This window comes from Salmo salar, chromosome ssa27 (genome assembly GCF_905237065.1).
Source record: "Salmo salar chromosome ssa27, Ssal_v3.1, whole genome shotgun sequence".
Lineage (NCBI taxonomy): Eukaryota > Metazoa > Chordata > Actinopteri > Salmoniformes > Salmonidae > Salmo > Salmo salar.
The window spans coordinates 3,962,565-4,016,707 of record NC_059468.1 but is presented as its reverse complement, the minus strand read 5'-3'; the positions used below and the strand labels follow the sequence as shown (position 1 = coordinate 4,016,707).

At 42.8% G+C, this 54,143-nt stretch overlaps 1 protein-coding gene across 2 annotated transcripts; it reads left to right on the top strand.

Moving 5' to 3' along the window:
- Nucleotides 1–1,739: 1,739 nt before the first annotated feature.
- Nucleotides 1,740–37,163, top strand: vps72a (vacuolar protein sorting 72 homolog a). 2 transcript variants are annotated; one of them, NM_001140990.1, is given in 6 exon segments: nucleotides 1,740–1,916; nucleotides 20,735–20,887; nucleotides 22,370–22,484; nucleotides 27,590–27,766; nucleotides 28,343–28,487; nucleotides 36,474–37,163. In NM_001140990.1, coding segments are annotated over 6 exon segments (1,101 nt in total). In that variant the 5' UTR covers nucleotides 1,740–1,799; the 3' UTR covers nucleotides 36,868–37,163.
- Nucleotides 37,164–54,143: the final 16,980 nt, after the last annotated feature.

The following is a 54,143-nucleotide window of genomic DNA, read 5'->3' as shown; positions in this document are numbered from 1 at the left end:
CTCATGCCCTTCCGCACATTTCTCACACCTTGGACACTCCCTCCAACACACTGCTGCCACATGCCCATACGCTCGACACCTGTAACATTGTCATGTATTCGGCACATACCCTCGTACAGGATAACTTATATATCCTGTACTTTGTCGGACAAAGACTCATCTTCAAAAATCAAAAGAACGGACAATGTGTCTTATGTTTCCCCACACTCGCCACCCTGTCTGCGTCGCATCAAACGACAAGCATCACATACACTAAGAATCTTTCCACTTAGCTGGTCAACTATTATATTTACTGTTTCCCCAGTTATCACTCCTTTCATTGGTGCCCTTTTCTTGAGAAAAATTCACTTTTTTTGCTCCCATTCGTTTTACGCAGAGTGCATTCTCTCTCTGACCAATAGAAACACAAACAATTATCACTAGACGACTTCTGGTTACCCTCACCGATTCCACATTACCCAATGTTACGTTCCCCAGTTTCTGTGTTGTGGTTTTGTTGGTATGTGTGTGTTTCAGGATGGCTTCCTGAAATTCCCCCAAGCAGCTGATTGGTTGGCCATTGCTAATTGGAGCTGACCCCGCCCTCTCGTCAGGGGATACAGCTGTATATAAGTCAGTGTTCCTTTGTTAGGAAAGAGCTGAGGGTGATAGCCTGTGTTGGTTGTTTCTGAGAAAGCGTTGAGGGTTATAATCATATGTTGGTTGTTTCTCAGAGGTTTGGTATGCACCCTTAGTTGTTGCTGAGAGAGCTGATTGTTATGTTCTGTGTTAATTTGTTGCTCAGCCAGAGTTTATTTGATGTCCTGTGTTTCTGAAGAGGAGTGTGTGTGAAATTGTTGGTAATATTCTGTTTCATTTGTTCCCGGGGGGGGAAACCACAAATGGATCAGCCAAAAGGCAAGTGTTGTGTATTGATATTCTAGTTTTGTCCCTTTAGGGCACCTGTAACACCCCCCCCCCCCCTACACACACACACACACACACACCTACGTTGGAATGATCTTCCTGTGAAACGCATTAAACAATGCCCAAGTTAATTTCTACTCATGTCCTAGTCTTATATTAGTTGTATAAGTAATAGTGTGCTATACAACAGCAAGAGTCCACTTTTCTCCAATAACCTCACCACACCTACCACCTAACTTCAGCCTCATTCACTTCCCTTTCTCCTCCTGTCTTCAGCTCCCTCTGCTTACATTTTCTTTCAGTCTTCTTCAACAAACCATCTCCCTTTTTTCCACCATTTTTATCCGACTCAAGTTCAACTTCTTCCCTCTCTCTTAGACCACTCACTCTCTTTTCTCCTCCGTTTTCCAAGTATTCATCTCCTTATGATAATACTGCACTACTCCTTCCAACCATCTTGTTCTTGCTTTCTCTAGGGACTCCATTTCCGCCGAGGCGTCCCGTATCGTCCTTTCTCTGTGAACTCAGTCATTTGCCTAGGAACAAGCACAGACGAGCTACGAGAGGTTATTCTCTGTTTTTCAAATCACCGTCTGCATCTCATTTTGAACTTAGTTTGAATATGACGATGTATTTTATAGACGTCGCTAATCCATCTGACTGACATCTGACTGACCAATAAACGCGACTTTGAAAACCCCATATCGACACTTGATCCCACCTACTCGGCTCACTTGCCTCCCATTGGAAACGACCGGATGTGCTATATTTTAGTAGAACATCTTTGATATCGACGTCATTAGCTGCTATATAGTCTTTTGTGGTAGCTAACAACAAACCTATTTTTCAGCTAGCTAGCACGTTCCCTATTATTCTAGCTGAACTAGATCAACATGAGTTTAGCATTTAGCAAAGAGCCCCGTAAAACGGCGGGGAACCGTATGTCTAAGTTGTTAGATGCTGAAGAAGAAGATGAATTCTACAAGACCACATACGGCGGATTCAACGACGTAAGTAGCTAATTTAGCTAGCTGTCTTGGCAGATAGCTAGCTATTGCGTCGCAGTAGTGACCGGGAAACGAAGTTTAAAGTAATAATGTAGCTAGCGAACAATACACAGTACCCAGATCACAGGATTTGGAAGAGATGGCCCGCTCTCTAAATTCAGGGGGTTTCTACTTCAGCTGCAGTGTTTTAATTTCAAGGGACAGAGAATAGAGTAAGGACGTCAAACGTTTCGCCTGCGTCTGGATAAGACCCCCTGGTTTAATTGTGCTTAAGAATATTTTTTACATCTCTAAGTGGTTAAGGACACCTTCCTAAGATTGAGTTGCACCCCCATTTTGCTATCAGAACAGCCTCAATTCATTGGAGTATAGACTGCAATGTGTGGAAAGCGTTCCACAGGGATTCAGGCCCATATTGACTCCAGACTCCAGTGCTTTTTTTCCACAGTAGTGTCAAGTTGGTTGGTGGACCATTTCTTGATACACATGGGAAACTATTGAGCAGTTGCAGTTCTTGACACAGACCAGTGCACCTGGAACTTACTACATACCCGTTCAAACAAAGGCACTTACATTTTTTAAATTTTATTTTACCCTTATTTTACCAGGTAAATTGACTGACAGCACGTTCTCATTTACAGCAACGACCTGGGAAATAGTTACAGGGGAGAGGAATGAGACAATTGGAAGCTGGTGATAGTTATGTGGCCATGATGGTATGAGGGCCGGATTGAGAATTTAGCCAGGACATGGGATTTAGCCAGGCCATGGGATATTTAGTGACAGGGCTTAAAATGAACTGTTTTGTCCACCAGCCACTATGGCAGGTAGATTTAAAAGAAATCGAATACTAGTTTTGCCGTTAAAAAAAGTACAACTTTCTTATTTAACTAGGCAAGTCGCTTAAGAACAAATTCTTATTTACAATGATGTCATACACCGGCCAAACCCGGACGATGCTGGGCCAATTGTGCGCTGCCCTATGGGACTCCCAATCACAGTCAGTTGTGATACAGCCTGGATTTGAACCAGGGCGTCTGTAGGGATGCCTCTAGCACTGAGATGCAGTGCTTAAGACCTCTGCGCCACTCGGGAGCCTAAATTACATTAAAGAAACATGACCGTGCTTTGTAATGTTTTTAAACAAGAAATGTATTAGTAAGAAGTAATGTGGTATATTGCTCAATTTCATAAAAATGTGTGGCCAGAGTCTTTTAATCTAAATATTCAGCAGCTCCTTTAAGGGTGAAAGTTTACCATGGTATAGGGGCCACTGGAGTCCTGTGGTATGTATCAAATTAAATGTTATTTGTCACATGCGCTGAATACAGCAGGTGTAGCCTTTACAGTGAAGTGTGTGAGAGAGAGATTTGAGATCTGACTAGATCTGATTTGAGTGTGCTGCTTCAACTTATAAAGTTCAAACAAAACAATGTATATAGCCAAGAAACACGAGGACAGTCTCACTTAAAGACTTTTGAGTAAATTAGACCAAATTTTAGGCCTGTGCTTAGCGCCTCCAAAAATGAATCTGTCAAGCACTTGGCTCATTGCACACAGCTCCCATGCCAGGCAGTGTTTCTGCGCTTGGTGGGATATGCATTTCTTTCTGCAATTAGCAGCTATGAAACAAAACAGCAGAAATACTTAGAAAACAGCTACTGCAGCATTTTTCTAACCAAAACTCGCACGTGCTCATACTTGACTTATGACTATTTTTATTCTCAAATGTAATGCTCGCACTGTAGAGCCTTGCAAGTTGACCACACACCAATGTGGTGACCTTGAGTCGGTTAAAAATGGCGGAAAAAAGGGAGATGGTTTGTTAAGAAGAATGGTAGAAGGTATAAGCAGAGTGAGCTGAAGACAGGAGGAGAAATAGAATTGATTGAAGGCGAAGTATCGGAGGTGGTAGGTATGGTGACGTTCTCGGAGACCGAGGCTTGCACCAAGAGTCAGGATAAAGATGAGTCTGACAGGTGTGAAGTTTTGGAAAAAGTGGACCCTTGCCTTTTGGCTGATCTATTTGTGGTTTCAGATTGGGTGAAAACAGAATTGGGTACTGTGGAATCGGTGAGGGTAACCAGAAGTGGTCTTGTGATAATTGTTTGTGTTTCAGCTGGTCAGAGGGAGAAAGCGCTCTGCGTTAAACGAATGGGGGCAAGAAATCTGAATTGTTTCACTCTCAAAAAAAGGGTGCCATTGAAAGGAGTGATTACTGGGGTAGCAGTAAATGTAAAAGTTGACCAACTGAAGGAGAAAATTCCCAGTGTTTGTGACGCTCGTCGTTTGGTGCGACGCAGACAGGGTGGCGTGAGTGGTGAAACAGAAGTCATTGCCTGTTCTTTTGAGTTTTGATGTTGAGTCTTCGCCCGGCAAAGTGATGTTAGGATATGTTATCCTGTACGAGATTTTGTACCGAATACATTACGTTGTTACATGTGTCAAGCTTATGGGCATGTGGCAGCAACGTGTAGGAAGGTGAGAAGTGTGCAGAAGGGCATAAGACAAAGGAATGTGTAGCATACGGGGAAGTAGTTGTAGGGCTGCCCATGGGGTTGGGGGATCAGAAATGTCCCGCGCGAGAGAGGCAGGTTGAGGTTTCCAGGGTTAGAGTTGTGCAGAAGTAATTTTCTGAGGCAATGAAGAAAGTAGAGGAAGATGGGGGAGGGATCTGGAGAGGAGTGGTGTGAGTAGTAGATCTGTACCAGTACAGAGGGATAGGCCAAAAGGTGATGTGTTTCAGTAAGATTGGATTTTTAGCAATGGTTATCAACTGTACTGCAGGGATGGAATGTAAATCGCAGAAAGTTGAGGTTGTGGTGGTGCTGCAGAGAGGTACAGTGGGGGGGAAAAGTATTTGATCCCCTGCTGATTTTGTACGTTTGCCCACTTACAAAGAAATGATCAGTGTATAATTTTAATGGTAGGTTTATTTGAACAGTGAGAGACAGAATAACAACAAAAAAATCCAGAAAAACACATGTCAAAAATGTTCTAAAATGATTTGCATTTTAATGAGGGAAATAAGTATTTGACCCCTCTACAAAACATGACATAGTACTTGGTGGCAACACCCTTGTTGGCAATCACAGAGGTCAGATGTTTCTTGTAGTTGGTCACCAGGTTTGCACACATCCCCTTTGCAGATCTTTTCCAAGTCATTAAGGTTTCGAGGCTGACGTTTGGAAACTCGAACCTTCAGCTCCCTCCACAGATTTTCTATGGGATTAAGGTTTGGAGACTGGCTAGGCCACTCCAGGACCTTAATGTGCTTCTTCTTGAGCCACTCCTTTGTTGCCCTGGCTGAGGGTCCTTCCCTGTTCTCACCCAAGATTTGACGGTACATGGCCCCATCCATCGTCCCTTTGATGCGGTGAAGTTGTCCAGTCCCCTTAGCAGACCTCCATGTTTGACGGTGGAGATGGTGTTCTTGGGGTCATAGGCAGCATTCCTCCTCCTCCAAACACGGCGAGTTGAGTTGATTCCAAAGAGCTCCATTTTGGTCTCATCTGACCACAACACTTTCACCCAGTTGTCCTCTGAATCATTCAGATGTTCATTGGCAAACTTCAGACAGGCATGTATATGTATTCTTGAGCAGGGGGACCTTGCGGGCGCTGCTGGATTTCAGTCCTTCACGGCGTAGTGTGTTACCAATTGTTTTCTTGGTGACTATGGTCCCAGCTGCCTTGAGATCATTGACAAGATCCTCCCGTGTAGTTCTGGGCTGATTCCTCACCGTTCTCATGATCATTGCAACCCCACGAGGTGAGATCTTGCATGGAGCCCCAGGCCGAGGGAGATTGACAGTTATTTTGTGTTTCTTCCATTTGCGAATAATCGCACCAAATGTTGTCACCTTCTCACCAAGCTGCTTGGCGACAGTCTTGTAGCCCATTCCAGCCTTGTGTAGGTCTACAATCTTGTCCCTGACATCCTTGGAGAGCTCTTTGGTCGTGGCCATGGTGGAGAGTTTGGAATCTGATTGATTGATTGCTTCTGTGGACAGGTGTCTTTTTTTACAGGTAACAAGCTGCGGTTAGGAGCACTCCCTTTAAGAGTGTGCTCCTAATCTCAGCTCGTTACCTGTATAAAAGACACCTGGGAGCCAGAAATCTTTCTGATTGAGAGGGGGTCAAATACTTATTTCCTTCATTAAAATGCTAATCAATTTGTGTTTTTCTGGATATTTTTGTTGTTATTCTGTCTCTCACTATTCAAATAAACCTACCATTAAAATGATAGACTGATCATTTCTTTGTCAGTGGGCAAACGTCCAAAATCAGCAGGGGATCAAATACTCCTCCCCCCCCCACTGTATTTGGGTGTGTGAGACTTGACATCAGAAGAGTTACAGGGTGTGTGATGTCCCATCCTTTCAGGTTGTTGGCATGAGGTAGGACTAAATAGTGGAGTAGGGTGGTTATTTTATTTATTTGTATGGTAGTGTTAGATGGAATGGAATTTGTTTATTTATTTTTCAAGCAAAGTGTAATGGAGTTGTACTCTAGTCTAGTAGGTGGCGGTAATGCAACATGTTGGATGCCAACCGCCATTAAACCTCACCGAAGAAGGTTCTGTAGTGCCGTCAAACCTGAAGAAGAAAAAGCATGTCGCACCATATCGACGTCATTAGCTGCCTGCATAGTTTTTTGTGGTAGCTAACGTTAACTAGAACTTGATTGTTGTTAGCTTTCAACCAGCTAGCACGTTCCCTATTATTCTAGTTGAGCTAGATCAACATGAGTTTAGCATTTAGCAAAGAGCCCCGTAAAACGGCGGGGAGCCGCTTGTCTAAGTTGTTAGATGCTGAAGAAGAAGATGAATTCTACAAGACCACATACGGCGGATTCAACGACGTAAGTAGCTAATTTAGCGTCGCAGTAGTGATTGGGAAACTAAGTGTACCGTGATAATGTAGTTGGCGAACAGTACTCAGATCTCTTCCAAATCCTGTGGTGGTCAGCTCTCTACTTTAGCTGCAGTGTTTTAATATCAAGGGACAGATATTAGAGTAGGGACGTCAAACGTTCCGCCTGCTGCTGCTGCTCTGACACCCTGGTTAAATTGTGCATAGGATAATTTTTTTACATCTCTAAGTGATTCAATTTAGTGAGGAATATGTGATTTATTAAAATAATGAGTTTTTTTCATTTACTGTCTTCTTAAATTAAGATTATTCAATTATTTGTCAATTTCTGATTGTACAAAACTTGTGTGAGAGAGATTTGGCATCTGACTAGGATGTCTATGTTAACTCAAACTAAAGTTGAAACAACAATGTAAATAGCCAAGAAACACGTGGACAATCTCATGTTGTAGACTTTTGAGTAAATTAGACCAACTTTAAGGTCTGTGTCAAGTGCCTCAAAATGAATCTATCAGCACTTTACTCATTGCACACAACTCCCATGCCAGGCAGTGTTGCAGTGCATGTGTTTTTTTGTGCAATTAGCAGCTATGAAACAGAACAGCTACTGCCTAATGTGCCCATACTTGACTTATGAGTATCTTTATTCATAATGCTCACACTGTAGAGCCTTGCAAATTGACCACCCAGCAGTAGACATTCTTACCCAGCAGTATCTAAATTGACCTGCATTTGGTGGGTGGTGTTAATTGTATGCCCTGTTTAGTGAACACAGTCAGGACACCTGTCTAACATTCCATCTGCCCTGGGGAATTAGAATATATATTTTTTTAGACCAGAGGAAAGAGTGCCTCCTACTGGCCCTCCAGCACCAATTACAGCAGCATCTGGTCTCCCATCTAGGGACTGACCAAGACCAACCCTGCTTAGCTTCAGAGGCAAGCCAGCAGTGGGATGCAGGGTGCTATGCTGCTCTGAATGGCACATACACAATCCTTGTCTCAAGGCTTAAAAATTCGGTCTCCTCCCCTTCATCTACACCGTTTGAAGTGGATTTACCAAGTGAATATCAATAATGGATCATAGCTTTCACTTGGATTCACCTGGTCATATCTAAAGTGTCATCATCTAAAATAACCCAAATTTATAAGACAGTTCTTATTTGATTAATGGTTGTCGGACCCATCTATGTGAAGCTAGCCACAATAGTGGACTTTGCGGTTAGCCTTCAGAATTAAAGTAGACTGTTGGAATGTTATATAAAATCAGCAAAAGACAAATTTTATTTTGCCAAATCTGTTGAAATCACACTGGATGTATTAGACTTTAGAATTGCGTTGGGGGCATACCTATTTCACTGTACAGCCTTATCAATGACATGGGGTATCAGTCTACTCAGTGACACCCAGAGAACATTAGCGTCGTAGCTATTATTGCGGGACTCTGAAACAACTGTGAATTGAGCCACATTTATTGTCAACCTATGTGTATTGAACATTATTCCAGCGTAAAAACTATACTGCATGGATGTTTTAGAGTCTGATAACTCTGAGGAGGACGTTGGGGAAAAAAATATATTTGGTATTGAGCAGACTGATACCCCATTTCATTGATCCCCAATCCTTAGGTAAAGCTTGTACAGTGCAATATGAATGTCAATACACATAATAGGCTGACTGGGGAGGTGATTTCAAAAAGTCACAGTCCCGCGATAAGAGCTACAACGCTAATATTTGCGTAAACTCTAAACAATTGTGTTCTGTGGGTGACACTGAGTAAACTGATACCCCATTTCATTGCTTCACATTCAAACATTGTTTAACATTATCTAGTCTAAATATGGCATGATCCCACCAATTGTAACCTTCTGCATCACTTTCAAAGAGGTACTTTTATTTTGAAGGCAAATTCCGCTATTGTGCCTAATCCTTATTGTGGCTAGCTTCACAGTACATAACCGGGTCTGGTCGAGCGTCACTAGACAGATGAAGCTAGCTGGCTGCTTATAACGTTAGCTCTGAAGTTCAATTTCAATAAGCGAACAACAAGTGGCTGCCTAGCTAATACTTACTCACAAGGATTCCTAAATCATTGCTAAGAATAGTGAAAATGACTGCAGTTTCTGCTGGTCATTGTTTTCAGGCTGGTTGTATTGGCGCTAGCTAGGTACCAAGCTAAAACTAGCTACCCCAGAAGTTGCGGTCGAACAAATAATGCTTCATTACCAATGCGGTATCGTATACACATCTTTCGTGGCCGGTGGTTGCTTGTTTGCAGACTTTTTGTACAGCTTTGACGGTGCTACTGATAGTAGTGGTGGTGCTTGGTTTGCATGTGCAAATTCAGAACACACAACATTCTATAATGGAACTGTGTTGTTTGATGTGTCAAATTAAAAGCTAATGCGTCAAATAGTGTTATTTGACATCTTTTTTTGACATGCAAAGACCCAAACGGTGTTCCAAAGTATGTCGTGAAGCTAATAGCAGTGACGCTAGTACTGTGTAACTCCGGTAGGGCAACATCTGAAAAATAGCGTACTTGGTAACGTTAGTGTGTACCGGTGGTCAACCAGTCGCGAAAGCCAACATCACCCACGAGAGAAATGGTTGATTGTTAAGGGCAATGAATTCCATTATCTTGGTGTTAATGGATTTCGCCTTTGAGTTGTATCGCTGAAATTATCTTACTCTTTGAAATGACTGCTCGACTTGTTGACTGCTCAATCCATACAGCAGACATTGTGGGCTAGGTTAGGAATGCTGTGTAGCGCCAAATTTTACGTGGCGTCATTACGTCATGTACCTACGTTATATAGGTATGCACATCAGCAATCACATATGTTTTGCACATCGGCGTTAAACTAGACATCGGGCCGATACCAATGTTGCCATTTTTGCTAATATTGTCCGATTCCGATATGTTCACCGATATATCATGCATCCCTATTTGAAAGTATTAATTAAAATACTTATTTCCAAAGTGGTCCTCGATGGTAAAAACAACACATTTAAGGATTAAAAGGCAAGACAAAATTACAAACAACCATGAATACATTAATTTATATTGTCATCCTAAAAAGTGGGACTATTCACTGCTCTTCTCCCTAACCTTAAAAATCAACCATATTCATTTCACATTAAAACAATATATTAATTCGTTTTACTGGGGGAGGTCAGGTAATGTAATTATGTGCACGAGCACAAAACACCACATCTATAATGTTTGTTCTTTCCGAATCTACCATGTCAGTCATTTTTACATGTCAGGAGAGTAACAATTCCAGCCAGAATAACCTTCTGTTTTTTGCGAACTCCAAGGTCCTCTGATAATGCTAGTCCCGTGCAAATCGGTATCCCAGTGTTTTTGAGATAAATGTGTGAGTTTGACAAGTGTTGCCCGTGGTTTGTGCAAGAAAACAATAACTGATTCGATAAATTAATTAAATGTTATTGCGGGTATCACGAAATGCTTGTGTTTCTACCTCCGACAGTGCCGTAATATCTAACAATTTCACAACATATACCCAATACACACAAATCTAAGTAAAGAAATGGAATTAGGAATATATATATATATATATATGCACTGCTCAAAAAAATATAGGGAACACTTAAACAACACATCCTAGATCTGAATGAAAGAAATAATCTTATTAAATACTTTTTTCTTTACATAGTTGAATGTGCTGACAACAAAATCACACAAAAATAATCAATGGAAATCCAATTTATCAACCCATGGAGGTCTGGATTTGGAGTCACACTCAAAATTAAAGTGGAAAACCACACTACAGGCTGATCCAACTTTGATGTAATGTCCTTAAAACAAGTCAAAATGAGGCTCAGTAGTGTGTGTGGCCTCCACGTGCCTGTATGACCTCCCTACAACTCCTGGGCATGCTCCTGATGAGGTGGCGGATGGTCTCCTGAGAGATCTCCTTCCAGACCTGGACTAAAGCATCCGCCAACTCCTGGACAGTCTGTGGTGCAACGTGGCGTTGGTGGATGGAGCGAGACATGATGTCCCAGATGTGCTCAATTGGATTCAGGTCTGGGGAATGGGCGGGCCAGTCCATAGCATCAATGCCTTCCTCTTGCAGGAACTGCTGACACACTCCAGCCACATGAGGTCTTGCATTAGGAGGAACCCAGGGCCAACCGCACCAGCATATGGTCTCACAAGGGGTCTGAGGATCTCATCTCGGTACCTAATGGCAGTCAGGCTACCTCTGGCGAGCACATGGAGGGCTGTGCGGCCCCCCAAAGAAATGCCACCCCACACCATGACTGACCCACCGCCAAACCGGTCATGCTGGAGGATGTTGCAGGCTGCAGAACGTTCTCCACGGCATCTCCAGACTCTGTCACGTCTGTCACATGCTCAGTGTGAACCTGCTTTCATCTGTGAAGAGCACAGGCCGCCAGTGGGGAATTTGCCAATCTTGGTGTTCTCTGGCAAATGCCAAACGTCCTGCACGGTGTTGGGCTGTAAGCACAACCCCCACCTGTGGATGTCGGGCCCTCATACCACCCTCATGGAGTCTGTTTCTGACCGTTTGAGTAGACACATGCACATTTGTGCCCTGCTGGAGGTCATTTTGCACGGCTCAGGCAGTGCTCCTCCTGCTCCTCCTTGCACAAAGGCGGAGGTAACGGTCCTGCTGCTGGGTTGTTGCCCTCCTACGGCCTCCTCCACGTCTCCTGATGTACTGGCCTGTCTCCTGGTAGCGCCTCCATGCTCTGGACACTACGCTGACAGACACAGCAAACCTTCTTGCCACAGCTCGCATTGATGTGCCATCCTGGATGAGCTGCACTACCTGAGCCACTTGTGTGGGTTGTAGACTCCGTCTCATGCTACCACTAGAGTGAAAGCACCGCCAGCATTCAAAAGTGACCAAAACATCAGCCAGGAAGCATAGGAACTGAGAAGTGGTCTGTGGTCACCACCTGCTAAACCACTCCTTTATTGGGGGTGTCTTGCTTATTGCCTATAATTTCCACCTGTTGTCTATTCCATTTGCACAACAGCATGTGAAATGTATTGTCAATCAGTGTTGCTTCCTAAGTGGACAGTTTGATTTCACAGAAGTGTGATTGACTTGGAGTTACATTGTGTTGTTTAAGTGTTCCCTTTATTTTTTTGAGCAGTATGTATGTATGTGTATATGTGTATATGTGTATATGCATATATATGTATGTATGTATGTATGTGTGTGTGTGTGTGTGTGTGTATATATATATGTGTGTACATATATATGTGTGTGTATATGTATATACACAGCCCGTGCAGCTGCTAGCCCTTAAACAGTTTGAGAGGAGAATTACTACCAGAAAGGCCCACTTTTCTGATGTTGTAATGTTTCCAATTGAAACCAACTGAAGGTAATTATTTAATGGGCGGGGCAATAGTGCTAGGTGGGGGGCATCACCTAAGTAGTGGCAGGGGAAAGACAAAGCATTGATAATCAGGCGTAGGGCTGTGACTGTCATGGAATTTTGGATGATGGTAATTGGCCAGCCAAATGACCGGGGTCACTGTAATAACCGTTCGAATAACAAAAATGTTGTTGTGTTTTTAAGCACGTTTTGTCCTCTGCCTGTGCTGCCATTCAAGTCAATGATGGCATAATTGGACTGGCGGCCATTTCGAGTGTACCCATACGAGTAAAGCAGGAAATTGATGATTCAACTCAACTGAAAAATATATTCCATTGCATGAACCACATCAGATTTATGAGGCTCTGGACTGGTTCCGACTGACATTTTATTATACAGAGCACTCTGTGAATGTCGCAGGGTCCAGTGCCTTAAGCATGAAACACACAGAGAATCTGACTGCCGATAGACTGCCGATAGGTACTTATCACAGTAGGAGGCCGTTCCTTCTCTTGCTAAAACAAAATAAGTATCTGCTGTCTACTGACCTGGTACTGACGAAACTGCCGTTTCTACTTGTAGGTATCGCAACGCTCGGCAGTGGCTGACAACTTGACTTTGAGCCTATCAGAGAGCACAGGCCTCCACATGGGGGAGCCGACAGGAGTGACAAGAAAAAGAAACAAGCTGGCCTAATCCACCCTTTTCATCAGAATCAGAAATAAACAATAAAACATAACTTTTTTTTTTTTAGAGCAAGTCTTTACATCGATTACATCTAGCTGAGTTTTGTGCTTTTTGTTAGGTTTGATACGGTGCACTAGCTTATTAGCTAGCTATTCAGCTCGTGTTAGCTTGCTAACTGAGCCAGGCAGTCACACACACTTCATGTGAAACAAATGGGGTGTTAAGTGCAGCACAATGCACACAACACGTAATGCTTTACCAAGCTAGCTATCTGGCCACTGAGCTAGTAACATTATAATAAATCACAATGGATTAGTTGCTGTAGCTGGCTGATGAGAGTCAATGCAGTGTCTTTACTTTTCCTAGCTAGCACAACAGCTAGCTAGCTATCAAATAATGCTAACAATTTAACTAACGTTAGCCAGCTAGCTAAACATGTACGGTGGCTTGCGAAGGTGTTCACCTCCTTGGCATTTTTCCTATTTTGTTGCCTTACAACCTGGAATTAAAATAGATTTTTGGGGGGTTTGTGTCATTTGATATACACAACAGGCCTACCACTTTGAAGATGCAAAATATCTCTGTAAGACTGAAACAGGTTTCACTAAAGAATTTCCCTGTATTTAGCGCCATCCTTCAATTCTGACCAGTTTCCCAGTCCCTGCCGATGGAAAAACATCACCCACAGCATGGTGCTACCACCGCCATGCTTCACTGTGGGGATGGTGTTCTCTGGGTGATGCGAGGTGTTGGGTTTCCGCCAGACATAGCGTTTTCCTTGATTTCCTTGGCCAAAAAGCTCAATTTTAGTCTCATCTGACCAGAGTACCTTCTTCAATATATTTGGGGAGTCTCCCACATGCCTTTTGGCGAACACCAAACGTGTTTGCTTATATTTGTCTTTAAGCAATGTCTTTTTTTCTGGCCACTCTTCCGTAAAGCCCAGCTCTGTGGAGTGTATAACTTAAAGTGGTTTTATGGACAGATACTCCAATCTCCACTGTGGAGTTTTGCAGCTCCTTCAGGGTTATCTTTGGTCTCTTTGTTGCCTCTCTGATCAATGCCCTCCTTCCCTGGTCTGTGAGTTTTGGTGGACGGCCCCCTCTTGGCAGGTTTATTGTGGTGCCATATTCTTTCCATTTTATAATAATGGATTTAATGGTGCTCCGTGGGATGTTCAAAGTTTTGGATATATTTTTATAACCCAACCCTGATCTGTACTTCTCCACAACTTTGTCCTTGACATGTTTGGAGAGCTCCTTGGTCTTCATGGTGCTGCTTGCACCACTTTTCCGTTTTTCATTTTTTTTCTTCGATTCTTTTTTTTTTCATTTCACTTCACCAATTTGGACTATTTTTGTGTATGTCCATTATATGGTTGTAATGCAACAAAATGGGAAGAATGTCAAGGGGGATGAATGCTTTTGCAAGACACTGTATCTATGGCTGTATGCGATTATGGAGAGTGCCTAATATCAACAAGGGCTTTCTACAACAATAGCTAACATTGACTAGACCATAAAGAACACACACAGACATGCATTGCCAAACAACGCTACTGCCACCTTCTGGTTTGGAGTATTTTAAGTCTGAGTGAAAAGAGATTGCCAATCTCTATTGTGTTCACGTTTGTTAAACGTTTGCCAATCCTACCGGTGTGTCTGAGCTCTTATAGTGCCAAGAAATCCCCCTATGTCTGCTTTCTGCTACTACTCTGTCAGCAAAGCTGACTTGAAGTGTCAGGTTTCACACCCCACATTTGCATTGGGAGTGACATGTCACATTTTCTGACCTATCCAGTAGGGATACGCATTGGTACCCAGTTCAAATGTTTAAGATACAACTGCATCGGTCCGCGGACACCAAACCGATACAAATGTAGCACGCATCGGTCAGAAAATCGATTCAAACGTTACTAATCACCGATTTAAATTATTTTTAGCTGATATTACTTTCTTTCTACCTTCTGAAAATACCTAATATTTTGTGACAACTTGATGCGTCCCCTCCTTCAGTGTCGAACTAAGCATTTAAATGTGTTGACAGTCATTGACCTACATGTCATTTTTGCATGCCAAACAACCATAGGGAATATCAGTAGCCTAGTCCAGTGGTTCCCAACTCCGGTCTTTGAATACTCCCAACAGTACATCTTTTTGTGGCCCCGGACAAGCACACCTGATTCTACTTGTCAACTAATCATCAAGCCTTTGGTAGGTTGAATGAGGTGCTTTTGTCTGGGGCTACAACAACAAAGATGTGTGCCATTGGGGGTACTCAAGGACCATTTTACTTGGAATAAAAGTAAGCTATTGGAGACACAACTCTCATTCCTCTGTGTCCAAATCAGTAAAGACTTACAATGGTCCAAACACATGCGCACATCCCTGAAGAAGGCGTGACAGCGCCTCTTCCCCCTCAGGAGGTTGAAAAGGTTTGGCATGGGGCCTCAAATCCTCAAAAAGATTTACAGCTGTACCATTGAGCGCATCTTGACTGGCTGCATCACTGCCTGGTATGACCATATCACCACCTTCGGTCGCATGGCGCTACAAAACTCCTTGCCATCCAGGACATCTATATCAGGTGGCGTAGAAGGAAAGCCCAGAAAATCGTTAAAAACTCCAACCACCCAAGCCATAGACTATTCTCTCTGCTTCTGCACGGCAAGCGGTACCGGTGCATCAAGTCTGACACCAACAGGCTCTTGAACAGCTTCTATCCCAATACAATAAGCTCCATCAGCAGCAGATTTTAAATTAGAATTGAAAATATTCATGCAACAACTGTTAGTACATCGTATCGCATCAAAGCGAATCGCACTGATTCGTTCTTTAGTCAAACTGTTGTCAGTACGACCCTGCCTCACACAGGAAGCGGCGCAGGTCCTAATCCAGGCACTTGTCATCTCCCGTCTAGATTACTGCAACTCGCTGTTGGCTGGGCTCCCTGCCTGTGCCATTAAACCCCTACAACTCATCCAGAACGCCGCAGCCCGTCTGGTGTTCAACCTTCCCAAGTTCTCTCACGTCACCCCGCTCCTCCGCTCTCTCCACTGGCTTCCAGTTGAAGCTCGCATCCGCTACAAGACCATGGTGCTTGCCTACGGAGCTGTGAAGGGAACGGCACCTCCATACCTTCAGGCTCTGATCAGGCCCTACACCCAAACAAGGGCACTGCGTTCATCCACCTCTGGCCTGCTGGCCCCCCTACCTCTGAGGAAGCACAGTTCCCGCTCAGCCCAGTCAAAACTGTTCGCTGCTCTGGCACCCCAATGGTGGAACAAGCTCCCTCACGACGCCAGGACAGCGGAGTCAATCACCACCTTCCGGAGACACCTGAAACCCCACCTCTTTAAGGAATACCTAGGATAGGATAAAGTAATCCTTCTAACCCCCCCCCCCCCCTAAAAGATTTAGATGCACTATTGTAAAGTGGTTGTTCCACTAGATAAGGTGGATGCACCAATTTGTAAGTCGCTCTGGATAAGAGCGTCTGCTAAATGACTAAGAAACTGAAGATCTCGTACAACGCTGTGTACTACTCCCTTCACAGAACAGCGCAAACTGGCTCTAACCAGAATAGAAAGAGTGGGAGGCCCCGGTGCACCACTGAGCAAGTAGACAAGTACATTAGTGTCTAGTTTGAGAAACAGACGCCTCACAAGTCCTCAACTGGCAGTTTCATTAAATAGTACCCGCAAACACCAGTCTTAACCAGTCTTCCATAATTTGGAATGATGGAATTTGTTGTGGAAGAATGGTGTCTCATCCCTCCATTAGAGTTCCAGACACTTGTAGAATCTATGAAGTCAGACAGATTTTTTTAGGTACACCCATCTTGTAGTCTTTGCCTCCAGAACAGCCTGAATTCTTTGGGCATGGATTCTACAAGTCGGAAACATTCTACAGGGATGTTGGTTCATGCTGACGTGATGGTACACCGCTGCCACCAGCCTGTAACGTTGACAACAGGCAGCATGGGTCCATGGGCTCTTTCTACTTATGCCAAATCCTGACTGCCATCACTGACGCAACAGGAACCGGGATTCATCTAACCAGGCGATGTTTGTCCACTCCTCAGTTGTCCAGTGTTGGTGATCGCGTGCCCGATGGAGCCATTTCTTCTATTTTTTTGTTGTTGATAGGAGTGGAACCTGGTGTGGTCATCTGCTGCAATAGCCCATCCATGACAAGGATCGACGAGTAGTGCGTTCCGAGATGCCTTTTGTGGCCCACCTGTTGGCTTGCACGATTCTTGCCATTCTCCTACGACAATCTGTTTTCGCCCACAAGACTGCCACTGACTGGATGTTTTTTGTTTGTCGCACCATTCTTGGTAAAACCTAGACACTGTCGTGCAAGAAAAGCCCAGGAGGGCAGCCGTTTCTGAGATTCTGGTTCCGGCGTGCCTGGCACCGACAATCATATCACGCTCAAAGTCGCTTAGGTCACTCTTTTTGCCCATTCTAATGTTAAATCGAACAGTAACTGAATGCCTCGATGCCTGTCTGCCTGCTGTATATAGCAAGCCACGCCCATGTGACTCACTGTCTGTAGGAGCTATCTATTTTCATGAACAGGGTGGTGTACCTTTATAAACTGCAGTGTGTGTGATTATTTGTATTTATTTTTGTCGAACGAACAGCTGACTGAATGACCACAATGCAGCAGCACACAGGCCAGGAACCTCTAACCCTGGCAATTTGTCTGGTAAACTCATGGTTACACACTCAATGGCTGACTGGTATTGTGATGCAATAATTTCCATGGTAATACAGAATGTTCATTCAAATGATAACTGATTTAGCTCATATTTTTTGTAATGTGAATCAAGAAATCACAGCACATATTTTAGCACATTTTACTTCCTGTTTTGCTGCTATGGGTACTCTCGCAATGGCAAATTCTACACAGGGACACTCAAAGTCAATCTTAAATTAATAATTCTATATTATCAGTGCGCTGGAGAGGTTCTAACCAACTTAATGCACATGTCGATCAGGAGCTCTCCCAGTCCTGTTCTCTTATATACTGCAGACAAGTTATATTTGCATGATTTAGCTTATTCGTCATTCATAATTAATTCATCATTAGCGTTTGCTTCATTCATGTGACCGACCAATACCTCATGAAGCTTCTTCTCTCTAAGCTGAGACGTTGAAACATCTTTCATTCTCAAAACAAGGGTCTGGGTGTATTGCCAAATTGCAGATACTGATAGTGAGGATTTGTTCAATCAGTCACTTGCATGAACACAAAAATTGGTTATTAGAAAAGCACAAACATTTTCCATCACACCATCATTGACGTGAATGGGGAAGCCCATTCTATTTCTATAACAGCAGATGCTGCCAGGGGGGGAAAAATGCTGTTTGAAAGGTTATTACGGTGACCGTGGTTATTTTGCTGGCCAATTACGTCATCCAAAATTCCATGACCGTCACAGCCCTGCCTATTAAGACACTTTGTTGGTGTTTCCTTTATTTCAACAATTATTTCTGGTTTTATCAAAGTTAGCCAACTAACTCGTTGACCCGTCCCCACCGTCGAGTCCTGCATAGCTTGTGTGCGTCATTATGTTTGTGTTCCTTGGAGTTTTAGCTTTTAGGAATAGCTAATAGCTCCAAACGTTCAAAAGTTAGAGACAAATTTGTAGGAACAAAACAGAAACCGCTCTTTGTCCCCACCGCGAATAGCGGATATACAAAACTTACACACGTAAATGTGGTTCTTTAAACTAAGCAGTGACCCCATTTTCAAATCGGGAAACTTTGTTTGTGAACCCTAATTTGGGAAACGCTGAAGTAGAGAAATAAAGAGATTGGTGGATTTTACTTGTTTTATCACTAGCTTCTTTTTTGAAACCTTCATTTGTAAAGCTTACATATACGTGTGTGTGTGTGTGTGTGTGTGTGCGCGCTATTATTGATTGCAGGAATCCATACTTTTTGATGATAAATGCATTACAGGTGGCCTTTGCTAAAACACAGTTCCAAACCAGATCTTTTGTCCAATAAAATGTGTTTAATTGTTGAGATGGCGCTTCATGTTTGGTTGTGATGCACGGCAGCCGCATACAGATCTGAAGCAAATTTTGGTGGAGACCTCGTTAATCATTTATCATAACGTATGGATTACAGCAACCAATTACAGCAACATTTAGCGACAAAGGACAGATGTGAGTATACAGCAAACTTCAAAATTGACTTTCCTTAGAATACAGAATGATTTAAAGCACTTAGGCCTAATGCAGGGGTGTCAAACTAATTTTGCGCTGGGGACTGCATTCGGTCTTCAATGATGTCCGGAAGGTCGCACTGAAAATTTGTTAGATGTCCTTGCTGTCAATATGTGCAAAAAAGAGTCCTCTATCCATAATTTTTCACATTTGTGATGCTCCCTGACTGTGTAGTGATTTGTTAGCAGCCTGGACAGTCAAGAAAATATGAATATAGGTCCATTACTGTTTCGATTTGGTTTTAGTCATTTTAAAGTATATTGAGTTTGTGTCCCCCCATTACATTACATTACATTTAAGTCATTTAGCAGACGCTCTTAACCAGAGCGACTTACAAAATGGTGCATTCACCTTATGATATCCAGTGGAACAACCACTTTACAATAGTGCATCTAAATCTTTTAAGGGGGGGGGTTAGAAGGATTACTTTATCCTATCCTAGGTATTCCTTAAAGAGGTGGGGTTTCAGGTGTCTCCGGAAGGTGGTGATTGACTCTGCTGTCCTGGCGTCGTGAGGGAGCTTGTTCCACCATCGCAGTGCCCTTGTTTGGGTGTAGGGCCTGATCAGAGCCTGAAGGTATGGAGGTGCCGTTCCCTTCACAGCTCCGTAGGCAATCACCATGGTCTTGTAGCGGATGCGAGCTTCAACTGGAAGCCAGTGGAGAGAGCGGAGGAGCGGGGTGACGTGAGAGAACTTGGGAAGGTTGAACACCAGACGGGCTGCGGCGTTCTGGATGAGTTGTAGGGGTTTAATGGCACAGGCAGGGAGCCCAGCCAACAGCGAGTTGCAGTAATCCAGACGGGAGATGACAAGTGCCTGGATTAGGACCTGCGCCGCTTCCTGTGTGAGGCAGGGTCGTACTCTGCGAATGTTGTAGAGCATGAACCTACAGGATCGGGTCACCGCCTTGATGTTAGTTACCCCCCCCCCACCATTTTAAAGTATATTGAGTTTGTGTCCCCCCCACCATTTTAAACTATGAATTTGTCCCCCCCACCAAAACTGAGTTTGTGTGTCCCCCCCACCATTTTAAAGTATATTGAGTTTGTGTCCCCCCCCACCATTTTAAAGTATATTGAGTTTGTGTCCCTCCCCCCACCATTTTAAAGTATATTGAGTTAGCCCAATTATTTAAAAAAATTTAATAATAATAATGGATCTGTTTTCAAATCAAATTGGCCTGTATCTTTGACTCTTCACTGTGTAGTCTTATGAGTAGGTACATCGCTGGCTCGCATTTTCACACCACACAAAGTATTATTAGAACAGACATTCCCATTCAAGTCTGTTCTGTGGGGACGGTGTTGTAGGGGCTACTAGCATTGAGTGAGTGATATATTTCTCTCTTGAGCTTATTTCTACTAGCTGGCATGCATAAAGATGGCGGCTTCAATGCAGTTACTTGTTTGCTAACTTTGCCGTATTGTAGCTTGCCCTTTGGTTCTCTCTGTTTTTGTATCTGCATTAGCAGAGTATGCATGGTCCCAATTATAACTCCTGGACACCGGCAATTTTTATACAGTAGACTGTGTTGCTTTATGGGTTTATTTGGTCCATGGAAATAAAACATTTATTTAGCCATGCTCATTCGCTATCGCCCATTATTAATATGTATGTTTGATTTGGACTCTCCCTCAAGGAATCAGGAGATGATGAGTACAGAGGGGAGCACTCGGACACAGAGGACGAGGTCGACAGTGACTTTGACATAGATGAGGGTGACGAGCCTGATAGTGACCAGGAGGAGGATGCTCCTCGCAGGAAGAGTCGAGTTGTCACCAAAGCTTATAAGGTATCTTAATGCACTTGCATCCTCACTACTTCTACCCAAAAACCACAATGTGCACCCCTGGGGGACCGCAAACATAGGTGATCAACCACTAGACTACAACTAAAAGTTAAAACTGGGTCATTCCATATTGAATTAATCACCCTTTTTTATTTTAACAAAAATTCCAATGCACATTTACCCATGAGAGAAATGGTTATAATCAGGGCCACGCGTATGCCTAACAGACTTTGGCAAACACATTGATAGAACATTATCTTGGCACAACTCGCATATGACCATCCATTCAAGAGCAGAAGGTGCTCAAAGTTAAGCCATATTGGACCCCCTACCATGCGACATTGATATCCTCATTGATATGCATCATTTGATTTTATCGTTTTTAGAGCCGACCTCACTTAGTCGACTGGTCCATTGTTTGGTCGATAGGCTATTGGTCGACCGAGATTTATTTTAGTAGAGCAGTAGCAACAAAAAAAAAACGAAATATCATGGTGTACAAGACACCTGTCTGATGCGCGCCCGACTGTGTGGACTGATCCATTGTGGAGGCTGTGGGGATGGCACAGTCCATCAGTCTAAGACATTGACATTATATATGGTTATATTTCATACAGAGCATTTGGAAGGTATTCAGACCTCTTCACTTTTTACACATTTTGTTATGTTAGAGCCTTATTTTAAAATTGATTAAATGTTTTCCTCATCAATCTACACACAATAATGACAAGGCGAAAAAAATATATATATTTTAGCAAATGTATTAATAAAAATTTTAAAAGTATCACATTTACAGAAGTATTCAGACCCTTTACTCAGTAATTTGTTGAAGCACCTTTGGCAGCGATTACAGCCTCGAGTCTTCTTGGGTATGACGCTACAAGCTTAGCACACCTGTGTTTGGGGAGTTTCTCCCATTTCTTATTTACAGGTCTTCTCAAGCTCTGTCAGGTTGTCGCTGCACAACTATTTTCAGGTCTCTCCAGAGATGTTCGATCGGGTTCAAGTCCGGGCTCTGACTGGGCCACAGGACATTCAGAGACTTGTCCCGAAGCAACACCTTCGTTGTCTTGGCTGTTTGCTTAGGGTCGTTGTCCTGTTGGAAGGTAAACCTTTGCCCCAATCTGAGGTCCTGAGCGCTAGTTTAGAAAGAATTCTAAAAACCTGTTTTCACGTTGTCATTATAGGGTATAGTATGTAGATTGATGAGGAAAATGTTTTATTTAATCAATTTTAGAATAAGGCAATGTAACAAAATGTGGAAAAAGTGAAAGGGTCTGAATATTTTCCGAATGCACTGTATATGTATTTTTCTTTGTCGGGGACAGCCCTAATCGTTTTAGATAATGCCGTTTATGAAAAGGGAAATTTATCAAAGTATGAACTTCCGAGGTGTATGAACTTGAATAAATCATGTGGGTTTTGCATGTGTTTTTCATACTGTATGCAAATTTTTCACGCACATGTTGATTGTTTTATTCCAAGGAACCTCTGAAGGTGACCAAGCCTAAACCAAAGAGGCCCTCAGAGGAGCTGAAGAAGACAGAGAAAGCCAAAATGGAGAGGAGGGCGCCACAGGAGTTTCAGGAGTTTGGAGAGAGTAAGAGGCCTCTATCTGTACGGGCTCTATTTTCAGCAAAGCAACTTACTGCCCAAACGCAAGTGGGTTTACAGTATTGGCTGTGGTATTTTCCTACCATAACGTAAGGATTGGCAATTTAACAATATGACATTAGCAAGCTTACGCTGAGGTGGGAGGGGTGGCATTATCTGAGATGTGTCCTTTAAAATGCCCAAGGAAAATTGCACATTTCATTGAATATCTCATGTTTAAATGGAATTCTCTGTAAACAAACATGGGCGTTGCAGATATGCATGGTGGAAAGAGTCAATTAAAATAGCTACGTCTAGGCTCTCTCTCTTGTTGGAAAGCCTGTTTCTGATGACAGCATGGTAGGAATGTAATTTTGAGACCAAATTATGAATCATTTTGGGCAAACATTTTGAGACAGTAGCGATGAGTCATTTCTCAAATACCAGCAACAATCACAATTTAGTTTTTACTGTCAGAAGTTACTTAGTAAGCTAAAGTAGTCGTCAACTCCTAGTGCTGATACACACACGCTCAGCCTTCCTCATAATAACTGGAGTCAAATTCTGGTGTCACCACCTGCACCATAGCTGGATCTACACAACCGATGTCTCAGATATTTATATATGGTATCGTTTTATTTTATATATATATATATATATATATGAAAAAAATATACAGTTGGAAGTTTACATACACTTAGGTTGGAGTCATTAAAGCTCATTTTTCAGCCACAACAAACTAGATTTGGCAAGTCGGTTAGGACATCTAGTTTGTGCATGACACACGTAATTTTTCCAATAATTGTTTACAGACTTATAACTTACAGACTAAAACTTATAGTTCACTGTATCACAATTCCAGTGGGTCAGAAGTTTACATACACTAAGTTGACTGTGCCTTTAAACAGCTTGGAAAATTCCAGAAAATTATGTCATGGCTTTAGAAGCTTCTGATAGGCTAATTGATATCATTTGAGTCAATTGGAGGTGTACCTGTGGATGTATTTCAAGGCCTACCTTCAAACTCAGTGCCTCTTTGCTTGACATCATGGGAAAATCAGCCAAGACCTCAGAACAAATTGTAGACCTCCACAAGTCTGGTTCATCCTTGGGAGTAATTTCCAAATGCCTGAAGGTACCCCGTTCATCTGTACAAACAATAGTACGCAAGTATAAACACCATTTGACCACGCAGCTGTCCTACCACTCAGGAAGGAGACGCGTTCTGTCTTCTAGAGATGAATGTACTTTGGTGCGAAAAGTGCAAATCAATCCCAGAACAACAGCAAAGGACCTTGTGAAGATGCTGGAGGAAACGGGTACAAGAGTATCTATATCCACAGTAAAACGAGTCCTATATCGACATAACCTGAAAGGCTTCTCAGCAAGGAAGAAGCCACTGCTCCAAAACTGCCATAAAAAAGCCAGACTACGGTTTGCAACTGCACATGGGGGCAAAGATCGTACTTTTTGGAGAAATGTCCTCTGGTCTGATGAAACAAAAATAGAACTGTTTGGCCATAATGACCATCGTTATGTTTGGAGGATAAAGGGGGATACTTGCAAGCCAAAGAACATCATCCCAACCGTGAAGCACGGGGGTGGCAGCATCATGTTGTGGTGGTGCTTTGCTGCAGGAGGGACTGGTGCACTTCACAAAATAGATGGCATCATGACGAAGGAAAATGATGTGGATATATTGAAGCAACATCTCAAGACATCAGTCAAGAAGTTAAAGCTTGGTCGCAAATGGGTCTTCCAAATGGACAATGACCCCAAGCGTACTTGCAAAGTTGTGGCAAAATGGCTTGAGGACAACAAAGTCAAGGTTTTGGAGTGGTCATCACAAAGCCCTGCCCTCAATCCTATAGAAAATTTGTGGGCAGAACTGAAAAAGTGTGTGTGAGCAAGGAGGCCTGACCCAGTTACACCAGCTCTGTCGGGGGGAATGGGCCAAAATTCACCCAACTTATTGTGGGAAGCTTGTGGAAGGCTACTCAAAACATTTGACCCAAGTTAAACAATTTAAAGGCAATGCTACCAAATACTAATTAAGTGTATGTAAACTTCTGACCCACTGGGAATGTGGTGAAATAAACATTTCACATTCTTAAAATAAAGTGGTGATCCTAACTGACCTAAGACAGAGAAATTTTACTTGGATTAAATGTCAGGAATTGTGAAACTGAGTTTAAATGTATTTGCCTAAGGTGTATGTAAACTTCCGACTTCAAGTGTGTGTGTGTGTGTGTGTGTGTGTGTGTGTGTGTGTGTGTGTGTGTGTGTGTGTGTGTGTGTGTGTGTGTGTGTGAGTCGAGTTGTCACCAAAGCTTATAAGGTAACTTAATGAACTTGCATCCTCACTACTTCTACCCAACAACCACAATGTGCACCCCTGGGGGACCGCAAACATAGGCGATCAACCACTAGACTACAACTAAAAGTTGGGGGGCCGGCCTCCCACTCCTTTCTATTCTGGTTAGAGACAGTTTGCGCTGTTCTGTGAAATGAGTAGTACACCGTGTTATACGAGATCTTCAGTTTCTTGGCAATTTCTCACATGGAATAGCCTTCATTTCTCAGAACAAGAATAGGCTGACAAGTTTCAGAAGAAAGTACTGTGTTTCTGGCCATTTTGAGCCTGTAATCGAAACCACAAATGCTGATGCTTCTGGTACTCAACCAGTCTAAAGGCCAGTTTTATTGCTTCTTTAATCCGACCAACAGTTTTCAGCTGTGCTAACATAATTGCAAAAGGGTTTTCTATTGATCAATTATTAGCCTTTTAAAATGAGAAACTTGGATTAGCTAACACAACGTGCTAATTGGAACACAGGAGTGATGGTTGCTGATAATGGGCCTCTATACGCCTATGTAGTAATTCATAAAAAAATCTGCCGTTTCCAGCTACAATAGTCATTTACAACATTAACAATGTCTACACTGTATTTCTGATGAATTTTATGTTATTTTAATGGTAAAAAAAAATAGCTTTTCTTTCAAAAACAAGGACATTTCTAAATGACCCCAAACTTTTGAACGGTAGTGTATGTATGTATGTATGTATGTGTATATCTCTTTATCTCAGTGCATTCGGAAAGTATTCAGACCCCTTGACTTTTCCCAAATTTTATTACATTAAAGCCTTATTATAAAATTGATTAAATTAAATATTTTCTTCATCAATCTACACACAATACACCATAATCACAAAGCAAAATCTGTTTTTTTCTAATTTGTGCAAATGTATTAAAATAAATATTCAGTCCCTTTGCTATGAGACTCGAAATTGAGCTCCGGTGCATCCTGTTTCCATTGATCATCCTTGATGTTTCTACAACTTGATTGGAGTCCACCTGTGGTTAATCCAATTGATTGGACATGATTTGGAAAGGCACACACCTGTCTATATAAGGTCCCACAGTTGACAGTGCATGTCAGAGCAAAATCCAACCCATGAGGTTGAAGGAATTGTCTGTAGAGCTCTGAGACAGGATTGTGTCGCGGCAGAGATCTGTGGAATGGTACCAAAACATTTCTTCAGCGTTGAAGGTCCCCAAGAACAGTGGCCTCCATCATTCTTAAATGGAAGAAGTTTGGAGCCGCCAAGACTTCCTAGAGCTGGGCGCCCGGCCAAAGTGAGCAATCATGGGAGAACGGCCTTGGTAAGGGAGGTGACCAAGAACCTGATGGTCACTGACAGATCTCCAGAGTTCTTCTGTGGAGATGGGAGAACCTTCCAGAAGGACAACTATCTCTGCAGCACTTCACCAATCAGGCCTTTATGGTAGAGTGGCCAGACAGAAGCCACTTCTCAGTAAAATGCACATGACAGCCCGCATGGAGTTTGCCAAAAGGCACATAAAGGACTCAGACCATGAGAAACAATGTTCTCTGGTCTGATGAAGCCACAATTGAACTTGTTGACCTGAATGCCAAGCGTCACGTCTGGAGGAAACCTGGCACCATCCCTATGGTGAAGCATAGTAGTGGTAGAATCATGCTGTGGGGATGTTTTTCAGTGGCAGGGACTGGGAGACTAGTCAGGATTGTGGTGAAAGATGAACGGAGCGAAGTACTGAAAGATTCTTGATGAATACCTGCTCCAGAGCACTCAGGACCTGACTGGGGTGACGGTTCACCTTCCAACAGGACAACGACCCTAAGCACACAGTCAAGACAATGCAGGAGTGGCTTCGGGACAAGTCTCAATGTCCTTGAGTGGCCCAGCCAGAGCCCGGACTTGAACCTGATCGAATGTCTCTGGCGAGACCTGAAAATAGCTGTGCAGCGACGCTCCCCATCCAACCTGACAGAGCTTGAGAGGATCTGCAGAGAAGAATGGCACATCTGTATTTGGGGAGTTTCTGCCAAACTTGTAGCGTCATACCCAAGAAGACTCGAGGCTGTAATCGCTGCCAAAGGTGCTTAAACAAAGTACTAAGTAAAAGGGTCTGAATACTTATGTAAATGTGATATTTCCTTTTTTGCTGTTTACCAAAAAATAAAAAATAAATGTCTAAACAGTTAATTGTTGGCAGTATTACCATATGGCCCAACGCCTTACAAACAGTCCAGTCCAACTCGTATTACAAAAGTATCCCTTTCTGAAAAATGTGCCAACATTACATTTGTGAAAATAGTCAAATATGTAAGAACACATAGTATGAAAAGGTACAGGGCACACTCGGTACAAATGACTCATAGAATGGAACATAACTTGGTGGAACTTGCAACTGGGTTATGGGGATCACAGAATTACATCCAGGAGGGAACTACCAATTAATTATACGCCTGAGCAACAGTCCAGCACTGCTGTGGGCAGTAAATCATTAACGTTGGCTTAATGCCCAATGAAACCCCAAAAGAATAAGCCATTTGACTACGTTAAAAGGGAGATACCGACACACAAGGTTAAACATGCTGTCACAGAAGCGATTAATGGCAAAGATAGGAGATGCATCCTCTACCTTTTTTTGACTCTGTGATTTAGCCTATAGTGTCAAATCTAATGCAGACACGTATTGGGGAATTGACTAATTTAATAATGTTAAATTGTATTTTGAGTGGAACGTCCCTGTAAGCCTTGTCACTGACTGGCAACTTCCCCAGCTCGGAAGTCTGTGCGCCAGTCGACCAGCGAGCATACGCGGAAGACCAACCTGCGACTGCAAGAAAGACAGGATGCCCCACGACGGCGGAGGGGAGCCCACCACGACCGACCCCTGACCCAGGAAGAGTTGCTGGCTGAGGCCAAAATAACTGCTGAGGTCAACCTCCGATCCCTAGGTAAGACTAAAGGGGGAATCTAAATAGTCAAGAGTTGCCCTATTAATTCCCAATAACGACGACGTGGTTCAAGTTCAATTAAGTTTACTGATTCATAACATCACCGTCCACATAGGCACAGTGAAACAGTAACAAGAAATTGTGCAAAAATACAAGGGAGTGCACACCATAATTGCAGGTGTTTAAACTACCTGAATAGTAATTACAGACATATAGTGGCACTTGAATATACAAGTTAACAGCTCATGGTACTTGAATGGATTACAATGGGTTCCTATTAATCCCCATTTCAAGTTGGTGGGAAATAAACTGTCTAAAAATCTATTTAAAATGGAGGTTTTAAGGACAGAAGCAGGGAAGGAAAAATGGAAGTCTCACAGAATGAGACGGAGCGGAGATTTGTCCATGCAAAGCCGTTTATGGGTCTCTTGCCCATCCAGAATAATTGACAGAAAAAATACCTAGCGCTAAAAGATATGACACATGGCAGTGCATACTGAACAATGTGAGAAAATATGTCCAGAGCTTGGCCAGGGTTATGTTAATTGACCATTTCTGTATGTTCTTATTTTAAAGAGAACTACGAGCGTCTTGAGGCTGACAAGAAAAAACAGGTCCATAAGAAGCGGCGATTTGAGGGCCCCACCATCCGCTACCACTCTGTCCTCATGCCCCTGGTGCCCCACTCCATCTTAAAAGAGGAAAATGTGGATGTGGAAGGGTAAGGAGACACATATTTAGGGGTGGGAGAGTTTTGTTTTGCTGAAAAATTTGCTAAATATCTGCATTGAGTTTCAGAATTAAAAGCCTTCTAGTATCTGGATAAATGCAGGGCCGGCAGCAAAACGAATCAGTTGGACAGGCATTTGATTTCCATAGACCGGCACATTTTTTCAAGGGTGTTGTCCTAAAGACAGGCAGTCATTGTCATTGTCAATGATACTAAGGCGAGAGCACCAGCCTCTGCCATATGGACACATTGATAGCCTACACTGTGATCCATTGGCGGCTAAAGAAATGAGCACGTGGAACTCCGAGATAGCCAATGCAGCAGTCTTCAACTAAATAAAATACAATATGCCTAAAGCCGGCAAATAAAAACAACCTGATGAAAATGTTCAATACCAACATGTTTCAAGCAGACCACCATAGTCCCTGTGCCCAAGAACACTAAGGTAACCTGCCTAAATGACTACCGACCCGTAGCACTCACGTCTGTAGCCATGAAATGCTTTGAAGGGCTGGTCATGGCTCACATCAACACCATCATCCCAGAAACCCTAGACCGACTCCAATTTACATACCGCCCCAACAGATCCACAGATGCTACAATCTCTAATGCACTCCACACTGCCCTTTCCCACCTGGACAAAAGGAACACCTATGTGAGAATGCTATTCATTGACTACAGCTCAGCGTTCAACACCATAGTGCCCTCAAAGCTCATCACGAAGCTAATAACCCTGGGACTAAACACCCCCCTCTGCAAATGGATCCTGGACTTCCTGACAGGCCTCCCCGGGTGGTAAGGGTAGGTAACAACTCGCTGATCCTCAACACGGGGGCCCCCTCGAGCACGATTTCAACACCATCATGAAGTTTGCCGACGACACAACATTGTTAGGTCTGATCACCGACAACGATGAGACAGCCTATAGCGAGGTCAGAGACCTGGCCGTGTGGTGCCAGGACAACAGCCTCTCCCTAAACGTGATGAAGACAAAGGAGATGATTGTGGACTGCAGGAAAAGGAGGACTGAGCATGCCCCCATTCCCATGGATGGGGCTATAGTGGAGCAGGTTGAGACCTTCAACCACATCACCAATAAACGATCATGGTCCAAACACACCAAGACAGTCATGAAGAGGGCACGACAATGCCTATTCCCCCTCAGGAGACTGAGGATCTGAGGACCCATGGCAAATATTTTCAAAGTTCTACAGCTGCACCATTTGAGAGCATACTGACTGGTTGCATCACCGCCTGGTATGGCAGCTGCTCGGCCTCCGACCGCAAGGCACCACAGAGGGTAGTGCCTACGGCCCAGTAGTACATCAAGATTCCAATATTCCTGCCATCCAGGACCTCTGTACCAGGCGGTGTCAGAGGAAAGCCCTAAAAATTGCCAAAGACTCCAGCCACCCTAGTCATGGACTGTTCTCTCTGCTACTGCACGGCAAGCGGTACCGGAGGGCCAAGTCTAGGTCCAAAAGGCTTCTTAACAGCATCTACCCCCAAACCATAAGACTCCTGAACAGCTAATCAAATGGTTACCCAGACTATTTGCATTGTCCCCCACCCCAACCCATTTTTACACTGCTGCTACTCTGTTTATTATCCATGCATAGTCACTTTACCTCTACCTACATGTACATATTACCTCAAGTAACCTGTGCCCCCGCACGTTGACTCTGTACCGGAACCCCCTGTATATAGCCTCGCAACTGTTATTTTATTGTTGCACCTTAATTGTTATTTTTAGTGATGCACCGATGTGACATTTTTGGCCAACACCGATATCAAATCAAATTTATTTTTATATAGCCCTTCGTACATCAGCTGATATTCTCAAAGTGCTGTACAGAAACCCAGCCTAAAACCCCAAACAGCAAGCAAAGCATGTGAAAGAAGCACGGTGGCTAGGAAAAACTCCCTAGGAAAAACTCCCTAGAAAGGCCAAAAACCTAGGAAGAAACCTAGAGAGGAACCAGGCTATGAGGGGTGGCCAGTCCTCTTCTGGCTGTGCAGGGTGGATATTATAACAGAACATGGTCAAAATGTTCAAATGTTCATAAATGACCAGCATGGTCAAATAATAATAATCATAGTAGTTGTCGAGGGTGCAACAAGCACGTCCGGTGAACAGCTCAGGGTTCCATAGCCGCAGGCAGAACAGTTGAAACTGGAGCAGCAGCACGGCCAGGTGGACTGGGGACAGCAAGGAGTCATCATACCAGGTAGTCCTGAGGCATGGTCCTAGGGCTCAGGTCCTCCGAGAGAAAGACAGAAAGAGAGAATTAGAGAGAGCATATTTAAATACACACAGGACACCGGATAAGACAAGAGAAATACTCCAGATGTAACAGACTGACCCTAGCCCCCGACACATAAACTACTGCAGCATAAATACTGGAGGCTGAGACAGGAGGGATCAGAAGACACTGTGGCCCCATCCGATGATACCCCGGACAGGGCCAAACAGGCAGGATATAACCCCACCCACTTTGCCAAAGCACAGCCCCCACACCACTAGAGGGATGTCTCCAACCACCAACTTACCGTCCTAAGACAAGGCCGAGTATAGCCCACAACGATCTCCGCCATGGCACAACCCAAGGGGGGGCGCCAACCCAGACAGGAAGACCACGTCAGTGACTCAACCCACTCAAGTGACGCACCCCTCCCATGGACGGCATGGAAGAACACCAGTAGGCCAGTGACTCAGCCCCTGTAAAAGGGTTAGAGGCAGAGAATCCCAGTGGAAAGAGGGGAACCGGCAAGGCAGAGACAGCAAGGGCGGTTCGTTGCTCCAGCCTTTCCGTTCACCTTCACACTCCTGGGCCAGACTATACTTAATCATAGGACCTACTGAAGAGATAAGTCTTCAGTAAAGACTTAAAGGTTGAGACTGAGTCTGCGTCTCTCACATTGGTAGGCAGACCATTCCATAAAAATGGAGCTCTATAGGAGAAAGCCCTACCTCCAGCCGTTTGCTTAGAAATTCTAGGGACAATTAGGAGGCCTGCGTGCCTTGTGACCGTAGCGTACGTGTAGGTTTGTACGGCAGGACCAAATCGGAAAGATAGGTAGGAGCAAGCCCATGTAATGCTTTGTAGGTTAGCAGTAAAACCTTGAAATCAGCCCTTGCCTTAACAGGAAGCCAGTGTAGGGAGGCTAGCACTGGAGTAATATGATCAAATTTTTGGGTTCTAGTCAGGATTCTAGCAGCCGTATTTAGCACTAACTGAAGTTTATTTAGTGCTTTATCCGGGTAGCCGGAAAGTAGAGCATTGCAGTAGTCCAGCCTAGAAGTAACAAAAGCATGGATTAATTTTTCTGCGTCATTTTTGGACAGAAAATTTCTGATTTTTGCAATGTTACGTAGATGGAAAAAAGCTGTCCTTGAAACAGTCTTGATATGTTCTTCAAAAGAGAGATCAGGGTCCAGAGTAACGCCGAGGTCCTTCACAGTTTTATTTGAGACGACTGTACAACCATCCAGATTAATTGTCAGATTCAACAGAAGATCTCTTTGTTTCTTGGGACCTAGAACAAGCATCTCTGTTTTGTCCGAGTTTAAAAGTATAAAGTTTGCAGCCATCCACTTCTTTATGTCTGAAACACAGGCTTCTAGCGAGGGCAATTTTGGGGCTTCACCATGTTTCATTGAAATGTACAGCTGTGTGTCGTCCGCATAGCAGTGAAATTTAACATTATGTTTTCGAATGACATCCCCAAGAGGTAAAATATATATAGTGGTCCTAAAACGGAACCTTGAGGAACACCGAAATTTACAATTGATTTGTCAGAGGACAAACCATTCACAGAGACAAACTGATATCTTTCCGACAGATAAGATCTAAACCAGGCCAGAACTTGTCCATGTAGACCAATTTGGGTTTCCAATCTCTCCAAAAGAATGTGGTGATCGATGGTATCAAAAGTGGCACTAAGATCTAGGAGCACGAGGACAGATGCAGAGCCTCGGTCTGACGTCATTAAAAGGTCATTTACCACCTTCACAAGTGCAGTCTCAGTGCTATGATGGGGTCTAAAACCAGACTGAAGCGTTTCGTATACATTGTTTGTCTTCAGGAAGGCAGTGAGTTGCTGTGCAACAGCTTTTTCTAAAATTTTTGAGAGGAATGGAAGATTCGATATAGGCCGATAGTTTTTTATAATTTCTGGATCAAGATTCGGCTTTTTCAAGAGAGGCTTTATTACTGCCACTTTTAGTGAGCTTGGTACACATCCGGTGGATAGAGAGCCGTTTATTATGTTCAACATAGGAGGGCCAAGCACAGGAAGCAGCTCTTTCAATAGTTTAGTTGGAATAGGGTCCAGTATGCAGCTTGAGGGTTTGGAGGCCATGATTATTTTCATCATTGCGTCAAGAGATATAGTACTAAAACACTTTAGTATCTCCCTTGATCCTAGGTCCTGGCAGAGTTGTGCAGACTCAGGACAATGGAGCTTTGGAGGAATACCCAGATTTAAAGAGGAGTCTGTAATTTGCTTTCTAATGATCATGATCTTTTCCTCAAAGAAGTTCATAAATGTATTACTGCTGAAGTGAAAGCCATCCTCCATTTGCGAAGGCTGCTTTTTAGTTAGCTTTGCGACAGTATCAAAAAGAAATTTCGGATTGTTCTTATTTTCCTCAATTAAGTTGGAAAAATAGGATGATCGAGCAGCAGTAAGGGCTCTTCGATACTGCACGGTACTGTCTTTCCAAGCTAGTCGGAAGACTTCCAGTTTGGTGTGGCGCCATTTCCGTTCCAATTTTCTGGAAGCTTTTTTGTGGCCTTTTAAGCCTTCTAGTACAGTTAAATAGTTAACACACACACACGGACGCAGCAGTCTAAGGCACTGCATCTCAGTGCATGAGGTGTCACTACAGTCCCTTGTTCGAATCCAGGCAGTATCACATCTGGGCCGTGATTGAGAGTCCATAGGGCGGCGCACAATTGCGCCCAGCGTCGTCCGGGCCGTCATTGTAAATAAGAATTTGTTCTTAATGCATTTGATGTCTTTTGTGTGATTTAGAGGTCTTGACGGGTCCATCCGTACCCAAGACCTGACTTTGGACCTGACAAACTGATAAACTGTAATAGAAGGTTCAGTGTTCATTAAACAGCCACAACACACTTCCGCTAACTTTAGCCACCACTAGCAAAACATCTATGGAAGGGATGGAGGCATGTCGGTAAACATGTAAAACACATCAACTCAATTATTTGGTTGACATTACTTAATGGTGATTTGGCAAAAACATTTGACCAGGCATTTGATAGGGCTGTTGCGGTGACCGTATTGCCGCCACACATGAGTCATGCCTGCAGTGAAATTCTATGTGACCGCTGAGTCACGGTAATCTCTTATGCACTCTAGACATGTTAGTAGTACCCAACTCACTATTGATCATCAGGTCGCTAATGACCTGGTACTCAGGGCTCTATTGTCCTTCTAACCACTCTGACATCAGTGCAAATGCAATCAAAAATCACATCAAACACTTATCAAAACAGTATGTGCTTTTAAAACTCGCCTCTCTGTGATTAATCAATTTGAAGAAAAGTTCAACATCAGGTTGTGGAAAACATGGTCATTGTGGATGTTTCAAAGCCTAACCCAACGAAATGGACAGTGCTTTCTAAGGTGATGATTCATTCTAATGCACACGCATAGACCTATGAGCCCAAGCCTGAAGAAGGAAAAAAACAACACTGAATTAAAATAATTATTGTGCCATTAGACAATACAGATCTAAGATATCTTTGGTACGTAATTGGTCTAGTCTAAATTAAACAAATTCAGAGTTAGCCTCCAATTATAACGAATTTGTATTTGGTTTTGAATAGCCTAGTAATTGGGCTTTTTTTATATTTTCATAATAGGCTGACACATTACCTTTAGCTAACAGTTTAATGGAATATGTTTTGTTGTGAAAACATGTTACTATCGATGTTCCCGAACAGCTTTCACTTGGTTTCCCAAATCAAGCACTTGGTAGCGTTAGGAACAGGGTTGGAGAGCCCATGGCGTACAGAGTTTGGGCGGAATATCACCTGTTGCACTGAGAAATAACCGGAGTAGCCTACCCGACATGAGTGAAACGAACCAGCAGGAAAGTGGCCTCCATTCGCTATTCGAGTGCATACAGATTACATGCATTTTCTTCTCTTTCCCCTCTTCCTGCACATTTGATAAATGGGCCATTCTAAATCTAAACTAATTTTATTTATTAGTAAAGACTAGATTAAATTGAGTCTAGTCTGATGGATGAAAATATGATCACTTGATGAAAGAACAGTTTGCAGCCTAAGGGAAGGAACAGAATGCAAGTTTTTTAATTTTTTTGCGACTTTCTCAAATGAAGAAGCATAAGGCATCTATGATTTGTATCATTCTGTCAGTTTTCACAGTAGGAGACTCAAATCACTTTGTAAAGACTGGGGACATCTAGTGGAAGCAATAGGAAGTGCTCAATGAACCATAGCTCACGGTGTGATTAATAGGCAACGTGATGAAGTTGAGTCCGCAATTCAGAATTCCACTTCCTGTTTCGATCTGTCTCGGGGTTTTGACTGCCATATGAGTTCTGTTATACTCAGACACCATTCAAACAGTTTTAGAAACTTTAGGGTGTTTTCTATCCACAAGTATTAATTCTATGCATATCCTTGCTTCTGAGTTTGAGTAGTAGGCCGTTTAAAATGGGCACTAATTTTTTTCAAAATGCGCTGTGGCGCCCCCCTATCCTAGGCGACCGTCAAGAGGCTATGGGAAGGAACAGAAGGCAAGTTTTATTTTTTTTTATTTTTTTATTTTTTTGCGACTTTCTCAAATGAAGAGGCATAAGGCATCTATGATTTGTATCATTCACAACTAAAGTTGCCAAATAACTCTAAATCTACCATATAGGACCTGTTTCAAATTATCACTTTTACGCTCAACATAGCCACCTCATATGGGCCATCTCGTTCCAGAATGGGAAAAATATCCTTTCTTTTATTCAGCTAAATTCAATTATATTCTTCTTATTATAAAATCATATAATATAAAATAATTGCACAGGACTTATTATCTTGTCAGCTAGATGAACAAGCCTACAGCCTATGGCATGGCACATAGCCAGATAACATACGGTAGGCCAACTATTCTGTTCTTCTGAAATACGTTTTCTTCATATCATGTTTCTTTAGACCTGCCTGAAATAAATACTGGATTTATTTGTGATGGTGTATTTTCAATTGATTTATTAGACAGTGGCTTGTATGCATGGAGGCCTGGAGATGCTAAATGTGTTTATGTTCATTAATGGTCAATTACCGTGAGACCGGCAGTCTTTTACATGACAATAACCATCTGACAAAATTTTATGACCGCCATAGCCCTAACTTGCATACCTTCTTTCCATTGATTTTGGAACACCATATTTAGTATGAAAAGCAACGTTGCTATCTTAAATCAAACAAACACTGGGATGGCAGGAGGGTAGCCTAGTGGATAGAGCATTGGCCTAGTAACCGAAAGGTTGCACGATCGAATCCCCGAGCTGACAAGGTAAAAATCTGTTGTTCTGCCCCTGAACAAGGCAGTTAACCCACCTTTCCTAGGCCGTCATTGAAAATAAGAATTTGTTCTTAACTGACTTGCCTAGTTAAATTAAAAAAAATAAAAAACACACAGACAGGATGCAGCAGCCGTCTTGCTGAAATCAAGTACTATTTTAATGTGAAAGTAATATTGGATGCATTTTCTGTATCGTTTTTGTCTCATTGTTATTTAAGCCCAAGTAGCCACTGTAGCCTAAGGCTACTTGGCAATGGCAACAGTGTAGACCTGGAGTAGAGTACAGCATTGTTTACAATAAAGCTATTATTGCCCATTGTCGGTAGTCTGTTTTTATTACATATTTAACCTTTATTTAGCCAGGGAGTCTATGTACCACTAACTAAAGTGTTTGTATTTGTTTTTTTAAAGGTTAGACCAGGACACACCGCTGCTCGTTGCTCCTGTGGCACCAAGTCCAATGCCTTCGCAGCAACCCTTGGGAGGTCTTTGCTCCCGCACTTACATCACCTTTAGCGACGAGGAGGCCTTTGAGGCTGCCTTCCCCCAGGCTGTGCGGACCGGCTCCCAGCCCCCCACCCAGGAAGTCTGTCCTGTCACCCACAAGGCTGCATTATACAGAGACCCAGTTACAGACATCCCCTATGCCAACACACGAGCCTTTCGCATTATTCGCGAAGCCTACCGCAAATATGTGGCAGCTCATGGATTCCCCAACTCTGCTGGGGGTTTCTCTGTGGTTGATGCCTCAGGTTCCAGGAGTGCACGCCAGAAAATGGTCAAGCAGAGCACAGTTGCAAGGTAGAGGCTTATATGATCTCAGAAGTCATTTATAGAAGTCTGTCCTCCTTTGATTTAGAGCCCCTCATCTGTTCAAAGATTTAAATCTACAGTCTGGGATTCATCTTTCAGTGAAATGGCAGCCCCAGTACTTGTTTTGGTGTACAGCTGAAGCATAGGGCTATGGAAATTCTTGTTTGTAAACATTGGAGTAATAGTATTTACATTTGGGATAGAGCGGGGCTTTCCAACCCTGTTCCTGGAGAGCTACTGTCCTGTAGGTATGTGAATAAAATGTTGAATAAATTTCCTTTAACATCCTGGGCCCTTTTTTGCCTGGAGCTAAGGAGGCGCAAGTGTCAAACGCAGGTTAGTTTGCAATTCTGTCATGGAAAAACAGGCGCACTGCATTTTACAGATCTAACACCAGGTTTGGCAATTTACCTGTGGAACCAGTGGCAATATTTGAAGTGTCCTTAAAAACAAGTAAAATAGTGAATTTCATGCAGTGCTAATGGGAAGTTTTAAGACCCACGAAAAGCAGGTCTTAACGGTAACGCAGTTGATAATGGCATGGATTTTGAGAGCGGAAGCACAGCCTATCCAGTCATGACGCACAGTGCTCATGGAAGGATAGATGTGCCGGTAAATCTCATATTTAGAAACATAAATAAACACTCAGTTTCTTCCCCCCCATTTCATTTAACTTGATTAAAAACTAAGCACAGCCTACCCTCTCCTTAATAGCAGAATCTCATTGGTGTGTATTTTTATGCTGGCCATTAGCCAAGTAGCCTATGAATAAAGGAGATTTAAATGGTCTACTGAAACTGCTTTGAAATATTTGAGGTTTTTGCCCTCATGCTTTTTCATTATTCCCAATTCACATAGCTGCATTTCGCTTGTTCAAGTAGGCTATCCATCCCCATTTTCAAAGAGCGTCACTCGTCTGATTACCGAAGACATGCTCCTCCAAACTATTCAGTCCTCCATATCAACTGCTGATTTCTTTTGAGGATCTACAATTTCCAGTTGCCCTAGCCCCTATATCAGTGTGAATGCTATAGCCTATGTTTTAACAATGTATTTCCATATTGAAGCAATGCCATTAGAACTGTGGACTGCAAACATGTTCAACATATTTAGCAAATATGGGGAAGACTATTTAACAAACTAGGCTATAATGGACTAACATTCGAATTGGACTTGATGACAACGCAATACATAAGACTGTAAATACACAACTTGAAGCAAACACATACAGCGCCTTCAGAAAGTATTCCCAACCCTTTACTTTTTCAACATTTTGTTGTTACAGCCTGAATTTAAAATGGATAAGAGATTTTGTCACTGATCTACACACACCATAATGTCAGTGGAATTGTGTTTGTAGAACATTTTACAAAATTAAAATCTGAAATGTCTTTAGTCATTAAGTATTCAACCTCTTTGTTATGGGAAGCCTAAATAAGTTCAGGGGTAACAATGTGCTTAACAAATCACATGAGTTGTGTGGAGTAGTGAAATTCAACCACAAAGACCAGGGAGCTTTTTCAATGCCTCGGTAGATGTTTTTAAAAAATGTAATAAAAAGCAGATGGTGAATATCTCTTTGCGCATGGTGAAGTTATTAATTAGGCTTTGGATGGTGTATCAATACACCCAGTCACTACAAAGATACAGGTGTCCTTCCTAACTCAGTTGCCGGAGAGTTAAGAAGAGGGACCTCGGGGAAAACTAAAAGTGGCACAGAACAGGTCAGCATGGCTGGCCCTTAAATGTACACGGAGAGCTAACATTAATACTATGCATGTAAATCTCTCATGGCTTAAAGTGGAGGAGAGATTGACATCACTACTTGTTTTTTGTAAGAAGTGTTGACATGCTGAATGCGTTGAGGTGTCTGTTTTAAACTGCTAGCACACAGCTCGGACACCCATCCCTACAAGACATGCCACCAGAGGTCTCTTAACAATCCCCAAGTCCAGAACAGACTATGGGAGGCACATATGAAACTATTCCACATCAGGTAACTGATGCAAGCAGTAGAATCAGATTTAATAAAACATGAAAATACACCTTATGGAACAGCGAAGAGACCCATGATAAGGGATACCTAGTCAGTTATACAATTGAATGCCTTCAACTGAAATGTCTTCTGCATTTAACCCAACCCCTCTGTATCCGAGAGGTGTGAGGGCTGCCATAATCGACATCCACATCGTCAGCCCCCAGGGAACAGTGGGTTAACTGCCTTGCTTAGAGGCAGAAAGACAGATTTGTACCTTGTCAGCTCGGGGATTCAATCCAGCAACCTTTCGGTTACTGGCCAATGCTCTAACCACTAGGCTACCTGCTGCCCCACGCACCTTAAGACACGCACTCTTTACACACATACACATGGATTTTGTTTTGTAGATATGTGGTGGTGGTCTGAGGGAACACACTGAATGTGTTGGGTAAGGTGTTATGAAATGGAATGTCATGTAGTATTTTTAACTGTATGTAACTGTCTTATGTTGCTGGACCCCAGGAAGAGTGCTAATGGGGATCCATAATAAATACAAGCCTGAGACCGGGTTTGGTCATTTGTAAGTCTAAATTCAATTAATGATGATCATAGGAAGTTTCTGCATGAGTGCTTTGTAGATCAACCCAAGAAAATGCTGCTTGCGTTGTTTTTACATACAAAACACAATGGTGAGTTCTATAACTATCTCCAGTAATAAACCTAAGGGCACAATGGACAACGGCGTCTAGTGGTTTAAGTGTTGGTGCTGCTGCATGCATTTAGAAAATATCCTCATAATCTAACGTAGACAAGTGCCCTGGACAATTTCCTTCCTTTTAACAAAAGTCAGACATGCTTTGTTTCTGTAAAAGAAACCAACCTTGAACTTCCAACTTCTTCACCAGCTTAGTGACATGTTTTTTTAAATGACTGTTTGTCATCAAGCCAGATACAAAGATTTTTGTAGGATAGGACACTCAATTTGTGTGCCATTCGAACTAGTCATTACAAATGAATTTAAATCTGTGTTACGGGACTTAGAAAACAGCATGCGTTCTGTTTGCATTTACCACAAACTTTAGATCCAATAGTGACCTCTGCAGTGCTTGAAAGTCAGACTTCAAATGTGAAAAGGCTTGGCCAATCAATGGAGCAATGGAATGCAACACTATCATCTGCATACAATTTAATAATTGTATTTTTACATTACCTATGTAATTTATATAGAGTGTAAACAGTAGTGGGCTGGGTATCGAACCTTGGGGCACCTTGTTATGTAACTCAAGGAACTCAGATTCGACCCCATCTACCTTGATGGCCTGAGTTCTGTCATTGAGCTAATTATGAAACCATCGGCAACCATCAGTACCCAACCCTATGAAGGACAGTTTATTCACCAGAATGACATGGTTTACAGCAGTGTTACTCACTATTTTTTGGGTTGAGACAATCATTCAGAGGGCCGCACAGAATTTTAATTTGTAGTACTTTTTCTTCCAATATTATTGAGTACAATAGAGCACATGCAATTGATTTGATGTACAGCACATCACAAATATATACATGAACACATTAAATAGGCTACATCACATGTATAAGACCCATATTAAGGGTTACCTCAGTAGTTGGATGGGTGAAAATGTCCCTTCTGCTCCTTGACTGAATTCATTCTAAATGTATAGTTTTGTTACTATCCTTGTGAGGCAGTCCAGGTGTGCATTGGTCAGTCTGTTTCTCTGTTTTTGTTTCACAATGTTCATTGTTGAAAATGTTGCTTCACAGCAATAAGTGCTGACAAACAATTTCACATTTTGCACACACTGCTTCAGAAGTGGATACTCTGTGTCTGACGCAAGGCTCCAGAAATGGGTAACACCTGATCTTAGTTCACCTTGCAATGTGTCATTTGCCTGCAGCTCCACGCGCACAACTTGCTGCATCACATTCTGTAAGTCACAGTCTTTGAGTTTAGCCACAAGTGCGTCATGATGAATGATACAATGAAACGTAACTAATTCTGGAATATCCTCTCTTTCTCATCAGGCCTATGAGTCCCTTCTCCTTCCCTCGCGTCTTTGAGGCACCGTCAGTGCACACAGATGCCAGATTAGACCAGTCAATATTATCACCAACAAATGTAACAAGGGCTTTCAGAATATCCTATCCTTGTGTTTGTCCCTGAAGGGGCATTATACATAAAAGTTCCTCTCTGAACGACTCATTTTGAGAGAAGTAGACCCAAACACATAATTGGGCAATGTCACTTACATCAGCGCCTTCGTCAAGCGAAATACTAAAACACGGCGCCACGGATATGTCAGTAATCAGTTGCTTACCGATGTCCTCACCAATGTCTTCTATGCGTCTTATTAAGGTCGAGTCAGAGTTTTAGTCCCTTAACTTGATTTAAAATAGCTTCCTTGTTTGTGAAATCCTCAAATTTCGGCTGAGGCCAAAAACCATTATTTGACAATATCCGCATCTGTGAAGGGGTTCTTTCTCATGAGTATCCAAGCAATGTCATATGTTGTGTCGTGTCTCTGACTTATCATTAAATGTGAAGACTGTTCTTTTATCAAATCAATTCTCTGTAATTATTATTACATGATTAAAATAATCATGTAAATTAACTAGGAAGTCAGCACACCACGGAAAATGTTGGTTTACAGAGTCATAATTTTCCGAATATAACCTCAGATATTTTACTATCTGTAACAGTTGTCGTGGATAGAGGACCAAAACGCAGCAGGAATGTGGATGCTCATCTTGTTAATTTATTTTAAATCAAGAGAACACCAAAATAACAAAACAGTCTTATCACGCTCACACAGGCAAACCAAGAAACAATCTCCCACAACACCAAACCAAACAATTACCCATATATAGGACTCTCAATCAGAGGCAACGAGAAAGCACCTGCCTCCAATTGAGAGTCCAACCCCCCATCAACCTAAACATAGACATACAACAAACCAGAAAGAACATAGAATTACAAAACATAGAACATAGACCAAAACCCGGAAATAATAAATCAAACACCCTACTACATAAATCACTACCCCGAACCACATAAACAAATTACTCTCTGCCACGTCCTGACCAAACTACAATAACAAATAACCCTAATACTGGTCAGGACGTGACACTATCTGATCAATTAGTCTTCTATTGATTAATTATTATTATTACCGTAAGTCTGAATCTGAACGTTGTAAAATTATTGGTTATCTGCACAAACCCAGCCTTTACTTATGAATCATCCATACACAAATTGGCTCAATTATTTATTTACTAACTAATTAAACAATGACAGAATATACAGTACATAATAACATAATGCAGTAAATACCGTCCCGATGTGGACTAAACAAAAACAGTTTGGTTATAACACGATAGATTCAAAGAGAAGAAAAGTGGGTTTTGGAAGGAAGACTAAAGGAACATGGGTCTCTATCGGACCTGGGAAGCTATTCTCACATAAATACATATGCCACTAACGATCGCTTATTCGGAAAGCAATGCATTGTATTTACGTGAAGCTGGCTTCGATAGTTGAGCTGGTGATGTGAGGCTCTGGTTTGCCCAGTCGAGGTCACCATTGTCCTTTGTAGATTCTGCCGGGTCGATATGGAGTGAGATTCACGTGGTCTGAGAGGTTCATCTCACTCTGGAGATGCTTCCTCATCGGTTAGTGTTCTCGTACTAGATGTGTGCATATGTTCAGCTGCAGTCTGATATATGCTAGTTTAGTATGCACTTCTTCTTCAGGTGATCAAACCATTTCACGTGTGGAGCAAGAGCTCACGTTTCCTGGACTGTAGAGTTGAAATTAGAATTAGCCCTTTTAAATGTGAGGACAAGTCCTCATGGTATTTGGAACTGAGTTGACTTTTCGTCACGGAGTCTTTTATTCAAGAGTGGAAAAGGGGTTGGATCATCATTTCCAACCAATGTCTATTCACTTGGGCGTGGCTACTGACTTAGTCAAACTTTACAATGAAGGCCAATTCTCTCATTTTAAAGGTTAACATTACATTACATCATTTTGCAAATATTTTCATCTTTACTCATTAAGTTTATACAAGAATTAGATGCAAGCCTCATAACTGAGGAACCTGTATAAACAGAGTTAGGGTAATGTGGCTGTATTGTCTTTCATGAGGTCACACAAAACGGACTGGGTCGTAGCTTGCTTCTCCACCGACCGTTTACACATTCTCCAAATTAGGAATATTGTTCAATTCTCAAATTCTGGGATGTAGTAGAATTTGGCGGGATAGTTCCTTTGTTCTATGGTAACCCTCTCTCTCTCCCATACGTCATAGTCAGGGAGACGAGTCTCTGCAAGAAATTTACGACATGGTTGTAAAGTCATAACCCCCCCCCAACAGGGGTTGTTCACGTCTCTGGTAGCCAATTCACGGAAAGGGCTAGCATCATGACAGTCCCCCTCTGGTGGTTCAAGCTTGGTATTATTCGGAATGTTGCAACCAACCCCAAAAAATAAATGACCCATAAATGTACTGGTTAGGGATCATCGTTGCTATTCCCCTCTGGTGGTCTACCCTGGGAGGATTTCTGCAAGCCACCACAAAAATGGCCAGGGGATGTCGTGGTTGGAGCTCGCCGTTTCTGTCCCCCTCTGGTGGTTTACCCTGGAAGGATTTCTGCAAGCTGCTGGCCGCTCCAAGGATGGTCCGGGGATGTCTGGGTTGGGCATCGCCGTTCAGGACCTGTCGTCTGGTTGTCCAGGCTCGTACATCTGGCAAGTAACTTAGGCAGATGTTGGCAATGCACACACACTCACAAAATACATAATTACATTTCTTTCCCAAACGAACGGCATTGTGGCACTAAGTGATGGTTGGATGGGGACTTTGTTTATGGCTCTATCACTTCCTAAGTGTCTAGGGAACTGAACCGAAAAGGAATGAAAGCATAAACAAAAGATATACAAAATATAGTTATCACACCTTAATCCTCTAATTGGACTGTATTCTATATACATCCATGGTCTTGGCTAAATAACTCTATCATGGCATTGTCTCTAATGTCATGTCTAGGGCGTTCCAAATTTGCGGTGTGTTGCTTAGGGCACTATCCTATAGTTTGGCAGAAACCAAACTATTGGGAGTGCAGCTGGACAACTGCTTATCATGGTCGTCTCAAATAACTAATCTATGTAAAAAAATTAAAATTAAAAATTAAAACAGCATGTATAATCAGAAGGATAGCCAAATATTTACCAGGGAAAATTCTTCAGCAAATAACACAAGCATTAATTGAGTCAGGTGAACTACTGTTCTGTGGTCTGGGGAAATGTATCATCAAGTGAAGTTAGGAGGCTGCAAAATGCACAGAACAAAGCAGCAAGGATTAATCTTCATCGACCTGGCCAAGGCTTTCGACTCTGTCAATCACCGTATTCTTATCGGCAGACTCAATAGCCTTGGTTTCTCTAATGACTGCCTCGCCTGGTTCACCAACTACTTCGCAGACCGAGTTCAATGTGTCAAATCGGAGGGCCTGTTGTCCGGACCTCTGACAGTCTCTATGGGGGTGCCACAGGGTTCAATTCTCAGGCTGACTCTTTTCTCTGTATATATCAATGATGTCGCTCTTGCTGTGGGTGATTCCCTGATCCACCTCTACGCAGACGACACCATTCTGTATACATCTGGCCCTTCTTTGGACACTGTGTTAACTAACCTCCAAACGAGCTTCAATGCCATACAACACTCCTTCCGTGGCCTCCAACTGCTCTTAAACACTAGTAAAACCAAATGCATGCTTTTCAACCATTCGCTGCCCGCACCAGCACCGCCCAACTAGCATCACTACTCTGGACGGTTCTGACCTAGAATACGTGGACAACTACAAATACTTAGGTGTCTGGCTAGACTGTAAACTCTCCTTCCAGACTCATAAACATCTCCAATCCAAAATCAAATCTAGAATCGGCTTTCTATTTCGCAACAAAGCCTCCTTCACTCACGCCGCCCAACTTACCCCAGTAAAACTGACTGCTACCGATCCTCGACTTCGGCGAAGTCATCTACAAAATAGCTTCCAATACTCTACTCAGCAAATTGGATGTAGTCTATCACAGTGCCATCCATTTTGTTACCAAAGCGCCTTATACCACCCACCACTGCGACCTGTATGCTCTCGTCGGATGGCCCTCGCTACATATTCGTTGCCAGACCCACTGGCTCTAGGTCATCTATAAGTCTATGCTAGGTAAAGCTCCGCCTTATCTCAGCTCACCGGTCACGATAACAACACCCACCCTTGGCACGCGCTCCAGCAGGTATATCTCACTGGTCATCCCCAAAGCCAACACCTACTTTGGCCGCCTTTCCTTCCAGTTCTCTGCTGCCAGTGACTGGAACGAATTGCAAAAATAGCTGAAGCTGGAGACGTACATTTCCCTCACTAACTTTAAACATCAGCTATCCGAGCAGCTAACCGACCGCTGCAGCTGTACATAGTCCATCTGTAAATAGCCCACCCAATCTACCTACCTCATCCCCATATTGTTTTTATTTACTTTGCTGCTCTTTTGCACACCAGTATCACTACTTACACACCATCATCTGCTCATCATCATCTGCTCATCTATCACTCCAGTGTTAATCTGCTAAATTCTAATTACTTCGCTACTATGGCCTATTTATTGCCTTACCACCTCATGCCATTTGCACACACTGTATATAGACTTACTTTTTTTTCTTTTTTCTATTTTGTTATTGACTGTATGCTTGTTTATTCCATGTGTAACTCTGTGCTGTTGTTTCTGTCACACTGCTTTGCTTTGCTTTATCTTGGCCAGGTCGCAGTTGTAAATGAGAACTTGTTCTCAACTAGCTTACCTGGTTAAATAAAGGTGAAATTAAAAAATAAAAGTGATCCTAGCCTAAATTCTAATTGGATGTTCTGTTGTACATGTGCGTTTATGCTTACACAAGCGCACATACAAAGGGAAGAAACACCAAGTATCCTGGTAGACTACAACTTGTTCAGAATGAGTCTGACATAATCCGATAATTTTCAGGTCAATGCCTGGAGGTCAGTCAGAATTGGTATCGAGGGAGTCTAGAGTGGTTTTCCTACAGGTCACTGTGTCTTCCACTATTGTAGTAGCAATAGGTATGAAGAAGTCTATTTCATAGCTATGTTATCCATGGAGGAGCTAACCTCACGACGGAAGTACTCTATAAGCACTGGACCAGTCGTACGCGGTGTGATCATGATTCATGACTTCTAATAACTTTCCTTCTGAATGGAGGGTTCTATTTATTAGTGGCATGTATGTTAACATTGGAAGAGTGCTCTGGAGATTCCCCGTGTTGCACTCTGAGTGACTCCTAACTACTCTGTCGCTGTTGTCAAAGGCAATTTGATTTGTTAGATCTCTAACCTTCTTACTGATTGTAGCTGGACTGACTGTTGCTGGCATTGGTACTGGTACTCAAGGGGACCAGTTATCCTACCGATTTATTCTGAAATATTATTCTACCGGAACACATGATTAGAGCATTTTAGTAGTTGTATTGTAGTTGAACCTACACATGGCAAGGCATTAAGATTATCCCCGTCTAGGGGCCTGTCTGCTCCTCACTGTTCTCATAGGGTAGTTTACAACTAGATTTGGATTTGTTTTCTGCTCTGGCGGCCTCGTACAATATTGCATGTAGTCTCGACCTCCCACCGGCCTCATCATAGGTCTGGGCTACTATACCCCCCCTTTGTGGCTCGGGAACGCCCCACCAGCGGTTGGTGTTTGTGTCTGAGACAAACAAAAAGGCCAGACCCTATGTACGAGTTGTCAGCGGCCGCGTTATTAAGTGAATGTCTGTAACCTTTCAACCAAATCTCCTGGTGTTTGTGCTTCAAAATGCTCAGTGGCTGTCGAGGCCTGTCAGTCACCACAGCGCCCGCGTGTGGCAAATCTCTTCAGTACCTGCAAACTGAGACGAGGATATCTGTCTGTGATATCTCAGTGTTTCACCTGTGGGAGTCATCGGGTCAGTTGTGGGACTGATGCCATTAGTGTCATTGTAAGGGGTGACAGTCCCCCACAAAGTGGAAGGTGTATCATCGGAAGCAGAGTACACTCTGAGCATCAATGTTTTTCTTGCTGAGACGGCCGCAGGGCTTGCGGAAGTGTCCGAAGGGCAAGAGAAGTTTATCTCAACTACAGTATTGCACGACTTCCAGGAAGAGGGAAGAATGGTCAATCAGGTTTACTGATGGAATGTGTTGAGATATTGTAATATCTCCTTGGATTGGATTCTGCACCAAGAGGTTTCGAAAAGTCTTTTTCCCAAGGGGTGCTTTCGACAGATAGCCCTCGTGAATGACTGTGTTGCAGCTAGTGTTAGGGGAAGACAGTGTGGTCAGTGGAGAAGGCACTATGGCCTGTGACCATACATGGTTGGTTTTCCAATCCACCAATGGGAGTAACCGATCCATCAAGTCTACTCCATGTAGCAAGGTTTCAGATTTGAGTCTGGGTGAACGAGTGATACGTCTGGGTGAACGAGTGATACGTCCTGGTGTAGTTTCAGTATGACTTTCAATGTGAGAGGCGAGTGAAACCTCGAAGTGTAGTTTCGCATCGTTCCACTTTTAACCAACCAAGTTGGCTTCAAAGCCCTTTTGAGATCATCAAACAATGTTTGAGAGATGAGCGATATTGTTGCGCCTGAATCAATTAGCACATGACAAGTTAAGCAGTCCTCCAGGACTGTTTCCAGGTATGGCCGTTTAGATTCGCGTTTAGGGGACATATTCCCCACAAAGTGGAGTGGTCGTTTGCAACAACGTGATGTGCCATTTCTGTTCAAGGTGAAGGCAGATCTACTTTTTGGATTTTGAGTGGGCTTGGCTTTAACAAAGCTTTTGACCTTTTTTCTTCGCAACCTTTGTATCAGAGTCTATATACAAAGCCTTTGGGCTTGTTTCTTGATCAAGCAGGCCCTGGATAGGGTCTCAAATGGGAGCGGGAGAAATTAGATTTTTAACGTCCTTGCTTAATGTGTTAATTCCCCGTCTAGTCCTTGTGACTTATCTTTTACCCTTTTCTCAAATTTTTCTCGCTTTAGTTCTTCAAGCAGTGGAACTTCTAGAGAACATTGGTCTACGTTTTGATCGTCCTTTAACCCTTTGTTACCCTTGTGCTCTGACACTTTGTGTGGGTTGGGTGCAGGAACGTAGCAAACAGGTCGATTGTAGCGGTAGTCGTTTCGATGGCGACATACTTTACAGTTATTTTGACCGCAGAGGTTATTGGATTTGTGGTTTCCTGGTAGAAACCGTAGTTGTGCGTCGTCTCTCAACGCTACAATACCTGATAATGCACTCTCTAACTGGAGTGAGTGCTCTTAGTCAAACTTCAAAACCGAGTGGTCAGGGCTCTTAGCGTTGTGAGCTTTTGATGCCTCAAAAGCTGTGCTTACAAGCTCTCTGAGTTGTAAGATAGGCAAGCCAACGTGGGCTGTAGGGCCCAAGTAGGTAATGAAAGTGGGATACATGTTCGACAGAAACCATTTGTTTGAATGTTAATTACATCTAGATGTTCCGCTAGCGGAACGCCGCTCCAATATCAAATGATAGGGCGTGGTGCGAATTACAAACTCCTCAAAAATCCCAAAACTTCAATTTTTCAAACATATGACTATTTTACACCATTTTAAAGACAAGTCTCTCCTTTATCTAACCACATTGTCCGATTTCAAAAAGGCTTTACAACGAAAGCAAAACATTAGATTATGTCAGGAGAGTACCCAGCCAGAAATAATCAGACACCCATTTTTCAAGCTAGCATATAATGTCACAAAAAACAAAACCACAGCTAAATGCAGCACTAACCTTTGATGATCTTCATCAGATGACACTCCTAGGACATTATGTTATACAATACATGCATGTTTTGTTCAATCAAGTTCATATTTATATCAAAAACCAGCTTTTTACATTAGCATGTGACGTTCAGAACTAGCATACCCACCGAAACTTCCGGTGAATTTACTAAATTACTCACGATAAACGTTCACAAAAAACATAACAATTATATTAACAATTATAGATACAGAACTCCTTTATGCAATCGCTATGTCCGATTTTAAAAAAGCTTTTCGGTGAAAGCACATTTTGCAATATTCTGAGTAGATAGCCCGGCCATCATGGCTAGCTATTTTGACACCCACCAAGTTTGGCACTCACCAAACTCAGATTTACTATAAGAAAAATTTGATTACCTTTGCTGTTCTTCGTCAGAATGCACTCCCAGGACTTCTACTTCAACAACAAATGTTGGTTTGGTTCCAAATAATCCATAGTTATATCCAAATAGCTGCGTTTTGTTCTTGCGTTCAAGACACTATCCGAAGGGTGACGCGCCTGCGCATATCGTGACAAAAAAATGCAAAATATTCCATTACCGTACTTCGAAGCATGTCAAACGCTGTTTAAAATCAATTTTTATGCAATTTTTCTCGTAAAATAGCGATAATATTCTGACCGGGCGACGATATTTTCGTTCGAAGACTGAGAATGTAAAATGGACTCTTCATGTGCATGCGTGTGCCCGTTTCATTGTTCTCAGATCGACCACTATCCAAATGCGCTACTGTTTTTCACCCAGGGACTGCAGAGTCATCATTCAACGTTCTGGCGCCTTCTGAGAGCCTATGGGAGTCTTAGAAAATGTCACGTTACAGCAGAGATCCTCTATTTTCCATAAAGAGTCTATAGAAGGCCAAGAAATGGTCAGAAAGGGCACTTCCTGTATGCAATCTTCTCAGGTTTTGGCATGCCATATGAGTTCTGTTATACTCGCAGACACCATTCAAACAGTTTTAGAAACTTTAGGGTGTTTTCTATCCAAATCAAACAATTATATGCATATTCTAGTTTCTGGGCAGGAGTAATAACCAGATTAAATCGGGTACGTTTTTTATCCGGCCGTGAAAATACTGCCCCCTATCCTAAACAGGTTAACAGCTCTTCCATTCCTGTTTCAGTGAGTAAGCCAAAGTAAGTTGAACGAGTAAGCTTGTGGGTTTTTGTTCCGAGCTTGTATGGCAGTGTTAGCCAGTGAGCTATCGCGTTTGCGAGTCACAGAACCCCTAAATTCTCATTTCAAAGCTGTGGCAAGTTTAGCGTAGTCATTTACCACGTGTTGCTGTTGTTGACGAATGAACCTCGTCAGGTGTCTATTCGATATTCGCTTCAACAGGTAAACCCTGTCAGAACCCGTAGCGTTTGGGTAGCCATCCAATGCTTCCTCTACGTCAGCTAGGAATGTCTCAGTATCGTTTTTCTGACCTGGAACGGGGTCAAAGGTGGGGAAATTCTTGACGAGTTTGTCAAGGCATTCCGCACCAAGTGGGCGGAAAGGGTTGGCTTCATCCTGTGGGGAAATTGGGGCCAAAAGGCCAAGAGGAGAAGCCAAGCTTTGGCTTTGCTGGCGAAGAGGTGCCATATTATTCAGTGCCAAATGGCCAAGAGGAGAAGAATGAGGGACACATGAGGGAGGCAAAGTCTGAAACCTATCGTCTTCACTCCTTTGAGTGCTGGGCTCCGGTTGCTTGGTTGGGTAGTCACACTGTAGCGCGTGACCATTCTGGAATTCTACCAGATTGTACATAAGGGTGGTATTCTGCTGCATCACAGAGTCCACTTGAGCACTTAGAGTACTGATTTTGGACACGTGAGTGTCGCACTTGCTCCTTTCAGTCTCAAACGTATGTCTTTGTTTGCAGATAAAGGTCTTGAGTACGCACCGAGAGATTGAGTGATGAGATTTCCTCCCTTTGCTTAGAAATTCGCATTTCCACTTCATCACCTGAGTTCTCTCATCATTCATTTGGTCAGCGACTTCAATGAGTTCTGCTGACCTGTCATCCAACTTAGTCATTGTGTTCATTAACTGATCGTCTTTGGTCTGCAGCATGTTGAGTAGAACATTGTTACTATGAGTAACGTTCAACAAAACTGCATGCATGTTATCAAGTTGAGCGCTCCTGTTTGTAGATAACTCGTCAGATTTATCTAGTTTGGCGTAGACGTCATCGTATTTAGTTTTGGCTAAATCGAGTTGTTCCTGTAGAATGGGATTTTGTTCCTGTAGAAGACAATTTTGTTGAAGTTTGTACTCGTTCGTCGTCGTAAGTTTTTGCAATTACATTTAATTGTTCTGTTTTCAAACTCCTTTACATAGCTAGCAGAATTGTTCCCTTTTCTGCATTCGTCATCAGTTTCCCGGTTCTCTCCACTTGTCCCATTATGTCTACAGTATCCTGCTCGTGCTTCAGCTGTGCACTGTGGTTTTGGACCGATGCCAGTCTTGGATGGCAAGACATCAGGGCTAAACTGGAGAGAAGCATTCCAAGGCCTGTGCCCGATGGTTGATTTTGGAGAGCGTTATTCGCATTTTCTACTGTTTTTCCGCTAATGGCATAATTAGGGTTGGTACCGCTGCTGAGGTCAATCCATTTATGGGTGGAGGCTCACTAATTAGTGGGCGAGTGGGAACTACCCCCTTTGATAGCTTGCACATTATTAGAACATTTGAAAGAAAACATTTTTCCTAATTTTCCAAAGTTTGGTTTTGGAATACGTTGGAAGCTGCAAAGACGATTTTAATCTATTTCTAGATGTTAATGAACCATCAGCACTGTACCAGTAATGTGGGAGTTGGACGTGAATGAATTTGCAAATTGAATTAATTAATCAATGATAATGATTAATCATACCTTGATAGGCTATCTGGGAATTAAACTTTAATTAACCAGGGAAGTTGGTTCATCTAGGTTGCTATTGGAAAGTTTAAAATGTCTCATTTAAATTGGAAGATCGTAGTCCCCAAAAACCCAGTCTGTCTTACTGTCCCTTGGATCCCACTCCAATATCCCACTCGTTCCTCCCTCCCGGTCAAACTTTACCCCCCAGTACCCTTATGTCAGTCATTTTAACTGTCAGTGTAGTCTGGGTCTGCCCACGGTCCAAAAAACTGGGCCTCTGTCTTGTCTCTGTTCAGTCTTGCCCCAGAGGCTCGTCTGTACCAGTCAGTCCTGTCCAGGGTCCTCTCGACAGATAAAAGTTCAGTGCAAAAAATGTTGTCATCCCATGTAAAAGACGCACTTGGCGGTCATCCCCCCCACTCCCCAGGATACCCACCCCATTGATCCGTTGGTCCCTTCTCAAGACCTGTGCCAGTGGTTCAATGCAGGCCACAAACAGAAGAGGAGATAGCGGACAGCCCTGACGGACACCGCAGTGTACTCCCACTGCTTTTGACGAATGCCCAATTACAAGGATTATGCTGGTGAAATCCCCATACAGCAGGCCCACCCAAGCCAGGAACCTTTCCAGGAAACCCATTTTTTGCAGTACCTTGAAGAGGTACTGGTGCGAGACCCGATCAAAAGCTTTTTCAAAATCTGAATTTTGGACTACAAGCCACATGTTTCTGTCTCTCGCATAACAGATGGAAACTCTGATCAATACTAGGCTGTCCGTGATCTTCCTTACGGGGATGGCACAGGTTTGGTCCGGGTGGATCACCTCCCCTAAAACAGAAGACATTCTGAGTGTTAAAACCTTGGTAAGAGAAGACCCCCATGAAATGGACAAAAATGAAACATATTGCCATTGGGCGAAACATATACACGATCGCAAATACCACTCAAATGGATGGCAGTTCATTCAAAGCTTATGGCAACTGGCATATGGCAAATGCCAAGTGTCATACAGAAAAAATCCCAAAGATGGCGAGCACACTCCACCTTACATTTTTATACTACAAATGGACATAGTCAAGACGCAAGGGTCAAATTAAAAAAAATTCAAAAATACAACTCACTCCTAAAAAAGTGCTTTCTGGACCGTTTTTCGAAATGTTTTCGATTTTCTGTTGTTGTTTTTTGTCAATAATACATATATAACAACCATATGAACATACCTTTGTCTTATTTTATTGAGTTTGTTCATAAGGCCTATGTTTTGTCCATTTGCAATATATGACCATAGAAAGTCAAAAGTCAGTGAACCATGGCCAAATGGCATAAGAAATGTCCAAATGCCATACATAAGTATTGAAAGTGCCAAATCAGGATGTTATGCATAGGAAGTCGGCTTCCGAACCCAAAAGTCAGTGAACCAAGTCCAAATGGCATTTATACTGACCAAATTATATATATCACTATGTTAAGCCCTGAATCAACGTAGAAGGTCTATTTGTTGGGCACGGGTTGGGCACGGGTGGGGGGGTGCTCTATTGGTTGGGCACGAGTTGGGCACGGGTGGGGGTGCTCCCTTCCCAGCCATGGACCCATTGCACCCCCATAAAGGCATTAAAAAACATTTTAAAAATGTTCTCCTGGTAACCGGTTCAGGTAACCAAGTGCACGGGTGTCCATTTGCAATGTCTTTCAATGGGCATTTACCATCACGAATTTGACATGCTCTAAAATATTGCAGATATGCCCAATTGACTGGCCCGTAGAACTCGGGATGGCCGGGCAGTGATAGCGGTTCCTCTCCATTGCTCGTTGGTGTTGAATTCATCATGTCCATTTGGTGATGGTAAATGCCTCATTAAAAACAATGCAAATGTACTGTCCATTTGCAATGTCTTTCAAACTGGCATTTACCATCATGAATTTGACATGCTCTAAAATACTTCAGATATGCCCAATTGACTGGCCCGTTGAACTCAGGATGGCCGGGCAGTGATATCGGTTCCTCTCCATCACTCGTTGGTGTTGATTTCAGCATGTCAAATTGGTGATGGTTTATCACTGTTTAAACTTATTGCAAATGTACTGTCCATTTGCAATGTCTTTCAATGGGCATTTACCATCACAAATTTGACATGCTCTAATATACTGCAGAAATGCCCAATTGACTGGCCCGTTGAACTCGGGATGGCCGGGCAGTGATAGTGGTTCCTCTCCATCGCTCGTTGGTGTTGATTTCTGCGTGTCAATTTGGTGATGGTTTATCTCTGTTTAAACTTTTTGATACAGTTTGATATGACATTCATAACCCACATAGGCTTCAGGTTGAAGTTGGGGAGCAGGCAATGTATTCCTATAGGGAGAGATGTCATTGTAAACTGTCAGATGAAAACACCCTGTTTTCACTGTTAAGGGTTAATGCCACACGGTCAAGGTTTGCACAGATAGGGAGGACCTTAGGAACGTTCCTGTGGTTGAATTGTGCTTCTAACCCTAATGGCTCTGCCGCTGTCATCCAAAAGTGCCTGAAATTTAGGCCAGGCT

Excerpts from the sequence above, each read along its gene's own strand:
- vps72a (XM_014176819.2), top strand. The coding sequence starts at position 6,659 with ATGAGTTTAGCATTTAGCAAAGAGCCCCGTAAAACGGCGGGGAGCCGC. Across the intron at positions 20,888-22,369 it reads TTGTCACCAAAGCTTATAAG|GAACCTCTGAAGGTGACCAA; the intron begins GTATCTTAATGC and ends TTTTATTCCAAG. Across the intron at positions 22,485-27,589 it reads GTTTCAGGAGTTTGGAGAGA|CTCGGAAGTCTGTGCGCCAG; the intron begins GTAAGAGGCCTC and ends CAACTTCCCCAG.